The 72,089-nt window shown below is 31.3% G+C and overlaps 4 protein-coding genes across 16 annotated transcripts; 3 read left to right on the top strand and 1 right to left on the bottom strand.

The window, feature by feature from the left end:
• The first annotated feature begins 15,772 nt into the window (after positions 1 to 15,772).
• LOC106753641 (65-kDa microtubule-associated protein 6) lies at positions 15,773 to 21,992 on the top strand. Of its 2 annotated transcripts, none has more exons than XM_014635475.2 (12): positions 15,773 to 16,511; positions 17,375 to 17,578; positions 18,173 to 18,439; positions 18,827 to 19,042; positions 19,152 to 19,307; positions 19,414 to 19,573; positions 19,798 to 19,949; positions 20,490 to 20,577; positions 20,656 to 20,729; positions 20,824 to 20,898; positions 21,033 to 21,393; positions 21,549 to 21,992. In XM_014635475.2, exons 1-11 carry the CDS (start codon positions 16,437 to 16,439, stop codon positions 21,369 to 21,371), a joined length of 1,806 nt encoding a protein of 601 aa, XP_014490961.1. In that variant the 5' UTR covers positions 15,773 to 16,436; the 3' UTR covers positions 21,372 to 21,393; positions 21,549 to 21,992. The 2 variants fall into 2 exon arrangements, with proteins under 2 accessions (XP_014490961.1, XP_014490962.1); XM_014635476.2 differs by having other exon boundaries at positions 21,507 to 21,992.
• Positions 21,993 to 24,450: 2,458 nt separating this feature from the next.
• On the top strand, positions 24,451 to 36,975 carry LOC106753642 (TELO2-interacting protein 1 homolog). The gene is made up of 17 exons (XM_014635477.2): positions 24,451 to 24,935; positions 25,133 to 25,316; positions 26,120 to 26,425; positions 26,718 to 26,807; positions 27,280 to 27,753; positions 27,883 to 27,990; positions 28,834 to 28,964; positions 29,059 to 29,188; positions 30,663 to 31,020; positions 31,115 to 31,566; positions 31,689 to 31,868; positions 31,950 to 32,108; positions 32,241 to 32,315; positions 32,639 to 32,756; positions 34,955 to 35,106; positions 35,922 to 36,137; positions 36,231 to 36,975. Exons 1-17 carry the CDS (start codon positions 24,730 to 24,732, stop codon positions 36,867 to 36,869), a joined length of 3,978 nt encoding a protein of 1,325 aa, XP_014490963.1. The 5' UTR covers positions 24,451 to 24,729; the 3' UTR covers positions 36,870 to 36,975.
• Positions 36,976 to 39,884: 2,909 nt separating this feature from the next.
• Positions 39,885 to 50,300, top strand: LOC106753646 (choline/ethanolaminephosphotransferase 1-like). Of its 3 annotated transcripts, none has more exons than XM_014635487.2 (20): positions 39,885 to 40,125; positions 41,597 to 41,791; positions 42,203 to 42,212; positions 42,320 to 42,370; positions 42,641 to 42,718; positions 43,347 to 43,422; positions 43,514 to 43,536; positions 43,618 to 43,718; positions 44,550 to 44,644; positions 44,742 to 44,810; positions 46,041 to 46,110; positions 46,990 to 47,053; positions 47,128 to 47,168; positions 47,280 to 47,364; positions 48,236 to 48,298; positions 48,567 to 48,625; positions 48,779 to 48,831; positions 49,656 to 49,728; positions 49,935 to 49,981; positions 50,094 to 50,300. In XM_014635487.2, exons 2-19 carry the CDS (start codon positions 41,655 to 41,657, stop codon positions 49,954 to 49,956), a joined length of 1,170 nt encoding a protein of 389 aa, XP_014490973.1. In that variant the 5' UTR covers positions 39,885 to 40,125; positions 41,597 to 41,654; the 3' UTR covers positions 49,957 to 49,981; positions 50,094 to 50,300. The 3 variants fall into 3 exon arrangements, with proteins under 3 accessions (XP_014490973.1, XP_014490972.1, XP_014490971.1); XM_014635486.2 differs by having other exon boundaries at positions 41,589 to 41,791; XM_014635485.2 differs by having other exon boundaries at positions 39,886 to 40,125; positions 41,594 to 41,791.
• Positions 50,301 to 51,493: 1,193 nt separating this feature from the next.
• LOC106753637 (myosin-1) lies at positions 51,494 to 66,976 on the bottom strand. 10 transcript variants are annotated; one of them, XM_022777588.1, is made up of 25 exons: positions 66,565 to 66,976; positions 66,144 to 66,267; positions 65,584 to 65,971; positions 63,850 to 63,951; positions 63,630 to 63,773; positions 63,385 to 63,535; positions 63,247 to 63,274; positions 61,435 to 61,600; positions 59,914 to 59,977; positions 59,772 to 59,785; positions 59,494 to 59,578; positions 58,865 to 58,968; positions 58,622 to 58,760; positions 57,811 to 57,929; positions 57,051 to 57,203; positions 56,851 to 56,940; positions 56,657 to 56,734; positions 55,613 to 55,771; positions 54,907 to 55,113; positions 53,752 to 53,957; positions 53,527 to 53,662; positions 53,175 to 53,304; positions 52,940 to 53,086; positions 52,644 to 52,711; positions 51,494 to 52,527 (listed from the first exon to the last, which is right to left on the bottom strand). In XM_022777588.1, exons 3-25 carry the CDS (start codon positions 65,950 to 65,952, stop codon positions 51,868 to 51,870), a joined length of 3,519 nt encoding a protein of 1,172 aa, XP_022633309.1. In that variant the 5' UTR covers positions 65,953 to 65,971; positions 66,144 to 66,267; positions 66,565 to 66,976; the 3' UTR covers positions 51,494 to 51,867. The 10 variants fall into 10 exon arrangements, with proteins under 10 accessions (XP_022633309.1, XP_022633310.1, XP_014490954.1 ...); XM_022777589.1 differs by having other exon boundaries at positions 65,584 to 65,968; XM_014635468.2 differs by having other exon boundaries at positions 66,675 to 66,976.
• Positions 66,977 to 72,089: the final 5,113 nt, after the last annotated feature.

The following is a 72,089-nucleotide window of genomic DNA, read 5'->3' as shown; positions in this document are numbered from 1 at the left end:
CCGCAAGTTTAGATATAAGAAAATATAACTTATAATAATTGAATTATATTAACAATGAATATTAAATCTAAGTTAATTCTAAATAAGATTTGAATTTATTTATATATTTTAAATTAATTTTATTTTTAATAGATTTCAATATACTTTCTCACACCAATAAATATATATATATATATATATATATATATATATATATATATATATAAATATTAATAAATGATAGTAATTCGATATAATGAGTAAAATAATATATTCAACAAATAATAAAAATTTCTAGAATAAATTTTAATAGTAACTTTGATATTAAAGAGTGAATTTTAAATCTAAAATAAATCTATAGAATCGATTTAAAAAATGATATTTTTATTCATTTATATATGTTCTAAATTAATATTATATATAGTCGAAACTTTCAACATATAAAAATAATGTTTAAATATAAAAGTGTATTTAATTTGAACTTATTTTCATTACTTTCTATACTCATAGTGAACGTATACGTAAATTGGGTTACCGTAAACAGAAAATAAAATTCACTTCATGTAATGCAAGTAATCAATTCTTCTGCAAAATAAAATAATGCAACCATATATGAGAGGAAAACAATTTTAAGTTCTTTGTTGAATCTTGGTTGTGATTAATTGAAAAGTATTGAGCTAAAGATTAGAGAAAATCCATATTCTCATTCCACCTTATTTTGAGACTTTTTTTCTCCAACTATAAAAGAATAACATTTGTATTAAAGATATTTTGAAAAGTTGTACCTCTTCATTTCAAGTATACTACATTAATAATTATACGAGTTAATTTAGATAATATTTTATAAATTGAAAGTTATCTATATCCAACATATTCTCTATTATTAATAAGAAATCATAATTTGTGAATTAGAATCTAAAATAATTTAATATTAATTATTAATACTTTAGCTTCTTATTATTATTATTAGATTCTAAATTAGTTTCTTTAGAATTTGATATTAAGTAGGAGAAACTTTGGTAGTTAATATTAAAGATCAATTTAAATTCAAATTCAATTTTTTTTTATTAATAATAGAGATTACTATAGATGTTAATAGCTTAGTTTGTGAAATAGTGTGTAACTTAATTAATATAATAGTTATTTATTATTTTTTTTCTAAATTAGTTGTTATTTAATGATTTTATTGTAGTCATCTACAAGACTTTCTAACATTTTAAGCCAATAAGAGATTAGGAAAGTATAAGTGAAATAGTATAAATAAGATTGGGTATCTATCTTTTTAGTGGAATTATGTATTTATAAAGTTTTAGGATCATGGATATAGAGCAAATAATAAAATATTTTGCTAATATTATATTATATTTGAGCTATTTAAGTAACAACTGACCCATATATTTAAAGGTTATTTTTAAGAATATTTAACTCATAATATTTTAAAAGTGATTTCAATTACATTTGAATCCAAGGATATTGGGTTGAGTATACATATCTTGACCAAGAGTATTAGGCTAAGTAGATACACATGTCATCATCATATTACATCAGAGTTAAAACTAATATAATATGTCCTTTAACATGAGATGTTACATTGATTATAGCTTAAAATCGATGTATATGTTCTTAAAAAAAAGGATATTACATCGATTATGATTCAAAACCGATGTAATATGTGTGGATTTTTTTTGAAATGGAGAACACACATTGATGAGTACAACACCAAACCTTTCGATTAAACCTTTCAAAATTTTCAAATTTTTGAAATGGAGAACACACATTTATTCGTATAAAGTGGTTCAAATTTTTAACCAAACCTTTCGATCATGTTATAGAGAAGATAAACACCCATGCCAACCCTAAGGGGTATCAATCTTGAGGGATAAGATTTCCTACTACCTATAAAAGTGTAATCAAAGATTGTGCAACATTTTTAGGATCACCAGTAAATGAACTCAAATAGGGTGTGTCAACAACACAAGAACCAAAGTCAAGTGTAAGAGAATTAAATATAGATTCCAAGATAATGGAAGGAAGATAATGTAGGTAGTAGTAAGAGTAAGAAACTAAAGAGAGATTGAACTGCTATAGTAACAACAACACTAATGAGGAGGGACCATTGTAACGACTTCGTGAAATCACATACGGTACCAATGACATTAAGATGAGGCACTACTATGGAAAAACCCATAGAGCAAGATTGATCCAGGCACTCCATACTTGGTTGAATTGGATTGATGGAAAGAAATTAATTGCGACAAAAGCTTGGTCGAGATAAAGTAAAGATGAAGTGAAATGGAGAAGTGTTTCTTGAAGAGAGAGGTTCAACCAACTCTTCTAAGGAAGAAGGCAAAAGTTGTGAATAGGGGAAACCTACTCTAGAAGACCTTAAAGACTAATTTAGTGCAATTATGTAGAATTTCATTACTCAATCAAAGGTGACAATACAATGAGTGCGCACTTAAATATTTAGGCATCAAAGATGTCATAAGGTTGTACATTTTGAGGAAATTTTGAATTTAAATATTCCTCATGCACTCCTAAATCCACAACACAATTGGTGGATTAAGTGTCATTTGTCCACCTTGTGTGCACCTTATGAAACATGTGCAAAATGAGCTTAGTGCATGACTTAACTAAGAGTGACTGGCCTTTTTCTTGGGCCTAAGTTAGCATAATTATAACCTTAGGTAGGTTGCTCAACCCTAATTTATTTTATGTCCAAATACAAGCCCCAACTCCTTATTCTACTTGGTCCAAAACCTAAACTATTGTGATGCAAAAAAAAAAAATCCTATTTTACTTTGTACTTGACTTTATTCAAGGTGGATCATATATAAAGCACATTAGTCTTAATGGACTCAATTGAGGTTGTGCCTTCTTGAATCCTTCTCTTTATTACCCTGGTGGTTGGTCCCTTAGCTAGGGGTTTGACATCATCGGTGAAGGAGCTGCCTAAACATGTTACCAGTTTGGTCCACAATAATGTAGAGAAAGAGACATAGAAAGCAGTAAAAATAAAATCAATTGCCTAAGTTGGAAAAGAAACATCAAATCAAAGAACAGAGCACGAAAATAAAAATGAAAGGAAAAGATATGTGTGTAAATGAAAATTAGGCGCCTTGATATAAAAAGACACTTATTACATTGATTGTGAATGCAATCAAACTGATCGACTAAATAAGTTACTATTTTAAATTGGTTAAAAAGGATAGGTGGTGTAAAAAGTAGATATTACATTGGTATCTTATTTAACCAATATAATATATCATTTCATAATAACAAAAATGTCATCGCATTAATTTCATAAAAACTTATATCAAATCTTGTATCATTCAAACCTTCCGAAGGATACATGTAGAAGGCATTTTAATGTCAAATTCAGCTTAATGTTTGATCATTCAAATATTAATGATACTTCTAAGATGGTCAATATTAAGATTAATTGTCTTTTCCACTGATTGATCGGTTCACCTTTCTGATTGTTTAATCTTACTAGTAGATAACTCACATGTTGTTACAAAGACTATTTGTCTAATTTATGACTAAACGAGTAGTCATATATATATATATATATATATATATATATATATATATATATATATATATTAATTCTATTCTATATACTTAAATATAACCATTTTTCCGTGAGTAATAGAAACGTATAACTTTACTTATCCAACATAGTTGAATCTAGTGCCCATCGTGTTCTATTTGTTTATTTAAAGTTTTATTCTTATCATTAACAAGATCAAGAATTTTTATGAGTATTATAAAAATTACTATTATTAAATAAATGATGGATATAGATTACAGATAAGGTTTAGAAGAAAAAAAAAAGACATCACACAGAATGATTATGTATGGTATATATTGAATATAGACATAGTGGAAGGGTGGGCAAGTGAGCTATTCATACCCTCTTAGCTATCTTTGATATATTACATCAATGATGGTTTCTTTTCTCAAATTATACCAATAACTTGTCAATTCCACAATAACCAATTCCATAATTTTCTGCTTTTCATTGATTTTGTCGGCTAATCATTCCAACTTATACCCAATATATCTCCTCCCACCTAAATTCAAAACCCCACCACACCCTTTTATTACAAATTCATCAATTTATTTAATAAAATTAATCTTAAATTCATTTTTTTTTTTTTACTTTGGATACAGGTAGAGCATTCAACATGGTGAATGTATATAAATAGATTGGTTTTTGTTAGGAATATGAACTAAGTGTTGTTTGTTTGTCTGTTGATTAGAATTAGGAAGTGGAGACAACAGAGAAAGACAGGTATTTTGTCATGTTCTCTTTCCTTCTTATAATTGGATGGAGAAAGCTGAGCCAGAATAATTGCCTGCTACGTAAAGCTCCATTCTTCACCTTTCTGCATGTGTATGGATACTTCTTTCTCTTTCTCTCTCTTTCTATCTCTGCTCAATCTTCTTGCATGGTGTTGTTCAGTGTCCTTGGTTGTCCCCATGCATGCCCTTCTCATTCACGAACTTCCTCATACCATCATCTGTCATCATGAAAATCTTTGATGCAGTGTACCACAAAAGTAGCTTTCGTTTTCTTTGTTTTCTTTTACTCTTTGTCAACAACAATACGACACCACAAAAATAATTATTTCCTTCAGATGTTTTTTAAGACACCATATAGACAAAAAATTAAAATTCATTTTTTAATATTAATTAGCTATCGTATTAGTTACGTGTAGTACTTTTCTTCAGGGTAATATAATACAGATCTCTTTATTATAATTGAATCTCGATGAAACAGGAAAGTTTGTCTTTTGTTGCCTTCCAAAATGTATCCACAACACCTGAGAAAAAAAAGGGAAATGGGACAATTGTATTTATAGACACACTTACACGTGTAATATATATATTATACATGGAAAATTTATTTTTGATACCACTTGTTTTAATTCTGACAACCCACTTTTAAAAACATTTTGGTCATTAAAAATATTTGTATTTGTAAAAGGAGAAAGATTGAAGGGGAAAATTGATTTATAGTGTGTGTAAAAGATTTGTTAGGTATCAAAATAATAATACTATTTTCTGTATTTAGTTTGTGCTTTTTTTCTTTAATACTAATTAATGACATGTGAAACCTTGTTTCTGAAATGAATTCACATCTGAAAGGAGAAATTAAGATTTAAGTTAAAAGAAGTGTTTTAATTTTGGACAACAATGCACATGTTTCACATTGTTTGGCCTAGTAACATGTGCACTATTGTTGTTCAACTTGTTTTCAAGCACGTTATAGTATAACTCATGGTTTCACACAAATGAGATTGGATTTCATTGTTAGTGGAAAAAGAGTTATTTATGTCCAAGATTTAATGTTTGCGGCGGAAGCATTTGATTACGTTTTTTAATTAAAAATAACATTTTATATAAGACATTATCTTAGTTTGTATGGATTTGGAGGTGTATATTTGAGATGAAAAAGAGGTAAAAGTGAGGTTCTTTGAATTAAGAAAAGATGATGAGAAAGAGAAAAGTTTATTATTATTATTATTATTATTATTATTATTATTAATTATCATATTATTATTATTATTAATTAGGGTTTAGGGTGTGACGCTGGGCGTAAGTTTATTTATGCAAGTTTAGAAGTATTTTTTCTTCAAATCTCATAGTATTTAGTTTTGTGAATGTTTTATCTTGTTTTTCTTCTTTTATGTTTTGTTATGCTTTTGCAATTATCACCTTTTGGTGTGAACAAATGATGAGTTAAGTATTAATATATGACAAATGCATAGTTGTATAGTTTTATTTAATTGTTATGCATGTATATTATCTTATTATAGTTATTAAAATAGATAATTGTATTAATATTTTATATGTTTTTATCTATTTATTTGTGTCTTATCAAAACTTATAATATTTTATTTAATAATTTTTTATTATTAAATGGGATGTCACATTAATAATTTTCTTATAATATTTTTTGGGTAAAAATTAATTCATGTCATATTTACTTTAGTCACTTATAAAATTAAATCAGACTTATTTCATAAAAAAATATAATAGGATTATAATAATGTATCGAAAGAAAAGAAAACAACTCCATCATTCAGGACAACAATTTAAAAATAACAAAATTAATGAGTAAATATATTATTTGGTGTCTCCACATCATTTGTGTTGTGTGCGACCAAAATTGATCAAAAACTTAAAAGAACAATTCAATAGGCTTTCCCAACCATTCATCAACTCTTGAATGAGATTAGTCGATGCCTAGAGTTCATCTTGAAATTCGAGCCAGTTGTAGAAATGTGAGATCATTCATTTATAAATTTCATCAATTTTAGATTCATTGAGCATAAAAAATAGTATATTTTTATAACTTTATACTTTTTTTTGTTCTTGAAAATTAGTTACATATCATTTTTGGACGTGACCCTTATCTTTGTCACTAATTAATTTTTGGTGATAAACTTAAGCTTCCCTTCTTAAACAGGCACCATACACATCCATATGGTTATCAGTTTTCCACCATAATTAATCATAATTTTAATTACTTTTTTAGTTTGAAACATCCACTCATTAAATACTTTCATTGTCGGAAGTTGATGCAATGGCATCGCTCTCATTGTAATTTAAAAATCAGAAGTTCAGTATTACATATAAAAAAAAACTAATATATTCCTTCATTAATTTTTAATTAAAACTGTTCATGACTAATTAATCAAACAAAATTTGTATTTTACAAGTTTTAAACACACAAAATACCTCGGTTGACCAAACATAGGGCAAGCAATTTTATAGAATAAAAAAATGAATAGGGATAGAAAGTCAAAGATTGCATAAACCTCAATCGAAATGTTTAACACTGTTTGAATTATGCAATCCTTTTTAGGTACGACATCTCATCGATCACTTCTGGTTATATACGCATTTTGTAATTATTCCGAAGAAGATGACGAATCAAAATATAATGGCATGCATGCATTTTTTTAATGCAACTTATTTTAGCCTTCCTATTTAGTTACAACACTTTTAAATTTATAGGTGATGTTATGATATATATTTGTATTTTATTTTATGTAACTTACCTGGATTTCATTTTATGTATTATTTTTAAGATTTTCTAATATAGTTTTTCTTACAAAAATATTATAAAAATCACATTAGAGGTGATTTAGTGTTAGAGATTACATAAGAAATAAAATAGATCTATAGTATAATCTTATTTTATAAAATTGAATTGAAATTAAACTTTACTTTTTTAATATTATATCAAAATCATTCAACATATTATTTATTAGATTTATCATATTATTTACTATCAAATTTTTCATTAATAATGTTTAATCTCATATTTAATATATATGTATATCTCGATATAAACTTTACTTATAAGTTATTTATCGAGTTTATAAGATTGAATTAAATTTAGGAAAATGATATTTTAACACCATTTTTTGACACTATTTTGACATTGTACATGTGTCAAAATGTGATTGGACGATTTCAATTTAAAAAAATTGAAACAGGAGTATGTTTGGAAGAAAAAAAACCAAAGTTTGTTTTTTAATTTGAAATCGTCCAACCATATTTTGACATGTGTGCAGTGTCAAAATGGTGTCAAAAAATGGTGTTAAAATTTTATTTTCCTTAAATTTAAAACTTATAAAACTACCTGATTTTAGGTTTACATGATGGTCTTTCATGTTTGTTTGGCTACAATTGTTAAATAGATAAAGCAAAAGAGAAAAGGTTAGATTTTGAGAATTTTATAAAAGGAGGATAATAAATTAGAGCAATGATGATTGAATGGGTGGGGCAAATAGAAAAGTATGAATGATTTTATGAAGAAGTTGAGTTTGAGAGAGGGGTCCATATGATACATTGGCAGCCAGCTATGGTTGTTTTGTCTTGCATATTGCATTCTTATCCTTAGCTTATAGATCATTCAATTCAGAATAAACATAAAATTATATCATCAATCAACAACCAATGATGTTAGACCTAATCTAACAAACCCAATAATCATAATTTTTAATTAAATACATCTTAATTAGTAGATACACGTCAACCCTTACTACAGGCAATTCTCATTCAAAATTCTATTCAATTTTTGAATTAGTAATTTCATTTTATATTTGTAATAACTAAGAAAATAATTACAGTAATAATAATAACAAAATGCCACTATTTTTAGGATACCATATGGAAAGTGAGGCTGCACATCCACCATTCTTACAACATAAGAACAAAATCACAACTGAGAGTCAAAATTCATGATAACAAGATTAACGAGAAAGTGATAAGTGAAAGACAGAGTTTGGAAATAAAATATTAAATGATAAAAGTATTTATTTTACATTATTTATATAAAGAAAAGAAAAATATATTATTGTTTTAATGGCATATGATTTATGGTAGATAAGGTGGTAACTTCTATTTGTCATTATTTAGCAATGAATGAATTAAAATATGTACTTGTGTGACTTGTACTTTCCTTCAATTTTGTATTAATCATAAACTCATTAATACACATTCCCATTTTAACTTAAAACTGCAAATTATTATGGCTTAAAATCACCATTCTGTTGTCATTCTTAAAGACCAAAAGCTAATGTTGGTAGTATGTTTCCACTTATAATTTAATTACTAATTAATTCAGAAGTTAGTTAGTAACAGATAAGTTAATTAGTAAATATAAAATGGCGTAATAATAAGTTTATATTTTTTTAAAAACATAGTTAAAATTTTATTAAACTATTTTTACTTCTATGTATTTTTTAAAATTTATACATTTTTATTTAAATAATTCATTTTATCTAACTACTAAATCTAATTATTACTAATTAATTATAATTTTATTTATATTCATAATTTTTTTCCTTATTTTAATTTAAATCATTGTATTATTAAATTTCTCTTTTTACAGATTTTAATATAAAATTATAGATAAGAATAGATAAAAAATTAAAAAATAAATGTTAAAATATAAGAAATAATAATGATAAAATAGTAAATAAATTACAAACCCTAAATTAGTTAGAATAGTCTATAGCATATTAATTAAAAGATCTTGAAATAAATTAAATTACTTTTTCAACATACATTTTTTTTTTTTTGGTGACTCTAGTAGTAAAATTAAATTACTTTGAAATAAAGATGTGTTATATTAAATAAAAAAAATAAGATTGATTAAATGTATTGTTTATCTTTTTATGTTTCAAAGAAGTAATTGTTTTCAAAATTTTGAAAACACAGCACAAGTAATTTTAAATTTCTGGTCACTTCTACCTTTTTTTAATGATAATTTACAAGTTGGCATTTCTGAATAAAATAATTTTAAGAAATTAGGCAAATGAAAAAAAAAAAGAAAAAGAAAAAAGAAATTGCTCATAGAGTATGCTACTTCTAATAGGGTTTCCACATGTGGATAGACATATATTGCTATATAAAAATATGTGTCTGTATAACGGTAACTAACACAAGAGAAATTAATAACAGTACTATACTACTACTAGTCATGTGCTTCTTCAACATTTTCAAAATCAAAATTAAACACTTTTTAGATTACAATTATTTTTCTCCATCATCTCTCTTGCAATTATCTAGAAATTCGAAACATGATTACGAATATCTTTATTGTTAAATTTTATTATATTTTTAAAATGTTGTGAGATAAAATTTTATTATATAATAATAAGTTAAATGTGTTTTTAGTAAAAATTGAAATTAGTTTTTTTTTTAAAAATTTGGACTAATTTAATCCTTCATTTTTAAAATTGTGGAATTTAATCATTTTAATCAAATTTTGTTAAATTTATTTAAAGTTTTAAACATATTTTTTAACTAACAATGAAAAAAAAATGTCAAACAGTTTAAACAACTTAAATGATATTTTGTAATATGTTTGAAACATTAAATAAACTTAACAAAATTTTAGATTAGATCTATACATTTCTAAAGTTGAAGGACTAAATTGAACAAAAATTTCGAAAAATAACCAATTCTAATTTTTACTAAAAATTAAAAAATCAAAAACCCTATAACAACTGATATTTTTAAAATAATAGTTTTATATTTTAGAAGGAAGATTAATCATGATTTAAATACATTTTTTCTTTCAATTTTTTGATATATTTTTTTAAAATAAAATGGTAACAAAAATTGTGAATTTCAAAATGAACAACACATATTTTAATAATATTATTTCAACAAACTTGAAAATCAAACCTTGATTATAAATAAATTATGTTGAAATTAGTATAATATATATAGTGCATGGATAGTGCATTATTTTAGTTTAGAGAGCAAAGGTGAAAATTTATTAAAAAAGAAAGTGTGAATGATTATGGAAGGTGTGTTTGGTGTTAGTGTCCAGTAATGCGAATGTTGGCTTGGCAACTTTCACATAAGATAGATTGATAGAGAGATAATAGACACTTAACCAAACAAGGGATTCATTTCTAAACTCATTTTTGAAATTATCATATAAATGATGTCGACACACACAACAACTCAATCATTTCATCATTTTCTCTTTTATAATCTTTCTTGTGTTCATTCTCAACAATCTTGTTCTCATTAAAACTGAAAATAAGTTTATGTAATTAAAGACTTTAAACATAGTGGGCTTATTTTTAGATAGCAAATTCTAATAAATTTTCATGGTGAAATTGAAATGTTTTAAAATTTGATAAGAAAATTAAAAGAAATTCATATTTTAAAATTTTATGAGAATAATTGAACTAAATAAAAAGGAATCAAATTTAATCTAAGAAACTAAGAATTTGAAATTGTTCGAAATTTGGAGTTTGTGTCTTTCTTTTATATTTCCTCAATTTCATTTTAGTTAGAATGTTGTCAACTTAACAAAGATCGAAACATTTTTAAGATGATTATTTATCTGTTAAACTTTTTATTGATGTTGATTAAAATTATTATGTTTATTTAAAATCTTATGATTATTTTTTGTTATTGTTGTTGTTTTAAATTATTATTATTTTTTTAATTGACATGCCTTATTTATTTTTTATATTTGTAGTAGTTATTTTATTCTATAATCAATAAAATTGTTATTTTTTATTAATATTTTTAATATTGTTTAATAATTTTTGGCCGTAGTAATTGTTTAATGTTTGTTCTCAAATTTCTTTATTGTATGTACATATATTTATTAGAAGGAGTCAATGTCATGACTTTGAGTGGAGAATGATAATATGTGAGAGTGATAGATTTGTTGTGTCTACAAGAGGAAAATATTCATCAAAATTAACATGTTAATGAGCAATGACTTAATGTTTATATCATTTTATCAAGTCATCATCTTCTAACAATCTTAACATTGATTTAATATAAGAAACTTCATTTCTTTTTTAGTAATATTAAGCCTTTTGATTTCAAAAACTTGTAACAAACAATTATTATTGTTTTGTTAAATTGCTGACAAGGACAATTGAATAAAAGTTTTAGTTGACATCAATAAAAAAAAATCAACAAAGTAAAAAAAAAAAAGAAGAAAAAAAAAACTTATAATCAATGTGATAAAAAAAAGGTTCTAATTAATATTAGTTTAAATCATTGTAATAGCTCAACTATTTCAACAAGTGTTAGTCATTATCAGTGGAAAAAATTATGAATAAATTTTGATTGGAAAATAATATCAACCAAAATATAATAATTTTTATCAATATTAATATTTTGTAGTTACTAATAATAATTTGGTATTTAAGTAAACTTTTTATATTTAATAATAATTATTAAAATACTTTATTAAAATAATAAAATTGAATTGATTTACCCAACTAAAATATTTAAAAAATATGTTAAATATAATATGTAAAACTCTGAAAAATTATATGGATAAGAAATAGCTTTTATAATAAACATTTGATATTTTATTATTAAATTTTTTACTATAAATAGAAATTAGTTGAATTGAGTTTTATTTTATAAAAATTATTATAAAGTAAAACAATTCTCCTTCTCTAACATTTTTATATTTTTTTACATTTCTATTTTGTTTGTTTTAAGATTAAAGTGACTTTATGACAACGAGACTCATCTTTACTTGAACAATTTGTTGAACAAAAAGTAAGTTTTCATTTTGATTATTCTAGAGTCTTTTTGTTTTTAGACTGCATATATAAAAGTTCTATATCAATCTCATTTCAATTAGGATTGTTATGATAAAATCATATAATTAATTTGAATTTCCTTGCATTTTTTCTCTTATTAAGGGTATTAAGAGGCATATAAGGTTTTGTGTTTTCCTTATAGTAAAGTAAGAGAAGTTATGTATTCAAAATTTTATTGTGATTGGTGAATAGATTCAGGGATGGTTTTCTATGATTGATTGAATTAAATATGTGTTATGGTTTTGATTTATTAATGATGTGATTTTTCAAAATGGTTAAATTGATTTAAGAACAGAAGTGTATTCGAGTATCAATGAAAATTTTGTTGGAGAATATCTAAATCCAGTTCCATTGGCTTTAATTGGTACAATTTTCAATCAATATTGTCTATTTGATTAATTAATGGATGAAAAATACATATTCAAACCCATTAAAATAGTTTTAGATATATGTATTAAGTTATGAATTATACAGACTCATTAGAAAAGTGATTCACTCATCAAGCAATATCAAATTCACGAAGTCAAGAATGCAGGAAGGCTCCATTTATTGATGAGTGAATTGCATGCTTATCAATAATGTTTTAATTAAAAGTCAAGAAGTAGAGATGCCTCACTCATTAGGTGAATTTGTGAGAATTGCTCCTAATGATCATGTTTGCTAAGCAAGCAAGACACTTATTTGGCAAATTTTTGAAGGAATTTCTTCTTATAGTCACTCGTTAGGTGAGTCATAGTGTCACTTTGCGAGAAAGAAATTTATCAAATAAGATTTGGAAAAAAAGGTTAACTTATGAATACATGGAATCAAAATTGCTTTGATATATTTTTATGATGAAAACGAAATTTCTTTTAAGAAGGAAAAACATTTTCAATTTTTTGTGATAAGGTATATTGAATAAGGATTTAAATAAGATATTTAGATAGTATAAGTCGATAGAGATTCTTATTGTAGAATTGATTTAAAAAATAACTTTTCTGACATGTTATTTGTTATATGGGATGAACTTAGTATTACATACTAAAATATATTGGAATCCATGTGATAAATATAGATATTTGAGTTTAATTTAATATTGAAATTCTTTCAAAAGTAAAAACTATAATTGTCTATGTACATGCATATAAATGAATTACTTCTTAACGATTGATATACTAACTTTTTTAAATAATTAAAAAGAAACACTAGTTTTTCTTTTTATTTATTTATGGTTGTTTTTTTCTATTATAATCATGTATTTAGAGAAGAATAAGGAACAATATAAATAAAGAACTTCTTCAATAAAAGATGATTTAATATTAGTATAAATAGAAGAGAGTGATAATTATATTTTCTGTATGTTTTACACATTCCCATTACTTTTAAAATAAGTTTATATTTTGCAAAACTTTGGTATGTAACTTATAAAAAATGCTGAAATACATATATCTTATGATATATTATTATGTAATTGTTTAAAATACTTTTAATTAATAAAATGATTATAATAATATGGTGTTACAAACTCAATTTATATTGAAATGCTTAGAAAATTTTGAAATTTACATTCCAAAGTAAACAAATTTCACATCAATGCATTTGGTGAGTGAAAATAATGATAAACTTTTTGACTTGTTTTATATTAACATTGACATACCATCAATCGATATATTTTTTTTTATCAGATATTATCATCAACTTTCATTATAAACTTATATTTTCACTTTAATGGCAGTTTTTAGTTTTTTTTTTTTCAAAATCAAACAAATAAGATGGAAAGTGTATGCAACTTTCTTTCCCCAAAAAATCACTCCCAAACTTTATGGGAGGAACGAGAAAAAACTTTTTACTTCCTGCACTTTTCACCTACAGTTTCACTGCGTATTAATAATCATAACGATCAATTTCTTTTTTCTAAATAACATCTAAAAATTAAAAAATAATTACAAATTAATTAGTAATTTAATCTTCATATTTAAATCTTTAATTTATTTTAATTTTTATATTATTTCTGATTCATTTAAGTTCAAACATTTGGTAAATAAAGTCAATATAATCATTAAATTAGTCTTACCGTCACTTAAACTAATTAATTTTTTTTATTAAATTGACATATTACAGCTATAATAAAGAACTTTTATTCAATAAATATTGAAATTAAATTAACTAAAAAAGTAAATATAAGAGTCAAAATAAATTAAAAGTCTAAATATAAAAGTTAAATTATTAGTATTTTTTACGTACTACATTTTATTTAATTCGTGTTGTCCTTCAAATAAAAATTAATGACTAATACCTCAAATTAATAATTTCATTCTAAATGACTAAACTCTTTCATCATGCATATTTTTCTTTCTACATGTAAAAGTTATAACTGATTTTATGATTATATATATTTAAGAAATCAAATAGCATCATATATATTAAAGTGTTAGTTCAAGGCTTCATTCCTAAATCAGAAATAAGTTATGTTCTGTGTAATAAATCATGGCACATAGTATATCATAGAGAAAACCTCAAAAAATTCAAACATTTACTAAGATATTTATATTTATCTTATTGTATAAAAATTAATGCATGGTCAAACTTGTCTCTCGATCTAATTTTACTTGATAAAATATTTAAGATTAATTAAAAGTAAAGTGTTATTTCTTAAAAGATAAAATAATGAAATAAAAAGTAAATGAAAAATATAATATTAATATAAATTAAAACTCAGTCTTAAACCTTTCAAATTCTTTTCCTAATATTAATTAAAGCTAAAACTATCATTAATATAATAGCATCTAAAATGTTTTTTTTTCATTTTAGTTATATTTCTTCCTTGTCTTTTTTTTCCATCACAAATCGACTAGTGTCTACCCAAATTGTATTTGAACTTGTTTTCGATATTAAATAATCTTCAAAATTAAATACAGAATGGAAATACGTATTTATAAATTTACTCGTCTTTATATCCGTTTTTTGATTTTAAATTATTAAAATATTTTTAATTCATTTAATAACAATTTTTTTATTATTATACGGGTCCGATTAAAAGATATTTTTTTACATTAAATTTTCATAGTATCACGTGGCATTTATGGTTTTTTTTAATAAAAATAGTTATTTAACAAAACACATACAAATAAAATACAAATTCAGTAAGAATTTAATAAAAAAGAGAAAAAGAAAATATTTGGCGCAAACACTTCGATGTCAAAACAGCTAGTTGGGGCACAGCGAAATCCAACCCAAACAATTCCCACGCGCTTCCACAAACTTCAAAAGGAAACTTCCTTGTCTTATTAGAGAGTGTGAGTCACGCGCAAAACATCGAGTGCCAAACAGCAAATGTCGAGATTCTATCCTGTCACAAAAATTTCTCACTCAACCACTATGCGACTCAGTGAGACCTTCCTCAGAAACACAACAACAACGACAAAGAATTTTAAGAAAAAATAACCACTTTTGTTCAATGACAACTTAGTGGTTGAACTTATGCAGTCTTAAAAATATGGAATTTGAAAAATTTAATGTCAAATTAATCTTTTACTAACATAAATTTTCTTAATGAAAAAAGATTATTGAACATTTTAATTCAGAAATTAAATTAGAAAAAACAAAATTCTTATGGGTTCTGTAATGATAAAAATAGAATAATATAAAAGAAGAAGCCATGGTAGTGTTTTCGAGTGTAGTTTTTAACCTATGCAAATCATTGGTGAATGTGAACACATGAGAGAGAGAGAGAGAGAGAGAGAGAGAGACTGTGTATGTATGCATAGAGAGATACATACAGAGAAGGGAATACAGATCCATTTGAATAGATGGTGCTTTACCTGCTCTTGTGTGTTCAGCTACATGTTTGAGCATTTGAGCATCTAACAACCAAACCCTAAAAAAAGCATTATCCTCTTCCTTTGTTCTTTGCCCCTTTGCCTTTGCACAACCCTTTTTCTCTTTCCTCTTCATTTATTTTGCTTTCCCTCTTCTGCAATAATAATGGCAATCATTTTCATTTTCTCCCTCTGAACACTTTCTCCTACTCCAACACACACCCTCTTTACAGATCCTGTCATATTTCTTTTCACAATTGCTTTCCTTTCTTTCTTTGTGGCTGCCAAAACAAACTGTTCCAGTCAGAGAGAGAAACAACCAACCAAAGGTTTCAGCTTTAGATCTGAGGGAGCTAAGGTTGTTTCGACCAATGGAGACACCCTGTGTCTCTTGTCTTTCACCTGAGAAGAAAGTTTCTTGCTTTGTGCTTTGACCCTTCTTCTTCTTTTTCATCATCATCTTACTCTTTCTTCTACTACTGCCTTACTTAGTAACTTTCAAATTAGCACTACCTTGTGAGCCACTGAAAGAGGGTCAACAATGCTGGCCATTGGGGTACATGGCACCAGTATCCGCACAAGTACTACTTGCACTGCTTTGCTCAGAGAACTTGAGGTCTTTCTCCTTCCTTTGTGTTTCAGAATTCTGGGTTTTGAGGAATTTGTCGGTGCAAAATAAATGAGGACACGGGGTGTTTTTTTTTTTTTTTTTTCGTGATGAAGAGTCTGCTCGTGATTATTTGTTCATGATATGCCTACCCTATTTTTTTTTTTCTTTTCTGTTTATTTTCTTCTTCTTCTTCTTGAGTATTCTCTACCCAATGATGTGGTGTTTCTCTTCAGGTCAACTTTTTGTCTGTTCTACTGTGTCAAAAGGGAAAGCACGGATAAGGTCTCTGTAGGTTATTTTATTACGGAGGAAAGGGGCTTTGTCTTTCTTCATGAGATTGATTACCTGAGCTGAAAAGGGCCCTTTTTCAGCTTTTAAAATTTTCATTTTTTTAGTCTAAATTTTGAAAGCTTTTTTTTACTGTATGTTTCAAATTTCATCAAATTGGGATTCTTGATGCATTCTAGAAGTTACCAGTTTAGCAGTTGGTATGAAGTTTTGAGTTGACTTGGTCTTTAATAATCCATCTTTTTACAACGGTTCACTGTTTCTTTAATCTCGTTGCTTTGTTGTCAGAGAACCGGTTTCTGATTTTGTGACAATTTGGTTTAGTTTTTATGGTTTTGTTGATTTGCATTAATGTGTCTATTAGAAGTTATTACCAATTTGTTGTTTTCACTTGTAATTTATTCTTTACTTGTTACTTTCTTTATCTACTGTTTAATTATTATTCCTTGGTGTAGTGTTTTATAATTTTGTTGATTTACCAAACTGTTTGCTGTTTTCACTTTCACTTTAATCTTTATTTGTTACATTTTTTCTCTATTGCTTTTCTTTTCTTGGATTGACTGATACTGTTATGTGTGCAGCAAATATGGAACGACATTGGGGAGAGCGAGGTGGACAAAGATCGAATGTTGATGGAACTGGAGAGGGAATGCTTAGAAGTATACAGGAGGAAGGTTGATGAGGCCGCAAACACAAAAGCACGTTTTCATCAAACAGTTGCTGCCAAGGAAGCAGAGCTTGCGACACTAATGGCTTCACTTGGTGAACATGACATTCATTCACCGGTAAAGCAATTTGCTCTTGTTCAAAAGTCAATTTCTTAACTGGGTTTCCAGTAGTTTGCTGTCTGGATACAAAGAAAAAGTAAAATTATTAATGAATTCAAAATTGCCTTCGCGATTGTGCTTAACTTGCACCAGTTTAGAGTGTCAATGTGTGATGTTGTTATTAGAGCTTCAATCTCCACTATGTGTCCTACACCACTGCTCATGTTCCGGCACCCTCACTCCAACATGCCAATGAAAAAAAGGACGCAAATGATATTATTTATTTGATGTTGCTGCAATCAGTAAATCTTAATAGCCGTGGCTGCTGCTGTACGGCTGTCTGAATTTGTGAATATTGATGTAGGATAGTAGCACCTTTATACTGTTCATGTGAAATATGTGCAAAGCATTGTCCTGTCTTGAGTAATATGTGTGGAATGTTTTATTTACATGGTTTGTGTTTCTTTTACCTACCCATTTGAGGGTGACGGTGATATTTGATATGAACTTGCTAAAAAGATATAATTAGGAGTTAGCTTTCTGAGCTTTGAGAGGATAAAAGATATAATTGCATGATACGTGTTTCTGATACTTTTTTCTGTGAATTTGTAGATTAAAATAGATAAGAGATCCTCTTCTCTGAAGGAGAAACTTGCATCCATCACACCTTTGGTTGAAGAACTGAAGAAGAAAAAAGATGAAAGGTTGAAGCAGTTTGACGATGTAAAGACTCAAATAGAGAAGATAAGTGGGGAGATTTTTGGATTCCATTCTGTCAGTAATTCTTTAAGTATCACAACAGTTGAGGATGAACAGGACCTGTCACATAGAAGACTTAACGAATATCAAACACATCTCCGAACTCTTCAAAAGGAAAAGGTTTGTATTATGGTAGAATCTGATCTTTGATCAATCATGTAGAATGATCTTTGATCAATCATGTAGAATGATCTTTGAACTTCCATAGACCTTTGAATTTTGTGAATGATCAATTCTTTTAATATTTTTCCTTATATGTGCCTGGTTCCTGCCCTTTATTTATTTCTCCTAAGAAACGCAGTTCATATGGAAATTTAAATGCTTTTCTTGACTCCTTTTGCCTTATTTTAAATTTCTCATTTATACCACTCATGAACGAATCTTCGAGGACAAGAAAAGTCTACTTATAAGTGGGTTTGAGATATTCAAAATGCATTCTCATCTCAATTACTATATCGATACTCCTTTAGAACTCATTCTTTGCATTTTTATGTCTGTTCTTTTCAGTCTGACCGACTTCAAAAGGTCTTGCAATGCGTGAATGAGGTCCATTCTCTTTGTAGTGTGCTTGGGTTGGATTTTGGCCAAACTGTGGGTGATGTGCATCCAAGTTTGCATGGGACTCAGGTGGAACAATCTACTAATATTAGCAATAGCACATTGGAAGGCCTAGAGCAGACCATTCTAAAGTTAAAAATAGAAAGGAAAACTAGGATTCAGAAGGTGATTTATGGACTCCATACTTTTTTTTTTCACTTTATTGGTTCTTGAAATTTCTTCCATTCCTTTACTCTGGTCTCAGACTTGTAGTATACTCTTTACAAAAATGCAGCTGAAGGATGTTGTAGCTAAACTATTCGAACTTTGGAATTTGATGGATTCATCAAAAGAAGAGAGAAACTCTTTTATGGTGATTACTTCTATTGTTGGAACGTCAGAATCAGAAATCACTGATCGAGGTGTTCTTTCAACAGAGATGATTGAGAAGGTCTCGAAGTTTCTTTCTGTTTCCTCACCCTTTGTTTATTTATTTTTTCATTCTTTCAATTTATTCTGTGGAGATGCAGCTCCTAAACTGAAGAGTCTTTTTGCAGGCTTCAGCGGAAGTGGACAGGCTTACGAAACTAAAAGCTAGCAGAATGAAAGAACTTGTTTTTAAGAAGAGATCAGAGTTAGAGGAAATATGTAGATTGACTCATATTGAACCAGATACAAGTACTGCTGCCGAGAAAGCTGGTGCATTGATAGATTCTGGTCTGTTCCAATACATTCATAGATTATTTACCTTTAAGCTCTCTCTTAGTATTACAGAACATCTTCTTTCTTAGAAATATATATATTTTTTTTTCGAAGCTCTATTAGGGAGGGAACAAAAATATGGATCTAAATAAGTTGAACCAAACACACCTCTGTAAAATTCTTTTTTTGGGGTTTAGAAGGAAATTATCTGACCTTGAATTCTACTATTTCTATCATAGGCTTGGTGGATCCTTCTGAGCTATTAGCCAACATTGAAGCTCAGATAATTAAGGTAAAAGATGAAGCTTTGAGCAGAAAAGAAGTAACAGATAGGATTGACAAGTGGCTTTCTGCATGTGAAGAGGAGAATTGGCTTGATGAATATAATCAAGTAAGTGAGAAATTATATTTTATAATTTGTTTCTTGTGCCTGCCCAAACTCTTCTATTTTCATTGAAAGTTTCACATGCTACCTTTCTTTGTTGAAGGATTATTGAATATACCTTGTATTTTTTATTAGAAAAGAGAGATTCTTGTATGTATTATTCAAAATCACCTGTCTGGAGTAGAAAAAGGCCCATGACAGATGGTCTGAAGAGAAAGTAGATGAAACCAAAATTTAGAAAAGACTCAGATTACAATTATATTGTAATCCTGAGTTTTTCTTATGTATCTTTAATATAACAGGTCTATTTTTGTTACGCATCTTGTTCAAACTCTATCAATCTGGTGTGGCTGTTTGTGATGCCATACTTTTATAAGAAAACTGTAATAATAGTGCTGCCCACTAATTATAGGATACCGCCAGAGACTATCAATATCCCCTTTTCATTAGACAGTTCAAATAAGTGCTTTTGCAATATGATTTCATCATGAACACTGTTAGTGTTAGATCATTTAGTCTTTTCTCTGAAGTAGCATATAATTTCAGGATGACAATCGGTACAGTGCTGGGCGAGGTGCACACATTAATCTTAAACGTGCAGAACGTGCTAGAATAACTGTAGCCAAAATTCCAGGTACTTCTTTCATGCATGCTTATCTGTTATTTTACAGTGCCATTTTGAACTTCTTCTAATGACATGCTATCTTTCCAGCTATGGTTGACAATCTCATTAACAAAACACTATCATGGGAAGATGAAAAGAAGACTCATTTTCTATATGATGGGGTGAGCTTTGAAGTAATATATAATTATTGTGGTTGTGTTTTCTATCTTCAAGCCTTTTTTAGTAGGTAAATTTTATTGTCAATATGATCTATAGGTACGGTTGGTTTCAATATTGGACGATTATAAACTGGCCAGACAACAGAAAGAGGAAGAGAAGAGACGACACAGGGTAAAATTATTAATCTTTAAATCTAAAAGTCAGCAGGATTTTTTCTCTCTTTTCAATTTTGATGTTCTGAGAAATTTTGCTACATGCTGAACTACTATTTATAGATAACTGGTGTGTTTTGTTAAATCTTGCAGGACCATAAGAAGATGCAAGATCTACTTCTAAATCAAAAGGAAGCCATTTATGGTTCTAAACCTAGTCCAAGAAAAAATAACAGCTTTAGAAAGACAAATAGTTACCGTGCAAATGGCAATGGATCTATGCCTCCTACGCCTCGCCGGAACTCCCTAAGTGGTGGAACAACATCCGAACTTCTGACACCACGGTCCTACTCTGGCCGTCAGAATGGATATTTTAAGGAAATGAGAAGATTGTCTACTGCCCCTCTGAACTTTGTGGCTATATCCAAGGAAGATACAATTTCATATGCTTCCCTTTGTGGTTCAGAGCCTGACTCCCCTCCCCAAGTTTAAATGATAAAAAGAAAAAAAAATGGTAGGTTTTGTGGTTCCCCAGTTTGCCATTATTATATTTTTTATGAACTTAAACAATGTGTGATCTCCAAGAGCAGAAAGTTAACTTTTTTCTTTGCTTGGTCATGTTTTCAGTGACAAGATAGTTTGATGAATGGCATCATTGTGCGTGTGCAGGAATAGGGTAAAAAAGATTTTCTTGGGCAACTGTAAGCAGCCAGCAGAAACGTTGTGAATACGAGATGGATTGTACACTAGTATTTGCTTTGTAATAAGCTGATGAGATATACGTGGACAGTGATAACTGACATTTGAGGATACGAATTAGGGTGTTTATGGTTTGAAGAACATTAGCTTTGGGAAGAGTGTTGATACTGGTAGGGACAGTGAAGTGCATGACTCCTTTTGTAGAGGGTAAACAGTGGAGATGATGATGGTTCATACAGTGTTTGACCATGATGTATGTTCTGGGTTTTGTTTGTGTATATATATGTTTCAGTGTGATGTAGTAGTAACTGAGATTATTTTGATTCATAACTGTAGGTGAAGTCCTATTTCATTGCATTCTAATCATGTTTGTTGTATGTCATAATCCTACATCAACTTTTATTCTGCTCAACATTGCCACTCTAGCCCTGCCTGCATCACTTAACCTTTTGTGATTGCTAAGTTTATAAACTTTGATATATTTTAGCAACATTTAAGATGAACCAAAATCTACAAAAGTTTAATTGTGCATTAACAAAAGATCTAGCCAAAATAAGTTCATGTGTTGACCAAATGACATAAATTTGAACTGAGTTATTTTTAGGGACCCAAATGATTATACCCGAAACTGTGACAATAAACTGGTAACTTGTTTTAGCCATCATTTTCACCGTAAGAAGTAGTATGTTAACTGAATTTTTTCAGTAACTTTAAAATAAAATATTATTTAATAACTTATCTTCAACGTCGTAGTCTTTTAAAGATGGTAAGATACATTAAGGAAATATATACTTTCTGTTATAGTTTGATATTGATAGATATTCTTAATATTCTTTTTAACAATATCTTTTATTTATTATAAATGTGTTATATATATTTGTATAATTTTTCTTTATAAATATATTATTCTATGTGGTTTTTAGAAATAATGAGAGATTAATCTTATATCTATTTTTATTATATTTAATATGGTATTTATAGATTAAAACTTATAGTTTATATTTGAATTTTAAATTCATTGAGAGATAATTCTCATGATTTTTATTATATAATATCGATTCTTATTTATGGTTAAGATTTTTGTGGTGAATTTTCATTAATCAATAATGTGTTAGATTGTGATATTTTCATTTCTGTATTATTTATGTGCTCTTCTATGATTTTCTTTATTTATGTTATGAGAGGAATTAAATTAAAAAATAAATATATTCTTTCTTGGATAGGATCGTATCATTTGAACAATGATCAACTATGTTAGAGTACTCTCCTCCTCTTTTAGGATATGTGCTTGTTGTCTTGTCTTTATTGGAGAACCTTGTTTTTTTTAAGGTTTTTCTCTTTTCATGGCTTCTTCCAATGCTTTTTCTGATAATGTAGGTCAATTTGCTCTTTGCAATGAATTTCTTAAATATTATAATAAGGATCATATTATAAGGATCGTTATAACTCTAGTTTCACCCCTTCTGTTGCATGTACATGTATATCTTTTGTTGTCCTAACTCAACCTTTTTCTTTTGGACCTTGGATTCTTGACTTAGGTATCACAAATCACATTATTGATAACAAATTTTTGTTTTCTTCTTTATCCTTTTCAGATAATTTACCAATGGTTACAATGACCAATGGGTCTAGGGTTTTATCTCATGGTGTCGGTACTGTTAATCTTTTTTCGTCTTTAACCATTGATAATGTTCTTTATGTCCTTGTGTCTCCCTTTAACTTATTGTCCATTAGTCTTCTAACATGTTATCTTGATTATGTTATTTCTTTTTTAAAAAAAAAAATTGTTTGTTTACAAGACCAGAGTTCGGGATTGATAATTGGCACTGAATGTGAGTCTCATGACCTTTATCATATCTTCCCTTCTACACATATTAGCATAGTTATGAAGTCTCCATCTCGACTGGCGAGTCAACTGGGAAAAAGAACATTCTCAACACAAAGAGAATCTTTAACAAAGCACATCCGAACATATCATACGCCTAAAATAGTAAGACCCCTTAACAAAGTGATCATAGCGCCTCAATTAATAACAAAGTTCTACAACCAAGTGTTATAATAAGATAACCTTAGTTGCGAAGCTCGACCAGTAGACGATAAAGCTTTATAACGAAGTTCGACCACTAGAGGATAACCTCAATTGCAAAGCTCGACCACCAAAGGAAAACCTTGGCCGTGAAGCTCGACCACTAGAGGATAAAGCTCGATTGTGAGGCTCGACCACCAAAGGATAACCTTGATCGCGAAGCTCGATCAGCAAAGGATAAAGCTCTACCGCAAAGCTTAACCACCTAAGAATAAAGCTCGACCATCCAACTCAACCATAAGAGGATAAGGCTTGGCTACGCAACTCGGGTAGCAGAGAAGAAAGATTGGTCGTGGAGCTTGACTACTAGAGGATAAAGCTCGATTGTGAGGCTTGGCCATCAAAGGGTACATTCCCCTTCAACGAGGTGGTGGCATTGTAGTTTGGGATAAAAAAGTTGCTTCAAGAAAACAAAATAGTGTGGATTTATCCATTCAAGACTCTAATATTATAAATGAATAAGTGAAACAAAAATTATCAAAATTAAATACTTATTTCTTTTGCTTTTTGTATTTGATTTTGAATTATAGTCAGAGTTTAAGATGATTTTGTATTATATTTAGACGATGTTGTATTTATTTTTGAATTGTTTCTAGAATTTAATATTGTTTTAAATTGAAATTTATTTAGATTTGAATGAAATAAAATTGTTATTTTTTTTAGAATTGAAAAAGAAAATTAAGGAAAACCGCTTAACTAATTAACTCAGATAGAATGAGTCATATTTAAATTATTTCAAATAAGGGAGTTGATTAGATTAGTTGATTAAGTGACCAAGGGAATGTTTCATTTTCACAGCACTAGAAATATGAAGCTCTGTTCGGGTCAAGTAAAACCCACAGCATCTCTTCGGAATTTCTAGGCAATTCTACCGAGTTTAATCCTTCCTCGCTGCTTCTACTGCTGCATGAGACCTTTGTTTCGCGTTATCACAAACGAAAACGAAAAAGCTACTCAACAAGGGTGGTCGCGTTCTCTTTCAGTGTCAAATAACCAAACACTTTGTTGGCATCTGTTGAACTCATTTTCTTTAACCGTACACTGCCGCTGCGTCTCAACAGCGATATGGACAAACTCACCCAAGAGGAAGTGGAAACTGACCAACTCAAAAGCAGCACCTTTCAACGCTTAAAATCACACTCGTTGCACCTTCTCGACCTTTTGCAAAACCCTCACATTCATAATCAGAAGCATTCTTCTGTCACCGTAATTCCCCAGCTCCTTCGTTTCCTTCAAACTTCTTCACCCTCTGCTTTACAGCCCTTCTTCGAGTAAGCTACCTCTTCACAAACTCTACACCCTCCATAAATTTAAGACTAATTTTAATTTGATTAACACCACATGATTTCGCCTGTTTTTTTTTTTTTCTTACGTATTGTCATGTGGAATTTTATTGTTTCAAAATTCACTTTTTGTTTAATGCTTGTTTTACTCAATCTCACCTTTTCATGTGATTTTTATTTCCCAGCTACGCTCTATTTCCGTTACTCCTGCTGCTGGATGCAGCGGTTCAGTGTAGGTCTACCCTGAAAATCGATTCCCAGCCTGGTGTTTTGAAAACACCTGTTGAAGTGAGTGATGGCGTTGCTGAAGGTGTGGTTAAATGTTTGGAAGAGCTTCTGAGGAAGTGTCGTTTGAATTCTGTGGATCAGGTGCCTGTGCTTATTGGTTTATGCCGTTGACATTTGGTCTGGATGGGTTGTATGCAAATTATGGTTTCTTACATTGGGATTTTATTTGCTTTTGTTTGTTGGTTGAGTAAAATCGAACTGCCACTGTTGAGTGTGTTGGATGTGTTGCGAATTGGGAGCTATGCTGCTCCCTCTCCTCATTAGGGAAGGGTAACGAACAAAAGAAATAAATAAAGAGCAGAAGGAATCTAGGAACGAGTGGATTTGGGGTCTGAATGCGCAGAAACTGAAGCTGCGCTACGTTGTACTCCAGCCTTTTGGGTCAAAGTAGATGAAGGACACCCTCTAAATATTTTTTAGAGTAAAACGTGGAATAGGTGTAGATATATTGTGCAATATTATTAAGTTTTGTTAATTGTTTACCTAGGTCGTTTTAAATGTTCTGTGATGTAAGTGGGTTATATGCTGATAGTAGACAGTGATCTGAGCTTACTTACCCTTGATAATTTGGGGTCACATTGATAATTTGGGGTCGTTTTAAATGCCATTTGTTTCTGAATAGCCAGTGGCATGAAACGGTATTTATATGAGGTTTCCTTTTTGTTTATGTTTTTGCTAGTGTTGCACATTCTGTTTTTTGTAGGCTTTAAGTATTTTACAAGTGCCAATTTGACTGGTCTTTACACCGTAGCTGTAGCCTGTATTAACTCATGACGGCTGTCAAGTACACACTTCTCATTTGCCATGAACAGCTGTCTAAACTCTTACTAAATGGTGTTTGGTTCGAGACTGAAACACATACTAAACGTTGGTTTCTTTCACAGATGGTTGTTCTACTAAAAAAGTTAACATATGGGGCAATGTTGTCACCCTCCGAGGCTTCAGAGGAGTTTCGTGAAGGAATTTTGTTGTGTGTCAAGGCACTGCTTTTGAGTTTATATTCTTGTTCCGATATGTCTTGCGTGTGTAAACAAATCCCTGGTATGCCGGCACTTTCGGGTGGAGATAATAATGATAGACTTAATAAAACTTTCGCGAGTGGTTCGGAATCAGGAGAATGTGTACTTGCATTTCTTCAGTCTCAATTTGCATCAGCTGCTATTGGACACTGGCTATCACTTCTTCTTAAAGTATGTTGGTTTTTGTTAGAGTTTCTTGGTTAAATTCCTATTCTGTTATGTTTCTATTTTATTTTAACCTTTGGGTGGGTTATTAAATGGATAATAGCATTTTACAACAAAATAACCAAAATTTTAAAGCATGTAGCACTTCTATTGTAGAAGAATATAACTTATTAAAGTAATTAAGGCAGAGATCTTTCTTTTTTAAACTAGAACTAAGTGGAATTTCCCATCCTTTTTTTCTTCTGAAATTTAGTTGCCATATATTATTGAATTTATTCCTATTTGGTCTTATGAAAAGACTGCAGATACAGAGGCTGCCAGGGGACAACAAGGTTCTGCAAGACTTCGAATTGAAGCATTCAAAACTCTGCGGGTGCTTGTTGCTAAGGTAATGCGATGAAATATACTTTTTGAAACACATGTAAGAGTTATTTATTCATTTTTAGCCAAGGAAAGATAAATTACTATAGAGATGAAGGGCCAATAGTATAAATAAAGGAGGTTAGGATATCCTTCTCATAAAATATATACAAGGGAAAAAATACAACCAAGTTTATCAGGGAAATAAAATAGTCATCTCCCTGCATGTTTGATTGGACTTTTCTATATGAAAGCCATAATAGGAAGAGAACCAAAGTTATAAAAGCTTTCTCTATCTCATTACTACAATGAAGGCTATGAAATAACTGAATTAACAGGGTTACATCGTATAGGTTTACCTTTTATTGCACCTCTGGAATCCTCTGAAGTTGTTCTATTTTCTTACACGTTACAAAACTGGATTTTAATATATTTAAATTCTTTCTAACTAAATGTAAATATGGAATCAATCATTTGGTTGTGCTGGTTTACTTTTGTAGGTTGGTTCTGCAGATGCATTAGCATTTTTTTTACCTGGCATTGCTAGTCAGCTAGCTAAAGTTTTACACAGTGCAAAAATAGTGATAAGTGGTCCTGCTGGTAATGTGGATTCTATTGACCAAGCAATCAGAGGGTTCACAGAGTTTCTGATGATAGTCCTCCAGGATGATGCTAATGCATCTGCCCTCGATATTGAATCATCTTCAGACTTTGATTCGAATGAGTGTAATTCAACACTTTCTCTTTTGGAGGAGCTTCGTCACTTGCAAGTTAAAAATTGTGTTAATACAAAAGCTACAGAAGATACAGGTGTTGAGTCAGAAAAAATCTCTTATTCCCAAACTCAACTCCAAGAAACAGGGAATACTGATCCTGATAAAGAGAACTTGTCTCTGCATGTGAACCGAACAAAAGATTGGATGCAGAGGACATCAGAACATGTCAATAAGCTGTTGGATGCAACATTTCCACACGTATGTTTCATGATGTTAGTTTCCTTGTCTTTTTTTACCAGCGTTGGATGTTCGAAACTAGAGTGCTATGTGTATCTTTTGATATACAATGTAACTTTTTATTTGATCAGTAAAATCATTGAATTTCAGATCTGTATTCACCCTTCACAAAAGGTGAGAAAGGGACTTGTTGATGCCATAAAAGGACTGTTGTCAGAGTGCTTCTACACACTGGGGGAGAGTAGACTGATGCTTTTGGTGAGCCCTGAACTGGTTAACTGGGAATAATCATTGGTATGCTTTATGCAGGTTGACGATACAATGTTATATAATAAAAATTGCTGATGGATGTGTAACTAAGTGCAATCTAATCCTTAGCAAGCACGTCATAGCAATACTGGGTTGGAACCTTGTGAGTTTCAGTACTCACCACATTCTGTTCCCCATTCCCTTTATGAAACCGATAAAAAAATAGTTATATAATTTTATCCTTTACCATATAAATAGGTTGAAAACCAGGTTCTTTCTCTTGGATGGTTTAATGAGTGAAGATAATTATTTAAAGTCGTTGACATTATGCTCTAGTCAAGACACCAACAAAGTGAGTACTGCTGTGTAGAGCCTTTTTGTCTTCAGTAATGGGTATAGCATCCTAAAGACGCAAGGGTAATACAAAAGTCCTCCAATGAGCACAATTAGTTTATTCACCCACGGCCAAGTGTTGGGCAAGTGAATGAAGTTGGCTTACACTCAGGAATTTATTGTCTTTAGTTGCATTTTTCTGGTCCAATGAAGTAGGGGGGTGGGGCAATGCGTGTTTTAAAATTTTCCTCCTGCTGCTCTTATTTATGAAAGAGTTTAATTAGAATGCACTAATGGTGTAAATGTTTCTTACTTAGTCATCCAATCACATTCTCCCGAATGCTAAATGAAGATTACCGGTTGATTGACAGTGTATAATTTTTTTTTGTACTGACCGCCTTCAAATTAAACTCCATGAAACTTTGTTATTTTTCTATTGTTATGGAATATTTCAGAAGTATGTATCTTGTCAAGTAATCTTCTTCATTTTTTATTTTAATTCATTTACTAATGATTCAGGAGTGCTTATGTGCCTTGGTTTTTGATGTATCCAATGATGTGTCTTCAACTGCACAAGATTTCCTTGAGTATTTGTTCTCACAGAATTTGAAACATGTTATAAAACAGAATGCTACTGAGATTTTTATCAGGTTCATCATTTATTTTGGACTCGTTATTCGTTGAGGATGGTTTTCCCCCCTTAGGTTTTTCCCTCATCAGAAATATTTCCTCTTTCAACTTCAGGCACCTTGAAAAGCTTCCCAGGGTAGTACTTGGCCATGAGGAGTCATACGCCGTGTTACATGCTCAGAAATTGCTAACAATAATATTTTATTCTGGTCCTCGCCTAATAGTGGCTCATCTTCAGTCTCCTGTACGTGCTTCTATAATAATTGCACACATTCTTTCTATACGTCTATTATAATTTCTCCTGTTTTACAGTCATGCTTTGTTTTGTTTCTTCAGATATGGTTATCTTGGTTTGGAATAGTGGAAATTAGTTGTACAGGGTAACAATTGGTGTATATTCTAAATTGTAATTTATTTTTTCTTTGGTAATGAAAGAAATTATTAGGATAAAAAAGAAAAATACAAAAGGAGGGTAGAATCTGCAAGAACTAAAACTAGCACAGCCAAAAGTAAACTGATAAAAAAAGAGAAATAAAGAATGTGCAGAGTAACATGTCAATCTAACACGGACATAATGAAGCCAGAAAATCTGCTCTATCGCAAATGAACTCACTAGGAGATTAACATCCCCGAGAGGATTCTCACATTTCTTTCCAAACAAATATAACAAAGAACTGCAGCCTGAGAACACTGCCAAAGCTTTTCTCTAAGACTGAAATTCAGAAAATTCCCTATCACTTTTCTTAAAAGTGAAAATCCTAGGAAATAGTTGAGTGAGTTAAAGAATAGAACTGAACAGCAGGCGCTTTGAAAAATAAAGAGGGACGACAAAGTCTAGGAAAAGCCATTTATACGCCAAAGCAATATTTTTAGATACCAAATTATAAGACCCAAACCTCCTTTTTTTGGGTGAACAGTAAACTTCCCTGGTAACTAACTAGGTGTAATTGTGTTAGTTCAAAATATTCTTTAATTTAAAGATAACACCAATTGCACCTGACAAGGCATCTATATTATCTTGAGAACTGTGGTTTTCCATATTTCATTATATTTAAAGTTTTTTTTCTATCTCTATTAATTAGGACCAGGAGTAACCCTTCCTGTTTATCCACTTATTCTAAAACATTACATTGAATATAGTACATCCTGTAAAATGCCCTGACATTTCATATGAAGTCACCTGTTCATTGTTTAATCTTGTATGCCTAGGTTTTGTGCAATGAAGTATTGCTTATTGTAGTTAAATGTTGAAGATCCCTCATTAGTATATGAGTGAGTGTAAACCTTATTTTATAATTTTTTTTATAAGGTTGAATTAAGTTTAAAATGTACATTTCCTAAGATGGTGTTTGAACTTATCTTTTTGAGGTTTATTGGACTTATCGTGTCACTTGTTATTGGACTGCTATTGGACTACCTACAAATATTTAGTCTCTTGCTTGACATATTTTGTCCTAGCATGAACGAGTATGCTAAAGATCTTACATCGACTAGAGATATGACCAAATTATAGTATATAAGAAAGTAAAAACCTCACGTTATAGATCAATTATGAGGTTGAGTTAAACTTAAATTCCACATTTTCTAATATATAATATAGGTTATATCTCCTTTATTTTATATTTTTCTTTTTCTTTTTTTATTGTTTTAGTGCAACTAAACCCTTTTTCATATTTTTTCTTTCATGGACTTCTATTCTGATGCTTGGAAGTTATTAGGTTGAAGCCAGTAGATTCCTAGATTTGTTTGCTGCATGTCTCAGCCATAATTCAGTGTTTTCGGGTTCGCTCAGGAAACTCACTTCAACAGATCGATCATCAGCTCTGGGATATCTTCCCTCCATTGCAGAGTTGAAATCTGGAGCTAATTTCTTCAATTATAGCCCCTCTCTTATAAGTTCTGGTTTATCCGAACTCCTTAAATGCAGGCTTATTGAGGAAAAGAGTATAGAAAAACCTGTGAAAACTGCTTATGAGCTTCCTCGCATGCCCCCTTGGTTTAGTTATGTTGGTAGTCTTAAATTATACCAGCCTCTTGCGTGGATTCTCCGGTTTGTGGGTTTATCTTTAGTGGCAGGTGATTTTCAATTCAATGTTCTTTTTCACATAGCTCTTACAGTGTTTATCTTTAACCTGGATTTACTTATATTACCTTTGTTTGTCACTGCTAGATAATATAAGTGAAGGGCTTATGTTGCATGTGATTGAGACCCTGCTAGGTTACTTCCGTAAATTGGTTTCTGAGCTTCGTTTAAGAGAATACAATGAAGAAAGCTGGCAGTCTTGGTATGACAGGCATGGTTCTGGACAGTTATTGAGGCAAGCTAGCACAGCTGTATGCATGCTAAATGAGATAATATTTGGTGTATCAGAACAAGCAAGTAATGATTTTGCTAGTATATTTCATAATTGTGCATTTCATACTTCTTTCTGGAACATGCCCAAGGATAAAGGTGTAAGGAGTTATTTAGTTGAGTGCATTGGTGGGATCTTGCATGAGTATTTATCTGCTGAGGTATGGAATGTTCCAATTGATTGTGGAACTGCTGACTTGCTGCATAATGCTGTGGTTGAAGAAGATATCAGCCTATACTTTTTCCAAGATGCTGCAATGCTGCGTGAGGAAAGAAGCTATTTTTATAAGCTGACATGGCTGTTTATTCATTATGATTTGGTTTATTTTTCATATTCACATCTATAGAAACTTGACATAAAATAAAAAATGGTTTATTTATTGTGAAACAGGTTATTATTGATGGAGTAGGCATCTTTAATTTGTGCCTTGGAAGAGATTTTGTTTCTAGTGGATTTCTACACTCTTCACTTTATTTATTGCTGGAGAATCTTAGTTCTTCAAATTACAGAGTTAGAAACTCAGCAGATTCTGTCTTGCATATACTTTCAACCACATCTGGCTTTCCAACTGTCAGTCATGATCTTTGTTAATTTTCTAAATTTTCAATGGCTATTATTTATTGCTATCTTATCTTAAATATATTTATATAGGTTGGGCAGTTAGTTTTGGAAAATGCAGACTATGTGGTTGATTCAATATGTCGACAATTACGTCATTTGGACCTAAATCATCATGTGCCAAATGTGCTAGCATCCATGCTGTCCTACATTGGAGTGGCTCACAAGATTTTGCCTCTACTTGAGGAACCAGTATGACCATGGCCTCTTATTGCCATTTTAAGCAAACTACCTTCCTCATTGTTGGCTATGCTATGATAATTCTTCTTTTGCCAGCATACTTAGACTTTATAACTTGTGGTCTAACTATTTGTAAATGAACAGATGCGCTCTGTGTCAATGGAACTTGAAATACTGGGTAGACATCAGCATCCTGATCTAACTATTCCTTTCCTAAAGGTATGTTGCAAGCTACAACCTCTAAAATTGTGCTTCCATTTCCTTGTTGAGTGGATTTTAATCACACTATTTCCTCCATCTTTTTATATTCATCTTCACCTGGTAGTAATAAATCCTAATGCCATCAGTGAATCCAGGTTTGGAACAGTTTTCAAAATATCTACATGAGATATTTACCATTCTTTTATTTAGCGATAGATATGGCTATTCTTTTTTCAATTTGTTTCTTATTTAGTTAGCATGTACGTCTGAAAGGCTTTAGGTTTCAAAATGTTTGCATAGTTCTAATATCAGTTAGTGCACTGTAAACTGGTTCATCTCAGGCTGTAGAAGAAATTGTGAAGGCATCAAAACGTGAAGCTTTCTTGTTACCCGCTCAGACAGAGTTGTTTGCCAGAGATGTCCGGTCTATAATCTCCGATTCATCTGAAACTAAGCAAGGTTTGAATTGCAATCCATCATTTAGAATTCTTTTTGAAGTTATCTATATGTATATATTGTATTATTTTTATCGATGATGCTTCTGCCATAATCTATTATGGCTTGTGATATATTTTGATAAAGGATTTTTAGGTCCTTGATGTTTTTTCATTATCCGATATTGATAGCATTGGTTAGCACCACAACACCCAAAGATTTTAGTTATTTCTATCCTGGAGCCTTTTGAGGGATTTGAGGATACAAATGACAACCTTAGCGTAATCAATACAAGGAGTCTACATATGTTGATTAACCACACTAACTGAAAGACAGACCAAGTCTTGCGAGTGTAACACTTTAATTCTTAAATTGAAATTTCATGAATACGAGTTTCAACCAAAGAAATAACAAAATCAAATTCTTTTGGTAAGCCTTCTAAAACAGAGTCCAACATTTCACGATGCAAAGATGAGTCTCCAACAACAAAAAGAGAATCAATATGTGCTTTGATGCGAAGTAAGTACTCCTAAACAATGCTACCATCCATTAATGAATGATGAAGTTTGTCTCGCCCTAGTGCAAGTTTTATGATAGAAATAAGTGTACTTTGTCTCGTACCTTGTAGTTTTTCTTCTATTTTTGACTGGTGTAGATGACCCCAACGATCATACAAAAGTTTAGGAGATGAGATGGGGATGCAAAATATGACATAAATGAATTAGTTCCAAAATAGTGCAGTCCTTTGGATTCGTGTTCGTTGCCAATTAGTGGACGAATATCAAGTTTTTGTTTAACAATTGAATTGAAATCAAAGGTTAGTGAATAATTTAATGACTTGGTTAATTGACTTAAAGAATAAGGATAAATGGGCATGTATGAACAAATAGTATAGATTTTAAGTTTAAAGAAGGAGAAAATGAAACTTCATCAACTCCCTAAGAAGAAACCTTGGATCCAATGCCTAAGGTTGGTAAATATGATCGAAAGTACTTGGAAGAGTCTTTCACGAATTGTGTTGTCAAATTGGGGTTTGTAGAAGCTTGTGCTATACTTCTGAATTTTAACCTCAAATATTCTTGATATTCTTTATCAGAAAACTTTGATTCGATTGTTTCAGATTTGGAGATATTGACTCGGTTGTTAGGAAAACCATATCAAGAGTATCAATTGTCTTGAGTGTGACCTATTTTCTTACGGTAATAGCAGTAAAGACATCCTTGACTACCATGTTCTTCCCTGTTGCCATGACCTCCCTTTCCACAAGTAGACACCATGGTAGACAATTTAGTAAATTCTTGAAGATTTATGCTTTCTAGGGTTGAGACACACGAAGAATTCGTTTTGTTAAAGTTCATTACTATTAATTGTTAGCCGATAGAAAAATAAAAAAGCTAGCCCGTTACAAACCACTGAAACATGAATAAAGTGATAAAATAATTAACTAAGGAGAAACCAACAAAACTACGTCCCACTAAACCTAGATGTAGGGATAACTTCATAATCAACTGTATGATTTTATTTTATGATTGAAATTCCCTATAAAAAGAGAGGTTGGGGGAAGGGAGAAAAAGTTGTCATTCCTTGCATATATCAAGGTCGTCTAGATTTTCTAAAATTTCTTGCTTCATGTGTAAACTTAAAAAGAGACTTTCTTAAAATTCCTAATCCATGAATGGATAGTAAAGGTTTATGTTAGTATTCAAGAGAGTATTATTTGATCTATTATCAATCCATTAATAAAATGAACATTTGTGTGTTACTATATTAGGGTTCATAAAATTTTACTTTCCCAAACTTGTTGGGATCTTTAAAATCAATGAAGTTAACAATAAGGCCTTAGCCACCAACAAACAACTATCTTCTAATTCTTCAGATTTCAGTTTATAATAGTATAATGCTGGAGTGATAATAATTAGTGGTAAGTAATAATTACATAATATGAATTATTATTACCTTAATTTTACTTAGTATATCAATCATTTATATTTTCATGTTGTTACGATTACCAGGTCTGTCAAGTGCTAGACCTCCTAAGACTTTATCGGGTTCACACCAGTAATTTTATTACTTAAACTGTTAATTTCCTTGATTGTGTTGCTATAGAACAGTATAATAGGACTTATATTGGTGCTTCTGCATCAACCGGATTATGTGATACCTGTTCTCTTGTGGTAATGATTGTTTGTCAATTATTATTAAGTGAAGAGTTTTGCTTGTAGATCAGTGGGAGGACATTTTATTCAAGTTAAATGATTCAAGAAGATATAGACGAACAGTTGGTTCTATTGCTGGTTCATGTGTTACTGCAGCAATCCCACTTCTAGCATCTATCAAGCAAGAGATATGCTTAGCTGCCTTGGATATAATTGAGGTATCTTTTGATTGAAATGTTTTACACTTCAACATGTTAGCCACTGATGTAAATAAGAGAAGCATGCATTCTTTTTCGGTACTTAAGGCAGTTTTGCTTGCTTTTTCATGAATTGCTGGACTCTGATCAGCCATTTTGATTAAACTGCAAATTTAAAAATAGAGATGAAAGATCTGAACTTCAGATTATAGACAATGCTAAAAATGAGTAAGAAAAAGAAGAGGATATGCCTAAAGGGTAACTTTTATTTCACTGTTCGGATATTTTTTTGTTTTCAATGAGAAATAGGATTAAATGGTTTAAGCTTTAAAACCAGTTTCATACAACTCATCTCTCTTTTTTATTTGTCATACATATGTAGGGATATTTGAGTGCTTTATTATACTGTTGTTTGTATTAAGGTTTTCTTAAGCACTTTTCTTTATATAGATGCTTTGCTTTGTTTTGTATTTCTGTTACCTAGGAGGTTTATCTTTGACATTCATTGAATCCAAGCCTTTTTAGGCATATCTGACATCTTGTTCCTAGTTCCTTGCGGGAAGATATATTCTACACAACTTCCATCAGTAATGAATTATTTTCTTAACCGAAAGCAAATCTGTGTCAAGGACCTAACTGGATTTTATAAAAGTAATGGATAACTATTCCAAATGGCACTTTCTTATATTGCTGAATTTGACACAAAATGGCGGGGTTTTGGAAAGTGATTCAGTTATTATTTGCCTGCCAGTTTGAGTATGAATCTAAAATCATTTTGAACAATAAGATCTATTATGTATTTTTCTCATTGCTATTTGGATAATTTCTGGTTTTAGAGTGGAACTTTGGCAATAGCAAAAGTAGAAGCTGCTTATAAACATGAGAGGGCAATTAAAGAAGCAACTGAAGAAGCGTTAGAATCATTGTCACTGTATCAGCTGAAGGATACTTTGGAGGCTAATGAAGAAGGGGCTGACGAAAACAGGCTACTCCCAGCAATGAATAAAATATGGCCGTTCCTGGTTACTTGTATTCAGAATAGGAACCCAGTGGTGAGTAGTTCCTCGTTGACTGTCATTTCTTACTTAATTGTTTGGATGATTTTGCTTGAAAGATATTTTATGCATGCAACTCATGTTTGGCAGGCTGTGCGGAGATGTTTGAGTGTGATCAGCAGTGTAGTGCCCGTTTGTGGAGGAGATTTCTTCACACGTCGTTTCCTCTCTGATGGGGCTCACTTTTGGAAACTTCTGATCACATCCCCATTTCATAAAAAGTCATTTTCCAAAGATGAAAGGATTCCTTTGCAACTACCTTATAGAAGCAGTTCCATGAGTTCAGAGGATTCATTGGCTGAGACATCCCATCTAAAGGTTCAGATTGCGGTGCTCAACATGATTGCTGACTTATGCCGTAACAAGAGCAGTTCCTCTGCATTAGAACTTGTTCTGAAGAAGGTTAGTGGTTTGGTTGTGGGGATAGCCTGTAGCGGTGTTGTTGGACTTCGGGATGCTTCTCTGAATGCCCTCCATGGAATTGCTTCTATTGATCCTGATCTTGTATGGCTTCTCTTAGCTGACATATATTACACTAAATATAAAGAAAATTTGCCTCCACCTAGGCCGGAGTTACCACAAATCTCTCAAATTCTCCCTCCTCCCATGTCACCCAAAGAATATCTCTATGTGCAGTATGGAGGTCAGAGCTATGGTTTTGACATAGATTTGGCTTCTCTGGATATTGCTTTCACAAGATTTGACTCTCAGCATCAAATGTATAGCTAAGATCCGAATTAACGTGTATAATATTATTTCTGGCGTTTCTATCCCATTGACTCATCATCCTTTCTATCCTATCTTATGTTTAGTGCTGATTTGGATTAATTTTAAATGATTTTTTATCAGAGAAATTAACTTTTTTGGAATATACTAGAGTAACTTTTGTAACAAATGTGGCAGCTGTTCAATCTTCTATGGTTGTTCAAGCCTAGGCATTAAGTAACATAGTTAAGACCTTTCCTCTTTTAGCTATTAACTTACAAATTGGCTTGCATAGTTTTCCATTAATTAGTTCAGAGATAAAAATCTTCTCCAGTTCCTCCGTTGCAACAAGCAAATTAATATAGAACACTATTAGCGACTCAAAACCTTGTATAGTTGGAATGTAAAAAAGTTGAGCGGGTTGCCGAAACAACTAGGAAATCTGATATTTCTAAGCTTACACTTAACCATTCTTAAAAACGGCCAAACTTCCTCTACTTGTCCAATAAATTTTGAAATATTCACTTTACCTTTTAATTTTTAAATGATAATCAAGGTTTCATGACTCCATTTTCGACATGAAAAGATGCATGGTGTGGACCCCATTGGCAGGAATTTGTTATACTGCACTTTGTTTAAATACATTAGTTTCTTAGTTTTATATGCTTTAAGTCCACATTAAAACTCTTAGCATTTTAGGTTTAAAATATTTTTTAGTTTTTATCTCATTTTCATAATTTAGATTAAATTGTATTTATTACTCGTTAATAATAAGTGTAGTCGCACGCAGTACCTTTTTAATGGGCACAATATGGAGCTTATTTTGGGACACCCAGCTTGATGTTTCCACCTTGTTTGGAGGAGAGGGACCTTAGACAAAGACCCACACACTTGGGATGGATCTTGAAGCCAAGATCTAGAAGTGCCTCAAAATGATCCTTGGGCTTGGACGGCAAGGAGCTGCCCTAGGTTCTAAAAACAAGTAAGTGCATTGTATTTTCTTTTCTTATAGGTTTCTAAAACCTTTTGTTAAATATCATATAAAAAAATGTAAGAAATTAATCTTCTTGTATTGAATATACATATAGAATCTTCTATTTATAAAAAAAAAAATATGAATTAAGTCCAAAATATAAATAAAAAATAATAATAAGCTAATTAAAAATTGAAGATAAATATAAAATAAAGATAATATATCTAACACTTTTATTCAAGTTAGTACATATAAATTGTATATACCAAGCTTATTACTAATATAATTCATAAAAACTTAGTGAAAATATTTGTTTCTGCATTCAAATGACACCAAATTACTAATAATTTGCAAGACGACATAGAAGACGAAATACCAACCCAAAATATTTTCCTTGAACAACAGATATGGGAGGTTGCTTCATGTAAATATCTTCTTGCAAATCGCCGTTGAGGAATTCATCGTTGACATCTAGTGGATAAAGTGGTCACAACTGTAAATAAACTAACAAAAGTCATCTTTTTCTTGGAAGAAAAAACATATATGGACGAGTCAAACGCAATGATCACAAAAGAGAGGTCAAAAGAGATGACAGTGGAAGAAGCCATGGATGAACAAGAAAGAGCAACCTTAAAAATCCAAGATTCTCCAATAAGGCACCTGAAAAAGGAAAAAGAGCAACCTCGATGCTCTAAATAGCTACCTGAGAGGAGACGAGACGTGTGACCATGCACGATAAACCTGAAAGAGGAAAAAGAACGACCTCGACGCTCTAAATCGATGCCTGAAAGGAGACGAGGCATGCCACCACGCATGACAAGAAAAGGGAGTAAATCCACAATTGCAAAAGGCGCTAAGAGCTCGTAGGAGCTCCATGAAGGCGTCATTGACGACATGATGATCACCTGACCGAGACGATCAAAACTGTGTGATCATTGGTTAAAGCAAAAACTCTAGTAGTGGTTGCGATAGATGACGAAGATAGTGCTATGATCGTAACTATAGTGATGATCGTAAGACTTTGGTGAGCAGGCAAAGTTTTTACTCATAAGTCTTTTAGAAAGTAGGAGAAATGAGCTTTGATTGTAAGGTTTTAGTGAGTAGGTAGGTTGGAGCTAACAAAATAAACATCAAATCTTTAATATAAAATTTATATCACAATTATTAAGTCTTTATCTCTCATTAAACAATCATCAATGCATAATAAGACTATAACAATCAATACAATAACCTTTCATACATTTCCCTAACCGGAATAAGGACCAACCCATTAGCTCTACACCAATATCGAGCAAAGGCAACATATGTCCCTAAGTCGACTAAACATATAGATAGCTCGTGTGGAAAGTCCAAATAGGTTGGTAAAGTAAATGGAAAACATGGTGGGAAGTTCGACTAGCCCGATAAGGTTCATAGAGAATTCAGATAGCTCGGTGGGAAGTCGATATAGCTTGATAAGGTGTATGAAAAACTCAGATAACTTGGTGGGCAGATCAAATTGCTCGAATAACACCTCACTGAGTTCTCTAACTTCTGATTTAGTTATCTGAGTCCTCCATGTACCTTATCGGACTATCTTAATGCCTTATCAGGCTATCCAGATATCTTGCCGAACTAGAAAAACAATACATGTATCTTGTCGACCTTAACATATTGAGAATGTGGCATACTATTTGTCACCAAACTATCTTGCTAACATGCTGATACAATACATATGTCTTAAATAGGTTGGGAACGTGATGACCGATTTGTCAAAAAACTTGACGATATTTGTTATGAAAGTTAAATTTGTGATTTTCTAAAAAGAAAAAAAAAACGAAATTAAAAAGAAAAACTAAAACAATAAACACGTCATAATTTAAGAAACAAAAAGTATATTTAAAAAAGAACTACAATGTGGCTCTACTCCTTCATATATGAACACGATTTTATCTTTGTTTTACGTTTGAATAAAATAAAATAAATCATTTGAAAAAGATAAAATAACGTATAGAAAATAAACTTAACGGGGAAGATAGAATCCGGGATATTATAGTAAAAACAGCAACCATCCCCATAACAATGATGATACGTCCCGCAAACTAGACAAGGGCAAGACCGTCTTTTCACTTCCCTCTCGCTAGCTCGCTCTCAATTCTTCACTCGTTTTCATTTCTAGGGTTTCGCTCAACGCCTCTCGCTTTCTCTCTCTCAATTCTTCACTCGTTTTGTTTCTTGGAATTTCAGATTCTCTGATTTTTCATAATGGATGATTAAGGTCTCTACAGCGTATTTCGTTGCGGCAATTTAATCAATTAATACAAAAAGGTATTAATTCTTCCTTTTAGTTTTTGTTTTGTAACCATTGTAGCGAAGTTTCTAGATCCCACGCACTGTTTTCTTTCTCTTGTTTATTTGCCTTGTGTGTCTCGATTTTTTTGATTGACTTGCGTGCTTTATTTTTAGTATTTGGATAATATGATTTTGGTATTGTTTTTCTTTTCTGTGTGGTTTTTATATATTATCTTTATCATGCTTTTAAATGCCTATTCCGCTGTCGATCTGGTACCGACTGGTATCAGAGCCAGATTTTGGGGAATATAGGGGATTTTAGTTGTTTTAGGTTTCTGTGCTTGAGTTTACTCTGCTTTTGTTTTAGGGGGAATATAGGGGATTTTGGTTGTTTTAGGCTTCTGTATTTGAATTTACTCTGTTTTCGCTTCGGCTCTTTAAGAATAAAACTTAATAAAATAGACAAAGAACGATCCAAATACAAAACTAAGTGTTGGTCAGCAGGATAGGTGTTTACGGTAGCAAGCCCTAAGGAGAGGTAGTGACTCCGTTGGTAAGCCTTTCAAAGGAAAAAAAATGTTGAAGACGTAGGCAGAAGTGAAGAAGAACTAAATAACCATATAATCTCAGAAATAGAATCCCCATTAAATAAATGGACACTACCAAAATTAGAAATATTTACAATGTATAAGACTGAAGTAACTGATGTATTTAAAGAGGAATACGTAATTAAAACGGTAGAAAAGGAAATAGATATTAAGCAATGTTAGGAATCAATACCCTTAAATATCATGACAATTAATTACAGAGCATATAAAAGAATATTATATTCAGATAGTGATGAAACCCTTATACAGGCAAGGAATTGATACCCCAATACTAAGAGATAATAGACCTAACTGGTTAAACAACCAAATCTTAGCGGTATTTGAAACTAATCTACACAAAAGACCAGTATACATAAATGATTGCCCTAATTATTCAATAGCACTAATGTACATGCTGTGCTGTATCAAATAATGGACTAGCAAATGAAGACAACAAAAGTTAATAGAAAAATATTTGACCATATTTGTGTTCACTTTTCAAAATACATTAGCCTATGAAGCTTGCCTTCATTGTCAAAACAACTATTACAATGTTCATTTTACATAATTGTAAGCTGGTTATTGTTAAGTGCGCTAAAGGAATGCCTGACGTGCTAGCCTGACTAAATAATACGAAACTTGGTTTTCCACTTGATTACTTATTACAGTTTAAGCACTTAGTTTCAAATATGGCTGCTAAGTACTATTTTGCAGTTAATCTATTTTCCCCTATTTCAGTGTAAAATACTTTTATAATTCTGGCCTTTTGTCAGTTAATCGTTTTGCATTTTGGATTTCCTTTCAAATTCCTTCAAGTTGATTTTTTTATCTTCAAATTCAATCTTTTGTCAATTTTCAAATGGGCATCGTGCAGATTCTATATTTATTTGGTCTAATTGTTCTTTTTCAAAGTTCAGCAGGTTGTGCTAAGGCTTGGGATATCCTTGAAGCTTATTTTGGACTTATATCAGAGAGAAAATGGGTTATATTGGATCTCACGGTGTTGCAGCTTTGCACAAATATAAATATAGTGGAGTAGATCATTCCTACGTGGCCAAATATGTACTGCAACCCTTTTGGACTCGCTTTGTTAATTTTTTCCCCCTATGGATGCCGTGAGTACTCTTATCATTTGAATGAAATTAAGTTCTTTCTTTATGTTGACTTGTTTATCTGTTTATATAGAAATATCTCTTTACTTCAAGAAGGATAAATCAGATTATGAACTTCATTTGAGCAGATTGAGTGTTTTTATTAAAGTCATGTAACTTTTCTTATAAATATTTATTATAATAATAGTAATATTGTTTTTTAGGGTTACTGTAGCTGAATAGTGTCATTGTCAGTTCACAAATTTCTGGCCATAACTATATATGCACTCTTATTCATAAGAGTATCATTTACTCTTTAGCAACAAAGTAGCTATTTTTATTTTTGTAATTTTAGCTTTTGACTTCTGAATACACTGACTCATACATTTTTGTTTTATTTATCATGATATATCGGCATTCTTCAAATCTTTGCAGTCCAAACATGGTACACCTTTACATCCTTTCTTATTGTAGTGTCACCTGTTGTTTTTACTGTTGTTATCTTAAGTATTTAAATTGGTGCTAATAAATCTATAAATTTCTTGATTGCAGATAACTCTTATGGGATTTATGTTCTTATTAGTGTCTGCATTGATTGGTTATGTAAGTGGAACTCGAGTCCATAATTCTTCCTACTTCCAAAATTAAAGTCATAGCAGTTATAGGTTCGCAATGCTCCACTTTATTTGTCATTTTGTCAAATGATAGAATTAAATTTGCAATTTTTAAAACCAGCATATTAAGCATATTTAAGATTGTTGGTTACTTTCATGCATTATTTATAATTTCTTTTGTACATAAATTTTTATACAGTGGCTGTATTGAAACAGTGAATTCCTTGATACATTGTACATAAATTTATTTATTTTTCAGATATACTCTCCACATTTGGACTCAGCTCCTCCAAGATGGATTCATTTTGCCCATGGACTACTTCTGTTTTTATACCAGGTAGGATAAAATACTTGTGGTGCAGTACTTGCGAAGTTCTGAGTCCCTGGGACTTTGGTTTCAATCTTTATTTTGGGTAGCCCTGTTTTGCTGCCTTGATGGAAACCAAGCGAGATAAATTTTACTGATGTGGTAATCAGTTGCCTTGAGAATCGTGATCTTATTTGAAGCTCATGACATTTGGCCTCTACTAGTTTCTCGAATCTTGATTATAATGGTGTTGTTTCACGAGTCTAAATGATTTGAATTACTGAATCTTTTAGATGTACAAATTTAGTGGTTCAATGGTTCTATTGAAGCCTTTTATATTATGATTGTAATATTTTTAAAAATTTTACCCTTGACTATGAAACATGTTTACATCTGACTTTCTGTTTCATATTGCAGTGAAATTTCCAAAAAAAGTAATCAATATTCGAACTCTTTGTTTTTAATGTTTTCCATATTTCCTTTCTGATTATTTATGTCTTACTATCTTTAGTTGTTCGATGAGCAGTCTATGTTACGATAGCTAAGCAATATTCATATGGTTTATCCATGGAAGATCTTTACTACTTGACCAAGTTTCCATTATTTGCAATAGTTATTTTATTGGTTTCTTGTATGTTTGTGTGTTTCGGTTCTCCAGACATTTGATGCTGTTGATGGGAAGCAAGCTAGACGAACAAATTCCTCAAGCCCATTAGGAGAGCTCTTTGATCATGGTGATTTTCTTGCTTGTGTTTTTCACTTGATTGTTTTTCATTGTGCTTACCTTATTGTTATTAATGAAGAAATTTCCAACTTTATTTGCAGGGTGTGATGCACTTGCTTGTACGGTATGTCTCTTTAACTTTGGCTATTACTCTTAAGTGATTGGAAGAGATTAAAGACTGTCATATATGATAACTTCTTTTCAGTTTGAATCATTGGCTTTTGGGAGCACAGCCATGTGTGGAAGAGGTACTTTCTGGTGGTGGTTAATATCTGCAATTACATTTTATGGTGCAACTTGGGAGCAGTAAGTTATCATGTTCAATTAATATATGATAGATGATATGTTATATGATAGTATTTTGTTTTGCAATGCCCTGTTTGTATTCTTGTATTGTAATGAAATATTTCGTATTCTTAAGCTGGCTTCTTCCCTTGTTTGAAATCACAAATTTTAAAATTCGGCATGATTATATAGTTTAGGTTAAATATGTTTAGTCGTTGAACTTTCATTTGCAATTAAATTGCGTTATTGTCCAAAACTTTGTATCACTTTAATTCCTATATTTTACTAATGAATTAATGAAGACTCTGTCAATCAACGTGTTAAACATTTAATGATGTAGCAGATGGCGTTGCTTAGTGGATTAAAATTGTACATCCACACTGTTTAAGTGTTGACATGCTTCTCACATTGGCCTTTTGGGTGCTTCCATGACCACTAACACCGTGAGGGCCACCACCATAACCATCACCTTGTAACCCCCACCAGCCTCACCACCTTATCCACTGCCCTCCATCCTAAAGTCCACCTCTAGGTCCACCATCACTAAGCTCTGAAGGGCACTATGTCAACAATAAAACAGCCATGTGGACCTACAACTTTAATCCATTGTGCAATGCCATTTGCCACATCTTCAAATGTTTAACATCGTTGTCTGATGAGGACTTTATCCATTCGTTCAAAAAGTATGGGGTTGAAAGTGGTACAAAGTTTTGGACAAGGACAAAATTCAATTTTGCATGACAATTCAAGGACTAAGAACATATTTAATCTTATATTTTAACACCATATTTTGCATATGCTGTTAGACAGACTAGGAATATTGATTTCTTCTAAATGTTGTTTTGGATGCAGCTATTTCACCAATACACTTATACTGCCCGTTATAAATGGGCCCACAGAGGGTTTGATGATAATATACATCTGTCACTTTTTCACTGGTATCGTGGGTATGGACTTTTGTTGTGTTTACACACAACTACTAACTTTGATAAGAATCCTGTGTATGTTGTTTTTACTATTATTTATTATTATTTTATGGTACAGGTGCTGAGTGGTGGGCTCAGCCATTTGGAAAGTCTTTGCCATTTTTAAGTTGGCTTCCTTATCTTGAGGGTAAGACATCCTTCATTTTATGGTATTTTGGTAGTTGTTATATCTTTTTCCAAGTTTTATACATAACACCTAAAATGTATTTTTTTTTGTATTTGGGGAGAACATTTTGTACAGTTGATTGTCTTTTACATGAAGCAATTTTATATTTACTGTAATATGACCTCATTTTCAATCAAACATTTAATTCTTCATGTTCACTCATTACCATATGACAAGATCTCCTGGTCAGCTCTGATGCTTGCTTGTGTTATATGAGCTTGTATTTGGGCAAATAACCATAAAGAACATATTTTCCCGTGTGCATAAATCATCTGCATTCGCTTAACTGGACTCTTTAAATTTGCCATATTTAGTTACAGCTTTTCTGTTGAAGTCTTGAATTCTCATTAACTTTTTTGGGCATCTTTCTTTTTCTTAAGTAGGGACAATATGCATCTATAATGAGTATAGGGAGTTCAAAGATTTTATAGCATGGTCCTAGAATATTAAAAATAATATTTAGTTTATAGTTTTAATTTGTTAAAATGAGATGATGACACTTGTAGGAGTTTAGTTTATGACATGTTTAGGTCATATAAATGCAATTATGCAATCTTTTTCTCTTCTTACCTATGGAAAGGGGGAAAACTACTAATGTTACCTTTCAGTCTTTTAACTATAGATTTTTTGTATTTTAGAGCAGTTTAGCTCTTCCTTCTTATCAGATAAACATGTATTTTTATCCGTGTATCATAAATCAATAGTTCTGAGTAGATCATTCTTTGCTTAGTAAGACTTAATAGTACGTCGGGTGCATCTCTGTTTTTTAGTTTTCATTTTTAGTTTATATGTTTTTATTACCACTAAAAAATTATTTACTTTTTTTCACTTTGTTTTCTACTTTCAGGAAATTGCTAAGGAAATGGTGAAAATAACAAAATCTTGTTTCCCCATTTCCTCTGCAAAATTTTAGAAACAAGAAACAAATTGAAATTAAAATGGACTTTCTTTATTAATAACACAAGCATATAAATTGAAACTGACAAAAGAGGCTAGCCAATCACAATCATATCTATTCATTTTTGCGTACTTGTCTAATAAATATGGTGTAATGAAGTTAAGGTTGTTTGGTTCAAATATCAAAGTGGGTTCCATTTGCTTGTCCTGTATATTGTGATAAAAATTGTTGGTTTAGATATAGTTGTTTTGGATAAGTAAACTTGATTTTTATTTTTCTTATGTGCGTTTCAGGAATCCCAACATTCAAAGCTGTATTGTGTTTAATGATAGCTTTTGGTGTTACCCCGACTGTTACATGCAAGTATGTACAGCTATAATTATTAATGTTCACCATTTCTAGCATGTGCAATACTCCCTTCTTCTTGGCCCAAAATCTGTTAATTATTTCGAACTCTGATATCTCATATTTTCATTTATGTTGAACTATATACCATTTGGTTGTTATTTTGTAACTAGTTATGCTCAGCATTGATGATGGAGTGAAAATGAGATCAAGGTAGTTTGAATATAGAAAATAATTTCTTGTATTGTATCATTTCAAAGGTTTTACAGTTTCTTATAGTTTTCTTTCTACTGACCAGATACTTTAAGTTAGGAGACGGTCTTGGGTGGTTGAGTTTCTGGTTTTAAAATGCAATTTTCAAAACAAAAATGTGTTCAGCAAAAAAAAAGCAGCTGGAGTGGTTTTTATCTTGATTAGGAATGTAATTCATTTTCAAAAAGCAGGGAAAAATATTTGTGAAATTGGTTTAGTTACTGTTGCTATCTTTGATAAGATAGAATTAGAGTTCGAGTCAGCCATAAGAATCACTAAGCACTGATACTATGTAGAAAACTGAAGCAGGAAAAAGACAAAAGAGATTAACTGAATTATATTTTTTCTTAATGACAGTTATAGAAATCTATTTATAAGAGAGTTGCTCTAGTGACAGCTGTGCACAATTCTTTCTAGTACCATGACATTCTTTCGAGTTATGATCATTTGGTGTTATTTTAGAGTATGCAGAATTCAGTACCTTAAATCACATCTAGAATCTGATAATAATGCCTACAAATATCTGCGTATATGATATTAGGTTAAAGTTCTACACCAATTTAATTACAGAATGATCCTGGTATTTCTGTAGGCTGTTTTACTTAGCTTATTTGGTGGTCAACATTATTTTTTTGTTACATGCAGTGTTACTAATGTCTATAAGGTTGTGAAGGCAAGGAATGGAAGCATGCCACTTGCACTGGCAATGGTAATATATTTTTTCCATATGATGATGTTCTTCTAAGATCTGGATGCTTTATTAATGTGTTTCTTTTTGGGCAGCTTTACCCGTTTGTTGTACTTGTGGGAGGAGTTCTTATGTGGTATAAACTCAACTCAAGATGCATCAAATTTTTACCCAGTTTGTTTGAACATATGCACATTATTCCATTATTCTTTACTTCTTATAAACACTTGGGTGATTTTTGATGCAGGGATTATTTGTCACCATCAGACATCATGGGGAGATATCCACATTTAGTTGTTATTGGGACAGGACTTACTTTTGGATACCTTGTGGTATGGCAGTTGTATTTAAATTTGAAAAATGGTTGGCTTTTCTTGTTATTTTCAATTTTTATAGCAGCATTCAGACTTTTTTATGCCCTGTTTGGAAGATTATTATAATATATTCTTCCAAATAGACTGAATCGACTGCAAATAAATTTGCATCGAACCCATTTGGAAGATCATTATAATATATTCCAGTATATATTATAATAGGGAGAACTCGGTCTGTTATTCTTTCATTGTGATATAATCTCAGGACTATGGAATGCCACATCCACTAGTGAATTTTCATTATCCCAAACCTAAAAATTAGGTTCATTTGACCCCGATTCTCCACCATTGATATGATCTAATCCTGACCTTCCTTTTAGAATCCTCAGTATGTATTGACTCCACTGCAAATAGTTTCGACCACCAAACCGGAAGGAACCCACCATAGGAGTTAATTTCACCTCAACCATTGAGAAAAAAAAAACACTTTTTGTCTCACCAGTCTTCAAGGTTGGCAGCAGCTGGAGGTGGTATCAGTGGAAATAACGGGAGGGATAAAAGAAATATTTTATTAGTTACAATCATAATAATTACATTCTTAGCTCCTATAACAATCACATTCTCTTAAAAAAGGAAACAAAATGTGCTGAAGATGAATGTGTAGATTCGAGGGATACGTTTCCTAATTACTAAAGAGATACTAAGATATTTTTATCCCAATCCCTGTTTACATCACAAATCATGAATTTGAAAGATATATTCCTAGTAAGCACAAATTCATCTTCTTGCAGTCTGTTCCAGAACCTTTTATATATATATTGCTGCTAGCTTCCTTTTACATACAACTCCATGTATTATTGATTTTTATGAGGGAAGCTTAATTTTGCAGGGAAGGATGATTTTGGCTCATTTATGTGACGAACCTAAGGGTTTAAAAACTGGCATGTGCATGGTATGTTTTGTGTAAATGTTACATACTGAATTACTTTATTAAGACACTTGATTTATCCGTTGTCCTCATTATAAAACTATGAAAACACAATGATGACGCGAGCCAAAAGTTACCCACTCTTTCAGTAGAATTCTCTTTCATTGTCCATCATTGGTGGAATTACAGAAAACATGCCAGAAAACATTTAGATGATTCCATTTCAGTGATTGATTATTATTGTTTGTATTACACTAAGATAATTGATTTAAGCATTATTTATCTTGTTCAGTCCCTCGTGTATCTCCCATTGGCCATTGCTAATGTCCTTGCATCAAGGCTGAATGACGGGTATGTACTGTGATTTTTCATTCTGAATTTCATTAGTTGATGCTTTTCATGTTCGTTTGCTTCTTATCCTAAAACTCGTTTATATATGTGTGTGTGTATATATATATATATATATATATATATATATATATATATATATATATATCTTTGCAGGATTCCTTTATTAGATGAGAGACTAGTTCTTCTTGGTTACTGTGCATTTTCAGGTATAAATGCCTTCTCATTTTTCTTAGTAGTTAGGAAAGTGAATGGGTAGTTATATATTGACACTTCTGATTTTTATTAGGTGTTAGGAAAGTGAATTATTAGTCATATATTGACTCCTAAATAGTAGTTCCTACAATTCACAAGAAACTCGTTATTTCTCTCTATCTTTTTTCATGTCATATATCTATCTTTGCATTTCTCTCTGTTTCTCTTTCTAGGTGTGGATTAGCATGTGAGTTTTCAATAATTACTTTCTAAAGCAAAATATTCTTTAAAAAGAAGAAGAAAAAAGTACACTAGAAAAAAAGGAAACAGAAAGGCGCCATAACCTGAACTTATACGAGCACCATAAATTGGCTAAGTAGACTTTATCATAACATAACTACTTTGGTTGTCTTTGAACATATTTATATATTTTCCAGAATATTAATGGTAAAAATAATTTCACCATCTCCAAAATCCTCAGATATTCCAATGCAAAAATACTTTTTGAAATTATCAAAAAGAGTTGACACCACAAATATGTAGCATACACCAATGTTTGGCTATCAATCTTTTTGTATCAGATGTTTATTTATGATTATGTTTTGTATTGTAGTGCTTGTAACATAAAGAAGCTCATCTTACTAAGAAATTACTATCATCAAGTATTAACAAACTATTACGATCATGAGAAATTGATACATCAGCATTGCTGTGCTGTACTGAGTTAAATTTTGTTTGGCCTAACATTTGAGGTGGAGTAAATATATAATTTCTTTATACTTTATCCCTATGACTCTATTTGTTTTACTTAAGGATTCTTCTGTTTCTATGAACACAGTGGCACTTTACTTGCATTTTGCCACATCAGTCATTCATGAAATTACCAATGCCCTGGGAATATATTGTTTCAGGTAAAATTACCTTATACATGTAGAATTTGGCATTTGTTACTCCCTTTAAATAATTTCCAGTATGAAGTCTAATTTATTGTTTGTTCAAATGAAAAAAGATTGTTTTGTATGCTATTTACATCGATCGATCCTTGCTTTTGTCAATACACCAATTTTTCTGAAAACAATGGCCTTTGACACTAATTCTTACTTTTGTTCACTTGCAGGATAACTAGGAAGGAAGCTTGAATCTACTACCCAGAATTTCCTTTCGGTATGCCTTTACTAGTGATTTTGAATTTTAAATTGTCAATTTCAATCTATAAAGTAATAGTTTTCTTTTGGATTTATCTTGCTGAGTCATTATGTTTTTTTTTTCTTTTCAGCTTGAAGTCAAGCCAAATTCTGGCCAGGCTTTGGTCAGTACTAATTTTGCTTTATTTGACAAATTTGAACTAACTTGGAGCTTGTAATTATATGCTGATTCACAGATAGACTAGGAGATCTATTTGTTGAGTGTTTCAATTCAACCACTATAAATAATTATTTTAATTTTGAATGACTAAAAAAATCTGCATATTTTCATTTTTATATATATTTGAATGTGGGTTAGACATGGTTATTTGAGGAATCGAATCACAAGAAAATTATTTACATTAGATTCATTGGTAATTTTTAAACTGCAATTACAAATTAAGAGTTGAGTTGCGTTATGAAGAGATACAAGTGTTTTCATTAGCTACATTGTCGATTTGTCTACAACTTCGACATGGATCGATAATAATATTGAGTGCTCTTTGGGATAAATGCCTAAATTGTTTAGTTACTTGATTTTTTCTCCTTTTCAGTTTTTAGTCCTTGATGAAAAGGTAACATTAATTATTTCGATTCATTTTTGTGATGTTGCAGAGGAAAACTTTTCTTACTAATTATGTCATTTATTAAAGATTTTATAAATTTCTTAGACATCTAAAAGGAAAAGATAGGAAATGCTACGTGGTCTAATTGTTTCACATGCTGTGATGTTATATTACATAAAATTACAAAATGTTATTATAAATATAAAAGTAAAAGCATTAAACGAGCATCACAGCCTAATATCAGTGTGCTCAATCCTAACGTTGAAATCATCGGTCTAACTTATACTTATTTTTTAAAAATAATATTGCAAAAAGTAGGCGGCGATCATTATCACATATTTTAAAAATTGTATTAGTAGTATCGTGGTTTAGTGGAAGACATAATATAAATCTCTGAAAAGTATAATTAGAATGTATTAAAATGTTTTAGATTTAGATTACCCAGAAAAGCAACTTTTAAAGTAGAGCGGAATTTTCAGAAGAAATTTCTTTTAATTTTATTTAGAAGATCACTTTAGAATATTCTATAATGAAAGTATAAAATTTTTAAAACATTTTTTGAAATGTTATAATTGGAAATTTAAAAATTAGAAATTCCCAGGATTTTGGATTAGACAATAGTTTCCTTGTGAGTTGAGATTGTCCATCTTATATGAAGAGAGCAACGGAACTCAGACAATAGACAATTTTCCTTGACAGAGTAGCTATGTACGGTAGGTTCCGGATTCGTCCATATTCTGAGTTATTGGATTTGGTGGAGTGAATCATGTGAGATATTTCTGGAAAACCAAACCACAAACTTGGTGGGAAAATTTTTTCTAGAATATATGAAGAATTAGAAGATGATAATATATAGTAATAAGTTAAACCAAACGATTCCCGACGTAATCCGAAAACGTGCTTCATCATGATAGTGACATTACCTCTTCTCTTTGCAATAACAAAACTGCATCAATAGCTATGGATTCTCATCATACACAAGAATATCAATTTTTACAAATTTTGCAGGGCCAACAAACTGCTTACTGTATATTACATTTGGGGCCTCAAGAAATTTGACAAGCAATGGGCATCAGCCATATACATCTCACTCAGACATTACTAATAAAGGTGGCTAGCAACAACTAACCCAACTACAGTAAATTCATTCATCCTAACACTCCTATCCTATCCTTTCCTATTGTATTTTCCTCACTCTCGGATATATAATTGGCAATGCACTAAAAAAAGTGCATAGACCAAAGCCGAACCTTTAAAAATTAGAATTAAAGATAAATTTAAACTTCAAAGAAAAAAAAACTCAATTTATCCGTGTACTGTTCCTTCTTCCCCACCACTTTTTCTTCATTTTCTCAAGTGCGCCATCTTCATTGCCAAGTTTATTTAAAATGACTTTTGTTTCACGTAGTCTAGCCCCATAATCCTTTTTCCAAGCTTCAAACATTTGTTTTAACCTCCTAAGCTCTTGATCTGGGCTTAAACTTGCTTCTATCTGACCAGATTTTACCTCAACCAAGAACTTGGCATCATCACCAAATACTTGACTCCGATGCTCGAATTCTTCAGCCAGCCTACTTATAACACTTAAACCAGCACTCGTTGATCTTGCCCCGTTGCTTTCTTGGCGTCTGTGATTACCTCCTACGTCCCAGCTGTAATCCCTCTCATCACTTGCATTAACAGATGCATCTGAATTTCTTTCAGAGTCATCAATTGCAAGGCTTTTCTTTGCAATGGAGAGGCTAGACTGTAGGGATCTCATTTGTTTCTGCCACACTTCTTCCATGGATTTCATCTTTAATTCATATTCAGACCATCTGCTCTCATATTGCTGGAGTCGTTGACGTACGATGTCATTTTCTTCTTCTTTGTCTCTCAAGGCTGCTTCAGCCTGAAGTACCCGGCGCTGTAATTCGGCCAGGAAAGATGACTTAACCAGAACCTCATCTGTTTCTTTCATCTGTTTCGAAGTTCATGATTGTCAAAATCACAAAGATGGTGTCTTTACAAGCTGAATATAATATAAAACATAAGAGTCTACATATTTTAGTTTCTAAACTATGGGAAAGAGAATACCTTCATGTCTCCAGATTTCAAAAATCCAATATTTCCTGAGCATCTTCTGACCAACCAACCCCGAATAACTGCAAAAGGTAGGTCCAATAAAATTGTGAAAAACTATTAACAGCACGCCATTGAAAAGGCTGGTGTCTGGATTCCAACAAAAAATATCATTTTTATGTAAACTATCTTGGCTTAATTCCCCATTTATTCTTGAAAAAGAGAAATGGTGTTATCTTTAACAGCCTTAATTTGAATATCCCATACAACAAAAATTGGTATGTCTTAGAATTGATCATCTATAATCTTACCTGCTTGTATGACTGTTGCCGCATCACTAATACTCTTCATTCTGTTTCTCGCAAATACTGCTTTCACGTGCTTCTGTATAGTAACAGCAGCTCTATGCCTCTTCAGTAAAGCTGAATACTCCTTTCTGGTTTTGTGCCCCCTAATGACTACATGAATAGGCAAGGCGTGTTCATTTCTTTAAAATTTTCGGCACTAAACATGACTTAAAGAATAAGGTAGTGGAAAAGAATATACATGACTGCAAAGTACTGATTCCCCCCTGAAGCTCCTTGAGAGAACGACGAGCTTGGTGACCCCTAAAACAACTTTGTACACGTAAAATACCATGGAGGGTACGATTTCTAGTATCTTCAAGCACACCGATCTGCAATGCCGTCAAGCATCATAAGTTGGAATATATTTAAAATAAATTACGCTCCTACAACTTTCATAAAGGAAATCAATTGCAGGTATAAATAGAACTACAAACTATAAAATATAATTCAATCTAACACCAAATCACTAAAGCACATGGAGTTAGTATAAGATCTTTTGGGGGATCTGAGAAAAAAGTTGTATAGAATTCAAAAACTTAATCATATATTACCTGTCCTGTTCGGAAAAATAATTTCGTGTAGCCAACTTGATACATCTCAGGCAAAATATTAAACTGATGAAGAATTGCAACTGACACACTAAGTGGATCCTGAGATGCAACATTATCAAGGAGGAGAAAACCATATCTGATTCAATGCACCGATAAAGAAAAAGGTTAGACATGTGCAAAACCAATTCTGGTTCCTCTAAATCACCAGTTTTTCTGTCATTATACCTTCTGGCAAACTTTTGGTGAGACATTCTTGTTGGAAAACCTGATCTTGATATTCGAACTACTTCAAGGACCCCACAACATCTCAGCTGTTGCAATACAAGCCCTTGCTCATAAGATTCAGGAGATTGGAGATTATTTGGTTTAATACAGCGAATAAAATGTGGAGTAGTGCTTTCTAGTCGTTGCATCAACAGGAACAATTGGCCCTGGACACCAACAGAAAATAATTTTAATATCAAATAAAGTGCAATAAACATCAATATCTATGAAAATGAATATTTAAGTAGCTTTTAGTAGTGGGGAAAGACGATTCATCTACCTTCCAAATAATACATGGTTTAATTATTATTCATTCAAAACAATGAAAGAAATAATAAGAGTAAACTAAATACTAGATTGCCAATTCTCTTTGATGGAAGTTCCATAACTAGAGATAAGACCAATTTAAAGTATATATGTGAGCTTCCAACACTCCCTCACGTCAAAATATATATATCTCATGTATGGGACTAGACATTATACTTCAACATGAGAAGGTCTATGAAATTAGGTTTAAAGTCCACTCTTAACACTCTTCTCCTTTTCCTATCTTTTTGTTAGAACAATTTGTACCGTTACATAATCTAGGAAATTAGGTGATTGATTCCTAATAATTAGTTGTTTTTAATATAATTGATTCTATAAAACAGTATAAATACATACTGTGTGGTCTGCATTAGACATCCAATACATTCAAAACATATACAATTCTATAGTTTTGCTAAATGTTTAAGTAAAAGGAAGAGATTAACAATTTGAAGTAGAACTCGTGTAATCCATTTCTAGCAATTTCAATCTATGGTTTTTCCTGTTAAATTTGATTGTTTGCTTCACTTCCCATTTTGGCCATTTATCAAGTGATTTTATGATTTTTCTCAATAGAAAATTGGTGAATTGTTTGGATCTGAAGTGAACAACAAAATTATTAACTACCAAGGGATTGGAATTGACCTAACTTCCCCTAAATAGTGATTTTCGCCTTATTTTCTGGAGTAAGAATTCCCATACGAGTGATAGATTACAATGTGCAATCCTATATACTTGTAGATCACACATCACTTAGATTCTTTTGTGAAAAATGAAGTTTTTTATCACTTCATGATTAAGGTACTGTACCTTGAATTTTGTTGCAACACTTAGCTTTTGGGAATCTGCCCCACCTGACTTGTGCAAGGGACCAACTACTGGTTTATCAGACTGAGTGAGCATATGAGATGCAAATATTTGAGGAAGAGGGCATGTGCATGAGGATAGAAGTTGGATGGAATCCAAGTGCAATAGGTCTCTATTCTTCTCCAGAAATCCAGTTGTATCATAGGTTACCTGAGTGGAGCAACAAGTAGAACTATCAAACAGTCAGGTCATATGAATAAACTAAAATAAATAAGAAATGAGTAACCCTCTAAGGACAATTATTGCATTTGGGAGTTCAAAATATTTAGTATGAAATATCGATAAAGCAATAGTTAACTAATATCACAATTCAAATTTGGTATAGTAATCTTACTATTAATATTCTCCTTAAAACCTAGACATATCACACATTACAAATATCACAAGGTTAAATTGATTGTCCATGTAAACATACCGACAGATTTTAAACATATATATTGAGAGGAATGCTAGCAACACCCACTTTAACACATTCCTTACTATAGGTTGACTTTGAATGTCTAGTGGGACCCATTAAATTGGCAATACAACAACTAAATAATTGTCACACATGAATTTCAACTTCTGTAGTAAAGTGTGTTGACAAGTGCACGTCAAAGATTATGTTGCCAGCATTTCTCATTCCTGTAGAACATGATCAGAATAATACCTGCCCAGCATAATGGTGAACAGTAAAGGCTTGGTCTCTTTCTCCTTTGAAACATGAATTAGAATTCAAATGCTGCTTAAGCTTGTTGGCAAATGTTAAATCTGTGCCATTTGGAAAAGTGGATTCTTCATCTAACAGGGACAACAACCCCAGTGGCCTCTGCAAATATATCAGAAGTCACGTTTAAGTCACAAGATTTCCAGTCTTTAATCATGAATGTCAGAATACCCACAGCAAGGAATTAAAGTGTAGTTGCCATAAGAAGGGCACAGTTTCTGATCAAGAATGTTGGAATAACCACAGCAAGGAATAAAAGTTTAGTTGCCACAACAACTACACTCTTTGTTGTTGGAAGTCTCGTATCGACTAGTGATAATACCAGTTTAGAGTATATATATAGATGCAAACCTCACCTAACAAGTTAGTTTTGTAAGATTGAATTAAATTTAAAGTCCACTTCTTAACTCTTGCTATGGAATCCCACACAGGCAAAAGGATGCAGCATTGGAAGAGAATCAGGCAAAGGAAGATGTTGGTACTGTTTTTGCAGGAAAAAAATGAAGAGGCTTCTCTAGGCTCAAAAAATGGATCAGATTATTGATACTATACCAAGCTTTGCTAATTGTGTGTCTAGAACAGTACAACAAAGAACATGTATCTATGTATGTACAAAATAACGAATACGATAATACAGTGATAAAAGTAATTAATTACAACCCCAAAATTTAGGAAGGAGTCTACAAGTGTTACATCTAATATAAACATGTTTCGACCAAGCTTCAGAATATATAGAACTTATTAAATCAAAGCATGAAAAACAATCACATATATTTCCCTTTGTAAGTCATATTTTTCTTTTACACTGCATATGTTGATATATACAAGACATGACAAAATGACATAAATTTCTTTGAGCATACAAGCCCGACATATCCTACCAAGCTTAACTAACTAGATAACATTTTCCCACAGAAATCATTCAATTATCAAGCACACTGGAGATTATGCAGTAAAGAAGTCAGGGGGAACTAAGATATTTTGTACCTTCTCAAAAAGATTAAGGCAGTCTTGGTTGTCTTCAAATTCAACTTTAGCCCAGTCAATGCCATCTTGGATATATTCCTTAAAGCAACAATCCACAAGCATAAACAGATATTTCGATTTCCAGAGGTATTCAATATTGTATTTCATTTAAGGTACTAGGACATTCAATAATTGTTCAAGCGTGGGATATATACCTCCTGTTCTAACTTGAATAAATGACGATTGAAATGTTGCTGTAATCTCTCATTAGCATAATTTATGCAGAACTGCTCAAAACTGTTTCTCTGCAGGCATAAAAAGGTATAGCATCAATAAAGCCATAATATTCAATATGCCAACAGGTTGAAGACGGTAAGATAAGTAATGAAGTAGGCAAGGTTTAATGTAAACATACATTGAAAGATTCAAAGCCGTAGATATCTAGAATACTGATTGATCTGCCTGTACGTCTTTTGCCAACAGCAAGTGATTTATTTATCTGTTCAACCAACCAATCAAACAGGCATGCATATATTGACTTTGCCAAAGCATCTCTTGCATCAATTGCCTGTAAGACAAACAATGTATTATTTGAGATATTGAGAAAGAAAAAATGTATCAATATGATTCCATGATGCACTTAACAAATCAAAGGTGTGTTGAGGATACTGATTAAGAAAAATGTTAACATCAAATATACCCCAGAAAAGAAAAAAAAAATATCATGATGGTGTGCAGTTCAGTATGTAGAGTCTCAAATGCAGACACTATATCCATTTTCTTTTATTTTGTTAAGTATAAACAGCTATTTCCAAACGACTGAAGGTATAGAACGTACATTGTACTTATAGAGACTCCAAAATGAACACTGTCTTGCACAGGCGCAGGAGCAATACCAAGACCTTAAACATGATCCATGCATTTTAAGTAACCAATGGGCTTCATTATAACAGGATTAATGCCCCATGAATACATGAATTGTTCACATTCAAAAGCTGAATAGAACTCCCAAGAAAATCAAAACAAGTTAATGTTCGTCACCAACAATTTGGCATATGCACACGCAGAAATGCAGTACAACTTCATGTTCCAAATATTTCTAGTAACTAGGAAGTCACAATTTTTCCATCCATAGTTTTAGACCAAGGTAAAGTTTAGCATGACAGTTATTTTACCTGTGATAATGTCAACTTTTGGACAATATTATCATTACCAACTTTCATCTTGCGAGTAGATAGAGTCAACTTGAGATCTTCAATGTCACAGCCTATCAATTTGGCTACATGGAACAGACCTATAAGAACCAGAGAAAAGGTCACTTCTAACACATATTGAATAACTTGAAACACATTAAGGCATCTAAAACATGTTAAAAACATATGTACCAAAAATTAGACATGAAATTGTAAATAGAAATTATCAGATCAAAATGAAATCAAGTCACTGTTACAGCAGAAAATTTAAATGACGGTTCAGTGTCAAGGATCAATTCTCCTAAGACCTTAAGATGTCCAGTAATGGATGACGAATTTCTTTATAAGACAATGCAAAGTGCCTCTTGTATTGGGCTAAAATTCAAATTTTACCTAGAAGAACAGGTACAAGGATCAAATTCCTGATCCTATCCACCGGCTCATAGACTTTAATACCATATTAAAATCATATGGTTTAGATAAGGAACAAAAAAGGGGAGATCAAACACTACATAAGATACAAATTGATAAAGTAAATGATATCATATTGATATAGTTCCTACTCTATATTATTATTGCTGAAATTATGAGATTTTAGGGAAGCGATACAAAAAGAAATGAAAAACTGAATTTGTAATAGATTTATGACAATGTGCTGTTATGTTGATGAGTTAAATAATATCTTCACAAAATCTAGAGCACTAACCCGTCTTTAAAATGTTGGCATGTTCTATAATATGTTAATAATACAATTAGGTAGACGTTGTCAGTAGAAGCTTTGAAAATTTCTTACCCTCATCTTCTACGGCTTGAACATGATTTTCATTATCAATTACAACAAAAGATATGTTTCCCAACCATAATACAGCAGCAAGCATTGCAAATACATTCTCCTGGTCTTCTTTACTAATGTGAACAACATCAAGAGCTTCCTGGAAGTTGGCAATAGTATATTTGTTTTTGTGTCAAGCAGAAGTAACAAATCATTCAAGAGTCTATGGAGGCAGATCATCTTTAAACTACAAAGATAGTGTACCATGACTGAGCGAAACTCTTCTGCATCATTAATACCAGTAATTGAATAACAATTGCTCTGCCTCAGATATTTATAATCTTCTGCATTTTGTAGGTTTAGTTTCCCTGAATTATAAATCAAACAAACCATTAAATAGAAGGTCAAATATTATAGAGAAGAACACAACATTAAATGTTACAGACTAGACAAACACAAGTACCAAGCTTATGTCAGCTGCGTTCCAGTTTTCAATTGTTTTCATTAAGTTGTTAGTTAATGTTATCAGTGTTTCCATAGTTAAAAAGAGATCAAAACCGCTAGTTGGAAGCATAAAATAAGAGTTATTGGATTAAAAATTAAGCAATAAATTGGGAACAACGTGCATGTTTGGGTTTTGATAGTAAAATAGTTTATTGTAAAATTATTATTCTTATCAAACAATTAGTTGAAAAAGAGAACTTCTGAAGTTTTGAGCTTGGAATCATATTAGCCACATTGTACATCGCCATTGTATGTGGGTTCAAATAGAAGATTTTCATTTCCAAGGAATAATTTGTTTCTCCATTGACAATATAGAGACTTAAAAACTGTCCACAATATGCAACAAACATATTAGCAGAGGTGAAAAAGTATTATAAAATAGTAATTACCCCTTAGAGATGGAGGTGCACCAGCACATAGCTGATAAAATATATGATAGGATCTTTCCCCTTCATTGCACTGGACTACTCTAGACTGTTCACATACCAAATAAAACTAGTGTTAACTGATGCAACACGAGCACAATGTAAAACCAAAAATACTTAGAAATGTATTATAAAACCATTAGTAATGTGTCTCCACCTAGAAGTCTAAGCCTATGAGAGTTTCCTTTTAAGCCTATGAGAGAGTTGATGCATAACAAAAAATAGCTCTGAAGAAGAATTACCTTTTCCAGCAAGACTGTTTTGGTCATCCAAGCAGAATCACATATTCGAACACAGATACAAACATTTACCACAATGGTTAGTTGCAAACTTTGGGTGGAAAAAAGACACATGGTTTCAACTTTTAAACAGAATAAAACCTACATGTTTGAATATTAGCACCGGAGATTTTTCCAGTTTCACTGAAGTGAATCTCAATGAGCTTTCCCTGTGACATTCAACCAAATGAAAAAAACTTTCAGAATCAAACGGAAATGGGACCACAGCTTAATATATAAAGAGAAGCACAACTAGAAGCTGTCAGCAACCCATATTACTAAATGCATTAAACATCATCAGCCAAAGTAGGTAACTGGCCTAGGCCTAATCTTGGGAAAGTGTAAAAAGTTAGGGGTATTTTGATATGATCTAGATGGGTCAATGTAATTTTGGATTTTCTTTATTATTTTTATTATGTTATTTTAAGCATGCGGCAAAATTGTCAAATGGGAAGATAAAAACTCACAGTGAATCATTCATGATCTCGTTGTAGGAAATAATGATGCATATAATAGGAATTAAATGCAACACTAGTGGGAACATTACAGACTACCCACGGGGAATTGATGTGGAATTTAGTGGGCCTTCTTACTTTCAATCTAAAAAAAGTGGATTTTGTATGGTAGGTACAAGTGTTGAATTTTCTGCTCAACTCAATGCATATCACAAATCATTTATTGATATTTTGTTTCATAAATGGAGAGGAAGTTGAAAAGAGAGCAAATATATAGGGATAAAGAGAGAATTATTGGAAAGACATGTTGTAATTATGATGAGAGAAAGAGCGATGGAGAAGAAGAAAAACAGAGAGCTAGAGCTAGTAGGAAAAAAAAATTAGAGAAGAAAAATAAATAAATGATAAGGAGTTCAGAGAAAATTAAATAAAAGAGAAAGAGTTTAGAGAAAAAAGAAATAAAAGAAAAGAAATTGAGGGAAAAGGAAATTCGAGAAAAAAAGATAGAAGGAAAGGGGAAAAGGAGAAAAGAAGTGACATATATTGTTTTGACCATTCAACAATGTGAGGAACATTATTCGGTATCAATCAATAAATCAAGAGGGATCAATATAATTTTGAGTTCTTTCTTCTTAATTTCAATTTTTATTATGTTTTTTTAATTTGGCAGCTGAAATATCACATGGGAAGATAGAAACTGATTTCATTGTAGGAAATAATGACGCATATAATAGGAATTAAATGCAACACTAGTGGGATTTAATTACTAATGGACCTTAAACACTACTTAGCGGGAATTAACCCAATTTTTCATTTTCTCATCAGTAATTATATTAACCCCGCTAGATTATAACATATTTGGCCAAAACACATGGGACAAAAGTAATTGAGAGATGTGGGAGATTGCTAGTCAGTTAGATATGTAGGAAAGAGAATTCTGGAGAGGAATATGCTGATAAAAAAATGGAGATGAATATAGGGGAAATTTTTTTGATGTAATCTTCAAAGGGTCATCCATTCTCGGTGTTATCATTAGCATACATCACAATACTACACATTCAATCCCGTACATCAACTGTTTCTACTGTTTCTGTGACCTGAGTGAGGGAATGTATCAGCCATTCACAGGAATGCCAACTTAAAGAATTAACATCATGAGTCAGGAATCTTACAAAACGACTTGAGTTGTCATTTCTCAATGTTTTTGCATTACCAAAGGCTTCTAATATTGGATTAGTCTTCAAGATTTCGTACTCTATTCCACTTCCACCACCAAGGGCAGCCAAGTACTGCATTGCTATTTTTGCTGTCTCAGTCTTCCCTGCTCCACTCTCACCACTGAAAAGTTGCATGTTAACTATTACTAAAGGTCCCAACTCAAACACAAGCAATCAAGGTGCATGCAAGATTGAAATCCAATAAAGAGCCTGTCATTAACGAAAAAAAAATTCTACAAACAGCAGGAAGAAGCCATTTTACATCCATTAAAATGTTACCCAGGATGGAAAAATAAGTTTTTATGTTGTCTCTATCCAATAAGTTGAAACTCGACTATACAAAATTTACATCATATAAATGACAGAGGGAAATGAGAAAGAAGAATTGAAGGAACAAAGTGCACCAAATAACAGAGACACAATTATAGAAATTCTGCAACTCGGGCATTTTAAAGTCAAAACCAAATCCAGGTATCTAGGCAGTTGAAAGCCAGAAGATAAAAAAGTAAAATACAATGTCATATATATCAAATCCAATCTATGAACAACTAGAGATTGTAAGGTTTCTTGTCACTTGTTTCTATTTCTTTAAGGGAGTGGAGTTAGCATGACACAAACAATTAAAGAAATTTTGCAACTCGGGAATTTTAAAGTCAACCAAATCCATGACTTGACACTCAGAAGAAAAAAAAAAACTATAAGAAAATGTCATAAATATGAAATTCAATCTATGAACAACTAGGGATTGTAAGGTTTCTTGTCACTTGTTTCTATTTAAGGGAGTGGAGTTTGCATGACCTGGCTCAGCCTACAACCCAGCCTAATTTTAACAGGTTTTCAAATTTTAAAATCATTCCAGATACATTTTGGGGGCAAATAACGGTTATGCTTCTAGTTGTCTCAATCTGGTTTAGTTTCCTATATTCTTTTAAAAAAGTGTAAGTATTTTTAAAAATTGCATATTATCCATAAAAGTATTTTATTTGATAAACAATATTTTGTCCAATATGATTTTGTATTTATAATGATACTTTTTATTTTAAAATATGTATTGTAAATTTATTTCAAGTTTTATCCTTCTTTTATCTATTATCTAACTATACATATTGTTAAAATTATATATTGTTTAAAAAGTCAGGTTGAATCGGTTATAAAATCTAATTCAGGTTGGGTTCAGAATCAAACAAAACACCCTGGTCAAACCTTTGGGCCATGTAAGGACAAACCTAACACCGTTTGTTGTGGATTGGGGGATTTCTGTATGGAAACTGGAATATTATGAATATGTATGGACAGATAAGCTTTCCAGAAAAAAATCTGGAAGACTAAGAAAATGAAATTAAAACAATTAATAACTCAAGCGGTTTCTTCCTAAATGCTCTTTAAATATTGCTAATTGATTGAGTAGGTTGGAAGTATTTTAACCGAGATCTCCTTTTTTATACGTTCCATACCTCACTTGGTCAGACTAACTTCTTGGAGAAATTACCAATCCGAGATTCAGAGTAGTTTTGAAAAAAATTAAAATATTAGTTAATTATTCAGAAATTATCTGTCCGTAAATAAAAATGCAATAATCATGACAAGTTTCAGTTTAGAATTTAAATACAAGAGTGAAACTTAAGACTAGTATTCATATTCATATAAATTACAATAGATATAATAAACAAACATTAAATTAAAGAAGCTTATAAAAAAGACCATAAATACAGTTGTAATTAGCAGAGACACTCATAAAAATAAAAATTCACAAAAAGAATTGCTGACCTTATAATTATAGATTGATTTACTTCGTCTGGAAGGAAAACAGACCAAGAGTCAGCAACTTCTTATAAAATAAATGTAAGTGGTCTTGCATACTAAAGTTGCAACTATGAACGTAGATATAAAGAAACAAAAATTTACCCCGTATCATTTCTCGGATGGCTGTGTCTGTTATTGCATATACATGAGGGCTTTCAATTGCTTTACGCTTGTAGGCTTCAATATAATCATTACCATATAGAGGAACTTTCTTAAATGGATTTATTGCAACCAAAACAGGCCCTGCTTTTGTCTGAATTGTATATAGTCATACACATAAATACATAAGAAGTTATGATCATGAAACAAATTGTTGAGGAAAACGTTAAAGAGACATAATGACTTACATAAATCATGTTTTGATTGTATCTATATTGCAGGTTGTATAAAACAGACGGTTCGTTTAAATAACTAAGTTGCATGAGGTCATCCACCCCATCAAGGATATCGGGATTTGCTGGCACTAAACTTTCTTCTTTCACTTTCAAAACCTATAATCAAGCCCACGAGTTAGAAAAGCCAAAAATGAAGATTACCACTCTTCAGAAATACTGTAATTTGTCTTACCTTTCCGTCAGACAGCGAAATGATGGACTCATTTCCAGAAGTTGATATCATCTTCCCCAGCTCCCAGTTCCCATTCGGAAGTTGAAACCAAGACTGAAGCTTCTGTAATAGTGAACTTCAGCAGTAAGGATAAGAAAAAATTTAAATTATCTAGTAATAAGGAATGGCTCAAATAAACTACAGACAATTGTCCTGATTTGCTTACATGGCATTCACTGTTTTGATATCTTAAGAGGAAAATGGCCAACACAGAAAAATTACATGGCCCCATAAAGCAAAATACACAGTAAACCATCAAAGAAACAAAAATAGAAATAACAAGGAACAGACATCTTTGTTTTGTTTCCAACTGGAATAGTGATTAACTGCCAATAATAGCAAATATTTAAATACATAAATTACTCATTACCAAGACAATTGACAAGAGATATAAGGAATTGAGTCAATAATATGAAAAACGTTCAGAGACTGAATAACGACTCTTCTTCAATTTTCAAACCCCAACATAAGGATATTCTGACAAAAGCAACACTAAATTAAAGATATATAGGATGACAAAAGAAGCACAGGATAGCCCCTAGCATTTAACGGCTTCCAGATTCATTGCAGCAAAGGTATTGGAAGGGAAATAAATATTCCATTTATGTAAAAACTATCTTTAAGGCTATTACCCCGGCATTGTGCTTATTAGCACATATGCACAGGAAAAAAGAGAGTTCTCTCAAATCAAAAGTAATGGATGTAATAGATATTCTTATAGATGCAACTTCCAAAAGAATAGAGACATTTTTTCTATAATTTTCTTAACTAATTACTGGTGCCAAAGCAAAATACACACAATAGTTTCTCCTCAGCTCTTTCTAATACTCGATATCCAACAATCCACATCAATCCAATTGAATATTTAAAAAGCTTCAAAGCCCAATGAAAAGGTACAAAAAATTGTCACAGTTTTAAAATAATTGACTTACCTAAGAAACATGTTGATGCAAGAGGAAGGGAAGCCTATTATGATGGTATTTTATGGTTTTGTTTTTGGTGATTTCATTGTGGGTTTTTTAGTTGTTTTACACAGTAAGTTGCCTCCAGTAGATTAGTTTGATTTTAGGAATTTTTTTTATTCCTGTTAAGGTGTTACCCATGGATTCTAAGTTATCTACTCCCATCTTTCGTCCCTTTTGACCAACATTTGTTTAGTATGTTTCAATATGCAATAAATTTTGACAATGATCTAAATGTACGTCCAACCAAAACTGACAGAATATGAACTTTCCTACCACTGTCTCCATCTTAGATAGCCAGCGTTAAGTAATCTTTTACAAACTAAAGTCAAATTTTAGTAAGAGGTTCTGCGAATGTTGCTACTTGTTAGCCGACTCTCATGGCTTTGGAAGCACACTCTGTAGCTATTATGGTAGATCACTACATCTATGCTAAAGGAAATATGTTCACAGAATACAAGTACTCTGAAGGTCCTGAATACAACTCTAAAAGATCATGTAAAAAACTACCATGTACAACATAATAATATAAATAATAACCTACAACAAACCCTAACAAAAATTGAACGTGCAAACGTCCAAATTAAAGACTTTTGATAAATACATCAATTTCTCGAACATTCTTTGAGAAAAATCAAGTTATTCATACAACTGAATAATTATATCACAGAAATCCTTAAGCACATTAAAAATTCAACCAGTGATTAAATTGAAATTCCTAAGCCAAAAGTACCTTTTTCGAAGAATAAGGAGTGGTATCACTCCACCTGCGTTCTCTGGAGGACATTGAAATTGATGGGAAGGACAGAGGAACGGTTTCAAGGTCTTCATCAGTAATGGACGATCTGCCTTCTAATGAAATACCTTTTCTGCTGTACGCTACATCCTCATCATAAAGACCCACGTCACCCGCATGGTTAAGAGCTTGCTCAGAAACCTCCCCTACCAAAGCACCGTTTTCCGGACTACTTGATCCAGTGGCATCACTGCTTCTCAATTTCGCATCTCCATGGTTTTCCATTTTACCAGAACTAATCTTGAATTCAGGAGGCAACGATTTGATGGAGTGGAGTGTAGGCATGACCTTGGATGTCACAGACATTTGCCCTTAAATAGCTCTGCTACAAGCCCACAACACAACCAAGCATAAGATAGATTTTCAAAATGCTGAAGTAAACGAATAGATAGATTTTCTTCCAAATAAATAAATAAAAGGGATCCCTTTTGCAACCAAAAGTGCCTCTCAAATTTTTTAACAAGGCCCCATTGAATGACTATTTCAGATAAACATACATAACATAATGGAGGGGACCATAGCTCAAGACACAGATTTTTGTGCTGCGTTGCTTGTGCCCATCCCTTAAAATTTGTCACTCACTCGCTCGCTAGCTCGCTCAACCTCATCCTAGCACCTAACCTGTAAAGCTCAAAACCATCAATTCAAGAAAGCAAAACCTTCACTTTAACCAAACCTAAAACTTTCCCGATCTGACACTCAAAACATTTTTCCAAAGTTCAAAGCCACCTCCATGCTTCAAACTAATTCAAAAACTCACAAACTAAAAATGCCGCCGCAACAGTTGCCCCGACAGATCCTCCGATTCCCCAAATCACGAAAACTAAAAAATCAACATCTAAAATCGCGAAAATTTAACAATCTTGCTTCCGAATTCTTGACTTGAGAAACCAGCAAAAACAAAAACTCGAACCTCACCCAAGAATTGAGCATGACAACTTTCCCATCCATCTGACGCTCAGTAACCAATTAAGCACAAAAGAAAAGAAAGAAGCAACAGAGAAAGCGGAGCTGGAAACAAACACCACCTAGTGAAGTTTCTTGACCGATCCAGAACCAGATACAATTAAAGAAACAAAGCTTGCTGAAAGTGTGAACGGAACTTCTGAAGAAGAAGAAGAAGAAGATCTTGGTGAAGAGTGATGATGATGGAGACGCAGTGATTGAAGAAGATTGTTGGCGTGTTGGTGTGAGTGAGAAGTTAGAGAACAATCTCTCTGACAAAAGGGATGTTTGTAATTGTTTGGTTTCCGAGAAAGTTGAGAGAGAAAATCAAAATTATTCATTCGCCATCCATCCACGCCTTCTGGAGAACAACCTACTTTTTCCCTTTCCTTTCTCTCTTTTTTAAATACCTATTTTTATTTATCATCATTTTTTTAATCTCAATTCTTACTTTTATAATAATAAAATTACATTTCCAATATTTATTACTCTTAAATTATACCAATTTGATGTATTCATTTGCATTTAAAACATTTTATCTTTCATTTATGCCATTTTTGTGGCGTTTATAATTTGATCCTTTTCTTTTTTCTTTAGCCAACCAATTTTGAAATTTGAAACAAAATTCAATGAATTGACGAAATTGACCCTCTGAGGCTTGACTTCTAATTTGGGAACTTTGCTAGTTAGCAATAGTGCCACACCGTCACCGTCCTACAATAAATTATCATTACCAAGCTAAAACACCATCATGCTAATTAATTATTCATTTAATTACACTTTAATTTCTAGCCATTGTGTAATTTTAATCATTAATTGTGTTATTTGAGTGTATAATCGTATCTTTCTTATCCTCTATCTCACAAAAAATTTCAACATTCATTTTTACTATGTTTAAACTTTTCATTACGAATACTTCAATCATAAAATGATGAAAGAAAATATCAAATTAATTTTTTCACAGATTTTTTTTCTTCTGATTGTTTACTTTTTTAATTTGTGCAAAACTTAATTTCTGTTTATAGAAGAAAAAAACTCGAATTTCAATTATATCCATATAATATCTAGTATTACAATTACAAGTGTGTAATTGTTGTATTTTAAATATTAAATACTATCATCATATAAGGAGAGATATTAAAATTAAAATTAATTAAAATGATATATAATTACAACATTTTAAAAATCTAATTAATTTGCATATGTGCTATAGTTAGAAGCTCAATAAACAGAAGTAAAACTTCAATAATATAATTGCATTTTTGGGATAACAAAAGTACAATTAAACCTAATCTAATAGTCCTAAAATTTGTAATTACCTTCAATGTGTTGTTTGGTCGTGAAATAGACTAAAAAAAAACTAATGAATAATTTGGTAGGACTGACTTCTTTTATTTTGTTGCTTTGTCTCGAAAATGAAAAAAGGAAAAAAAAGAGAACAAAAAGAAAAAAAAAAAAAACATTACTATGTCACTATCATATGACAATAATGTTTGAGATCACCGATGATTTGTAACATAAGTCATATAATAAATCAAGTGTTTATTTATTTATTTATTGGTTGATTTTTCCCTATCATAAAAATAAATTTTGATATTGAAAATGTGTAGTGTTTTCAGCTAAAAAGAATATTATTTTTCTTTTCAAATATTTGCAATCGCACGTTAACAATAAGTAAAAGATGAGTTGTGTGGCTAAAGTTCGACCACTTTTATATAATAATTAAATAACATATATTATATATAGGTTGCTGAATTATTTCATTACTTCACCCTTCGGAAAGTATCAATTCATTTCCGTAAAAAAAGTTATTTTTTCTTCATCATTTAGCATATGAATATTGAAAAAAAAATAATCACAAAATGATTGCTTTATACCCAAGGTCTTTGGTGCTTTTCTTTTTCATTTATTCTTTTTTTTATCTATTTCATTATTTTATTGTATATTTTTATTTTTTTTATCTCTCTTGTGACTGAAAGAAAGTGTTTGATCGATGTTTTCAATCTGGGAAATTTGGAATGAATTTGATTTTGATTCTCTACTCAAAAAATATTTTAGTTTCTTTAATGCTAATATTTTAATCCTTATGCATTAAATTTAGTAAATAAAATATTTTAAACTACTTTTATTCTGTTATTTTGAAAACATAAGACGTTATTGCGAGCATGCTGTATTTTAATGTTGTTTTATTAATAATTATAACACATGCAATCTTTTCTTTTATCTAACTGTAATTAATTTATTGTTTGTTTTGTGGATGAAATTTCCAATATTAACTATAACTATAAATTCAATTTTAATAATAACATAAGATCTTGTATATACTAATATAATCGAATAACAATATCAAAAGGTGCCAAATGATTAGATAATAAAAGTTAATACTTGAAATACTTACAAGTAACACAAGTTTTACATGAAATTGATATATTAATTGTTTCAAAAAAAAATATGTTACTACATTAAACTAACTCAACTAACTTAAAATATCTTTCCTAAATTAGAAAAAAATGTCACAACACTTTATAGTGATAAATTCTTAAACAACCAACATATTAACAATGACATAGATTCTCTATTTCGTGAAAATGTAAGATGTATCTATTATACACATAAATTAGCCCTTCTTATTTTTTCTCTCTCTCTAAACTACCATTCTTCATATATCCATAGAATCATCCATTAAGGTTGTTTACATTTTTTTTTTTAATTTCCTTTCTATTAAAATATAAAGAAGGACGAATACGACATTAAAGAAGAAAAAGATAAAGAAAAAAAGAGAGAAATGCATGGAGTCAAGTGGGGAAAAAGAAACAAACCAAGTTGACGGATAAACAAGGTAATGTGGCCAATTGGCCTTTAACAAAAGAAAAAAAGGTTTATTTATTTATATATTGTTATTATTTTAAGGTGGAGACAATTTGAAAAGGTAGAGAGAATCAAATATTGGGTTATTTTAAATAGGCAATTTTTTTATATAAATTGAGTTAAAAACACATTATATATATATTTTTTAATTTTAGTACTTGATTAGGCTAACTAAGATCCAAATTTTGTATGTAAAAAACGACAATGATATATTAATAGAGTTTTTTAATAACATTTTAATATAATACATATGTTATTTTGTTGTTAGATTTAGAGTAGGTAATCACAATAATAAATAAATAATCACTTAGTAAAAGTATAGTATATATATTATGTATTGTTAAAAGAATCTATATTAAAATATATATTTTTTTATAAGATAGTGCATTTGAAAAAATGGAAAGAAATTAGAAACTTATATGATCGTTTTGAATTGTGACCGTCGGATTGCGTGGATAGAGGAAGTTGGTGTGGGGTGAACACAGGTGATTGCGCCGGCAGGTGTTAGCTGCGTAAGGTGTAATGCACTTATACTGTCTCCTTCTTATTGTCCTTTTGAGATCTATGCATAAGCTCGGTGGGCCCCACGCTGACAAGGCTTATATTATGCCACCCAATCACAATCCTTTTCTTTCTTTCACAAAAATAAGGCAATTTCTGTCTACAACTCCATAATTTTTCTATTGCATATTTATGAATATAAAACATTTTGTTTTACCTTTTTATTATATAATTTAAAATTTAAAAGTAATATCTAGTGTGATTTGGGTTTTGTTTTATCACTATGGTATAATTTCGTTATATAATAATGTAAGTTAAAAAATAATTGAGTATAATAAATAGTGTAAACTTAGTATGACTTCAAAATAAATAAATCACTTGAAGCGATTTCATCGTAAATAAATGAACCTATGTCAAGTTATTTGTAAAAAATAAAATTGAAGTCGTTACAATTTTATATAATTTTAATTTTGTAATAAAATTTAAGTTAAATTCATCTTTAAATTTTACATGACTTCGTCAACTTTTAAGGTTCTAAAATTGTAAACTCTAAACACTTTTGATATTTCTAAGTAGTCAAATATGATCCTTTTATGATTTATGGAGTCAAACTTTCCTAGATTATCTTTAGTGTTTAATATAAAACATTGACAACCAAAAGGATAAAAATAAGAAATATTTGGCCTTTTGTCCTTCCATAATTTTCATAAGGTGTTTTGCCCAAAAGTGTTTAGGAGAGTTAAAAACGTTTAATATAGTTTTGGCAATCTCTTGGAGAGATCTATTTTTTCTTTCAACGACTCCATTTTGCTGCGGAGTCTTAGGAGTTGAAAAATTGTGTTTAATGCTAGAGTTTTTGCAAAAGCTTTTCAAAAGCTCACTTTCAAATTCTCCTCCATGGATATAATTTTCAAATTCTTTTTCAATCTTTATCCTTTTTAAGAGTTCGCAAAAAGCGTTAAAAGCCTCATCCTTATGAGTTAGAAATAGGACCTAAGTCCACCTAGAAAAATCATCTACTACTACTAACCCATAGTGTTTACCGCTCATAGACTGAGTTCTCGTAGGTCCAAATAAATCTATATGAAGTAGCTCAAGAGTTTGTTAGTTGAAATCATGTTTTTACTTTTAAAAGATTCTTTGATCTGTTTACCCTTCATGCAAGCACTACAAAAGATTGTATCATAGAATGATACTTTTTGGCATGCCCTCTAACGAGGTTATGGTGTTGCAACTTTGAGACTAATCTCATGTTTGCATGTCCACAATTATTATGTTATGCCACTGCTTCATCTTTCACAGATACTAGACATGAAAAACTTTGAGACTGCAATTTATCTAGGTTTATTTTATACAAGTTACCTTGTTTGTTAGATGTAAATACTAAAGAGTATTTATAGCTAGAGGAGAATGTTAATTAGATAACTCCTAAATTTAAGTTTATTCCTAGATGAATTGGAATATCACTATTCGTCTAAATACATATGAAATGAACACATTAATCTTTTGTAGATATCCATCAAAATCCTACAACAACCCATATTCATCTAAGGCATCAAATAGTCGACTGTTGTCGTTATCTAGGATCCAATATTTGACATAGTTCTTCCTTATTTGACTCAACTCCTCCTGAAAAAAATTAGTTGTAAACTTTATATATAATTAACAAAATCATCAAACAATGCTACCAATGAAATTCATACTTACATTTGTGTAGTCGGGCATGCTTTTCCCGTTGTATCTATCCTCTTCATCCCACATTTCCATGGCTTTTAACGTGATAACTCCACAATCATATCTTAAATAATACAACCATTCACAAGTAATCACAACAAACGATAAAAAAAAATCCAAATATTTCATTACAATTAATAAAACAACTTACAAGTTTGGTTGGGATGAGATATTTGCTTGTTTAACGGACAGAGGACTTATACTCCCTTCCGGTCTATTGTACAACATGGAAAAGAATTTGGCCATGTTTTCACCCTACCAGAGAAATTCATTAACAGGTACATTAACACATCATTAAATCACATCAACAAAATTGATCCAAAAAATGAACTATCATATCATACCACAAAATTGTCAATTCGTTTCCTATTTCTTACACCCTTTCCCATTGAGTC

The sequence above is a fragment of the Vigna radiata genome, unplaced genomic scaffold, assembly GCF_000741045.1.
Source record: "Vigna radiata var. radiata cultivar VC1973A unplaced genomic scaffold, Vradiata_ver6 scaffold_134, whole genome shotgun sequence".
In the NCBI taxonomy this organism is placed as follows: domain Eukaryota; kingdom Viridiplantae; phylum Streptophyta; class Magnoliopsida; order Fabales; family Fabaceae; genus Vigna; species Vigna radiata.
The sequence above is the reverse complement of the archived record's forward strand: the minus strand, read 5'-3'. Positions and strand labels throughout refer to the sequence as shown.

Bases quoted from the DNA above. Each gene is read 5' to 3' on its own strand.
- LOC106753642 (XM_014635477.2), top strand. From the start codon at position 24,730: ATGGACAAACTCACCCAAGAGGAAGTGGAAACTGACCAACTCAAAAGC. The intron at 26,808-27,279 runs GTAATGCGATGA...TTACTTTTGTAG, and splicing joins TGCGGGTGCTTGTTGCTAAG to GTTGGTTCTGCAGATGCATT. The intron at 32,316-32,638 runs GTATGTTGCAAG...GGTTCATCTCAG, and splicing joins TAACTATTCCTTTCCTAAAG to GCTGTAGAAGAAATTGTGAA.
- LOC106753646 (XM_014635487.2), top strand. From the start codon at position 41,655: ATGGGTTATATTGGATCTCACGGTGTTGCAGCTTTGCACAAATATAAA. The intron at 43,537-43,617 runs GTATGTCTCTTT...ACTTCTTTTCAG, and splicing joins GTGATGCACTTGCTTGTACG to TTTGAATCATTGGCTTTTGG. The intron at 47,169-47,279 runs GTATAAACTCAA...TTTTTGATGCAG, and splicing joins GTGGGAGGAGTTCTTATGTG to GGATTATTTGTCACCATCAG.
- LOC106753637 (XM_022777592.1), bottom strand. From the start codon at position 65,952: ATGTCTGTGACATCCAAGGTCATGCCTACACTCCACTCCATCAAATCG. The intron at 63,275-63,384 runs GTAAATTTTTGT...TTTTCCTTCCAG, and splicing joins CATCCGAGAAATGATACGGG to ACGAAGTAAATCAATCTATA. The intron at 56,941-57,050 runs GTATGTTTACAT...TTATGCCTGCAG, and splicing joins ACGGCTTTGAATCTTTCAAT to AGAAACAGTTTTGAGCAGTT.
- LOC106753641 (XM_014635475.2), top strand. From the start codon at position 16,437: ATGCTGGCCATTGGGGTACATGGCACCAGTATCCGCACAAGTACTACT. The intron at 18,440-18,826 runs GTTTGTATTATG...TGTTCTTTTCAG, and splicing joins GAACTCTTCAAAAGGAAAAG to TCTGACCGACTTCAAAAGGT. The intron at 19,308-19,413 runs GTCTCGAAGTTT...GTCTTTTTGCAG, and splicing joins CAACAGAGATGATTGAGAAG to GCTTCAGCGGAAGTGGACAG.